The following is a 72,089-nucleotide window of genomic DNA, read 5'->3' on the forward strand; positions in this document are numbered from 1 at the left end:
GGAATAGAAAAACACAAAATTCTGCCCAAGTGCTGGATTCCTTCCAGAATATGACAATTTCTGCTAACGGCCTTATTGTAGGCTCACTTTAGAAATCGTTTCATTGTAGCATGTACTTTTGATGAGAGAGGCCATGTGGTGACTATTTCTTAACAGGTTATGCCACACGATGTCAAAGACCATAGAACTTTTAAAACTGAATCCTTTCAAACTATCTTTGTGCTTGGAACTAAATACCAGAGTTATCAATGTCCTACTGAAGAGTTTGTTCATATAATATTTTCTAAAAATACAATTTTACCCACCCAAAAGCCAAAACAAAGAGGAGTTGTTTTAAAATTAATTTTAATAGTCTCTACTACAGCGTTTCAAGTTAGACTAGAAATATCAAGATATAAACATAATAGTGCATTTGTTTTCTTTTCCAACCCAATAGGAATAGACCATGTTTAGGGGAAAAAATAGACACTAATTAAATTAAAGTATAATTATATCACTTTGATAGTACCAATGGCTATTTCCATCCTTTGATGGAAAATTTATAATACAGATAATCACAAATGTAACTTTTTATAATAAAGTGACCATTTTTCCAACTTCTGTATTTTCATTTGTTGATACATTTTCCTGTGTTTTTCTTTCAGCCTCTATACCATAATCTTTATTTCTGTTTTTCCCTATATTCAGATTCCCTTCATGTCACTGTGACACTGTCTCTGTAGATTGTTGTAAAAATACAGTAATAGTAGGGTGGGAAGTGTTGTTGACAACAATGGTTAGTATTTACTGGGTACTTCTTATTTGGTAAGAATTTGTTCTGGTTTAAACTTTATTATATCTGTTTGTTGATTTTCATTCCCAATTACAGATCAGGAAACTTAGTGTCAGTGTGGTTAAATGACTTGCCCTAACAAATTCTACTAATAATTGATGAAGTCAGGGTTAAACCAGGTCCTTCTGACTTCATGGGCTAAGTTCTTCACACAATGTAGCTGTGAGGAAATAGCTTTAATGAACCTTCCATCATTTTCAAGGCTTGTGTTTTGCAATGTAATCTAGGCTGAATCCTTCTCCAAATATGCCAGATATGCTTGATCATACATAGAAAGAAATTCCATAGGGTGGGAACTGTGGTCCAATGTGTTAAATCATCGCTTAGGATGCCTGCATCCCATATTGGAGCTCCTGTGTTAGGATCTCGATTTTGCATCTGGTCATGCTTCCTGCTAATGCACCTGAGAGGCAACAGATCATGCCTAAGTACATGGATCCCTGCCATCCAGGTGGGAGATTCAGGGTTCCTGGCTCCTGGCTTGGGCCTGACCCAGTGCTGGTTGTGCAGGCATTTGAAGAGTAAACCAGTTGATGGAAGACCTGTTTTTCTAATTTTCTCTGTTACTGCGTTTTTTAAATAAATTAACTTGAAAGAAATTCGAATGAGGATTTTCTGCATTGCAAACTATTCCTTAGGTTGAAGATTATCTCCAGAAATGCTCAGCAGGTATGCTAAATGAGTACCCTCAAATATTTTTCAAAATGTAAATTGAATTAAATAAGGAACTTTAAATGAAACAAAAGTCCTGGCAAACATTCAGACTAGTTTCCAATTTTCAGAGGCCTTTCCAAACAATGTTTACTTGAATCAATTTTTTGCTTCCCATTCCTCGGAAAGTATCCTAATCCCTTTCAGTAGTGCCAAAGAGTAAAAACATAGCTGAAATTAACTGGACAAATTTGAAATGTGCCAAAACTATTCCTTTGGTCGACCTCTTCCTGTGAAATTTGTATTCGTTTTTGATTTATTTGAAAGGCAGAATTAGAGAGTGAGAGACAGATAGTGGGATATAATGGCCAGAGTTGCACGGGGCAGAAGCCAGGAGCCAAGAGCTTCTTCCAGGTCTATGTGGGAGCAGGAACTCAAGCACTTGGGCCAACTTCTGATTTCCCAGGTGCATTAGCAGGGAGCTGGATTGAAGGTAGAGCAGTCGGGACTCGAATTGGTGATGATGGGATTCTGGTTCCACACACAGCTGCTTGACCTGCTATGCCATAATGCTAGCCTCTAAATCTGAATTCCTATATCACTGTTTTCATCTTATTACATGCTTAAGTCATGATAAATTTATGGTAGAAATCTATCAAATGTAGGGAATCTATCAAATTTTCCTGTAACTTGGGAATCATGCATATTAAGTCAGTTGAGTCACTCAGAAATCTCTATATTCTGGAGTAGAGACTAGGTATTAAGTTAATGAGTATTCCTGCCTGTGTTGGGATGGTTGGGATAGGGTCTAGTAAAGAGGAGAAATAAATGAGCATAGAGAAAGGGTGGGAGGGAGAGAGAGAAAGAGAAAGAGAGAGAGAGAGAAGAAAGGGAGTTTGATGATTTCCACTCTATTTGTTTTTAATGAGGCCCCTCTCACAAGCATACTTCCCAAGAGACACGAAGCCTGAGATTCCTGGGCCTGAGAAATATCCTGTAAGATGTATTTAGAGAGTTGCTACAAACTCGCCACATACATCATTAAAGACAAAACACAGTGTAGCAAAAAATTAATAGAATTCATAGAATTTGTAAAGAAATAATGCCTCAAATAATTTAAATAATTCTCAATTATTATAATTATTTTTTGGAAAAATGAGAGAAAAATTAATAAATTGCGACAAAGACAGTATTTTCCCAAGTTCCACCTTGCATCTCTTTTTTATTCCTTGCACACACTAGCTATTAGAAAAAAAAACACATGAGTCTCAACCTTCATTCCTCCATCTATGTGCAAAGGATCTTCCTTTCCTATCCCTATACTCACTGGGCTGCCAGAGTCCCTGACATTTCTTTTCTTGGCCTCAGGCTGATAGATTCCTCTGGGCTTTTCATCCATACCCATATAAGAGGCTTATAACTACTTCAAATGATGGTTTTCTGGGGTAAGACGATTTTGCTCTCTAAATTTTGATTCCTTCTCATTTGAAATCTCCTCTAATTTTCCCACTCACTAACTTAATGTCCTTGCATATGAATGTGAAAAAAAAAATCCCTTGAGAGTTGTGAAAGATAAAAAAAAAAAAAAAAGAGGCAATCTTTAACACTGTCCTTGTTACAAGTTGGTAGGCTGGAAATCATCATAGATTTCTTTCCAAAATGTCCTCATTTCAATTGCTCATTCTTTCTAGTACATCAATCTATTCAACGTGTTTTTTTTTTTTTCAGATCTGTGCTTCCTTTATTTCATATGGTTTACATATATCAAGTCTTAATTTCTTTCTCAGATTATCCTTGTAACTTAAATGATTTCATATTTTCAATCATTCTGTGTCCTGAAAGTCATTCTCTCTCTCTCTTTTTTGTAAGGTTGTTTTTTTTTTTTTTTTTTTTTTTGTATTTGAAAGGGAGAGAGAGAGAGAGAGAGAGATAGAGAGAGAGAGAGAGATAGAGAGAGAGAGAGAGATGGAGAGAATGAATTCACAATCTCCCGCTGACTGGTTCACTCCCCAAATAGCTGCAATGACCAGGGCTGGGCCAGGGAGGAGGCAGGAACCATTTAGGTTTCTGCATGGGTGACAAGGGCCCAGGTACTATAGCCATTATCCGCTGATTTCCCAGGTGCATTAGCAGAGAGCCGGATTGCAAGTGGAGCAGCTAAACTCCAACCTGGGCTCCTATGGAATGCTGGTGTCTTGGGCAGCAACAGGATCCAGGATGCCAGCAGAACACATCCATCATCTTAATACAAAATTTGGATCATGGTTTTACACTTTACTAGATTTCCTTCAATAGCTTCCTATTTTCTCAAGAAATATGAAATCCTTCATTTTATAACAAGATATTTTTGAGCAGTTGTATAACTCAGGGTCTGTCAAGGTAAAGCTGATAAGGTAAAACATGAGTTCCAGTGAACACTGAACCAAATGCCTTCGTTTGTGAAGATGAAGGTCTTTGAGCATATAACACATTCTGGAAGAAGGTCATAGCTATTCTTGATGTAGACAGCATAATTTCCCAGCTGTCACTAGAGGTCACGACTAATTTCCAGAAGTTTCTGACTTGCAAAACATGCATTTTTTCTATAGTCACTTGTCATCACTCCAGCTTAAAAAATACCAACATCCTGTTCACCACTGCATGAGAACTAATTGCTGTAAAACTAGGCTATAGACCTTTGCATCATTCCAGCAACATCAGCATTAATTTGAAAGATGTGTCTCCTGAGTGTGGTGCCCATTTTCTTTGTTAGTTACTGAAGTTTTCCTTTTTATTTTCTCGTTTGACTGTATAATTGGGATACTTTTGACATTCACGTGTATAACTTTCATGTAAATGATTTTATCAGAGTTCTCTGGGCATTCCATTGCTTTGTTAAGCATACATCACTGCAGTCTCTTGTGTGTCTCTTCTGGATTCTAAAATGCATTCATTGCCCTCATTGCTCACTATCCGATTTGCTCCAATATATATATTTTTTGCACATAACTTAAAAACAAGATAATAATATCTATCCATCTTCCACAGGAGCAATTCAATAATGAAAGTGTTTAGTAGACAAATAGTAGCACTTAAATACCATGGCAAAGTATGCCTGCTCATGCAGTAGCACCAGACCCAAATAAGTGGCATGGTAGTTTGGCCTACATGAACCTTTAGTCGGGGTAAATTTATCAAGGTCTTTGGTGCTAAAATAGGCCTGCAGCATATCAAATTGAATGTGAGTGATGTGGAACAAAGAGTAGGTTTAATGAACAAAGGCTTAATGTAATTCTGCACTGAAGGGTCTCAGCTCTTCCCCAAGTTCTAATACATTAGTCAGTCCATAGAGCTGAGTCCTCGAGTGGAAGAGTATCTGAATGCCTATAAGAAAGGAATGTCAATAAACTTACAGCATAATTCTTCCCCTTAGCTTTTCCATTAAAACTTGGCAGCCATTTAACAGGGAACATTTGTTGTAGGGAAAAGGAAATGCCCAGGCAGGACTGTATAGATGTTCCTAGATAATGGAATTAGGTGAACAACAGTCTCCAGGTGTCCAAAATACCAGTGGATCCCACCAGCTTGATGAGGGCCTTATAGAAATCAGGGGGTGGATGGATTTTGGGTCACCAATGGAGGGAGGAAAGTGATTCCATGAACATATCCTATATTCTTGGCTGTAAAATTAGCATGCATATATTTAGCATGGGTAGAATTCTCAAATTAATTTTCTGATTCACTGAATGGGTTTGATTATAGTAAGAGGAGCCAACAAAAGCTTCTGAACTTTATTCTCCCTATAGAAAGAGTAACCTAAGGGCAAAATCCCTAGGGTCATCAGAGATCAGTATTACCATCACAGATCAGAGACATGGAGTATTAATCTATAACATATCCTCATGTGAATTACCCATTTGTCATACAAGGACAAATATAACATACTGAAGGAAACAAAGGGAATATGATCAGGTGGTGGCATCATTGCTTGTTAAGAGGCATGATCTTTTCGTTGGTGATCATGACTGATAGATGGCTTTGCAAATAATGAATGCATATTTTTCGTGTGTGCTGTTTTGTTTGTGACAGAGGCTGCCTATTTGTGACTGATATGGAAGCAGTATACTTCCATCATTTTGCCTCAGAGGTACAACATCCATCTCACTCAAAGCCATTATTTAATCTGGTGAAACTCTGATGATCTCACCACCCCAGGACACATTATGCTATTGCAATAAATGGATGGATGGCATCACAGTGTTTCGAAGTGGTGAGAAGAAAGTAGCAAACTAATTTATGTCCTATGCATGCCACAGAATGAGGAAGAGAGGAAACAAACTTGCTGGCAATCTTTGTTGTGGGTAAACCTTTGTTATGATGTATTTTTTTTTCCACAATAGTGATAGAGAGTTCAGCATTGATGAATTATGCAGATGTTGAGAGATAGGACACAGGGCACACATTTGGCTAGCCAGGATTAGTGTGAAAGCAGGGTGGGCTTTGAATATTTAAGGATTAGTTTCCTGATTTCTGAATGCTGCAAGGGATGCCATGTTCCACACACAGAAGTTTAAACAGAAATTCACTGGGACTTCAAATTCCTCACATTGTGGATATTTTGGCTTGTGAATATGTTTTGTAGATTTCATTTCTGGAAACTAGCCTGGAACTTGCTTCACTAGTCTGGAACTTGCTTCACTAGTCATTATATTCATTCAGTAGCATCAAACTTTAGCACTAAAATCCTATCATGTTAGATAGCTCAGCTGGTCCTTGACACCTGTCATTAAGCCTTAACCATTACAAGATCTGGACATATCAACCATGCACATCTGTTATGAGTAAAGGCAGGTCTAGACTTTTATTTTGGTGATATTTTATCCAAAGGCTTCCTATTCAATCACTATTACCTCTCTTTGGTGGTCTCTCCTTCATCTCAGTCTCTCTGTGTTTGATTCTAAAGGAGCTAAACAGGACTAAGACAAGGCAATTAACTCATCACTGAGCTAAAGCCTAATAAGTCCAAAGCAGAACTTGGTTAAACATTCTCAAGATCATATGGCTTGGCAAAAGTTATTAGAATGGTCTGTTTATTTCAAATTTAAGTATTACCTTTGGCTCTATGTATGGCTCTGTACTATAAGAAATGCACCCCAAGAGAAAGAAAAAACAAATCATAGAACAGGAGAAAATATTTGCAAAAGACATATTTGATGAAGGATTATTATCTAAAACATAAAAGACCCTTGAAACTAAACAATAAGAAAATAATCAACTCAATTTTAAAATTGGCCAAAAACTTCACCAATGGAGATTTACAGATGGCATATAAATAAGCACTTGAAAGTGTGTTAACATTGTATGTAATCAGGGAAATATAACTTAAAACAACAATGAGCTACCAGCACCCTACTATTAGGATGCCCGAAATCTACAAAACTGACAACACCAAATGATGGTAAAAATACAGAGCAAGAGAAACTCTCACTTATGTTCTAGTTTGAATGCAAAATAAAATAACCACTTTAGAAGACAGCTTGGTGATTTCTTAACAAAACTGAACATACCACTTTATCCAGCAATTTCTACTTAGTAAGAAGAGGAGTTAAAAACTTATGTCATACAAAATACCTGCACAGATGGCTATAGCAGCATTATTCATAATTCTCAAATCTTAGGAGCAACCAAGATGTTATTCAATAGGTAAATGTACAAATAAACTGTTGGCCACTCAGACAGTGAATACGCACTATCAACCCTGATAAAATATAGAGGAAACCTAAATGAATATTAATGAGTGAAAGAAGTTAATCTGGACAGGCTGCATACTGTTTGATCCCAACAATATGAAACGATGGAATAGACAAAACTCTGAAGATATTTGAAAGGTCAGTGGTTGCCAAGATTTAGGAAGAGGGGAGAGATGAGTAGGTTGAATGAAGAGCATTTCTAGGTCAGTGAATCAATTTTGTATTATAATTGTTGAAATATATTATGCATTTGTCCAAATCCAGGGAATGTACAACACCAAGAAGAAACCTTAATGTTTGCTGTTGATTTTGGGTGTTTATGATGGGTCAGTGTAGGTTCATGGACTGTAAGAAATGTTCCACTCTGGTGTGGGATGTGGATCATGAGGGAGGCTACGGATGTGTGGGGGAAATGGTATATGGGGTATCTTAGTGTCTTTCTCTCAATTTTGTGGTAAGTCCAAAATTGCACTGAAAGAAACTCATAAAAAATAATGTGCCAATAGCTATCATAAGTACACACAAATATAAAGAGCTGAAAACTAGTGCCATTGTAAAAATATGTGATTTTTCCCCTGTCTCTGAACACTAAAAAATGTGGAATTAGAAGAAAGAGAACTATATATAAGCAAATGACCGTTTTAAAGAAAGAAAGATGCTACCCATTAGTAGTCAAGAGCTAACTAATGTTCTTTGGACAAAAACAATCCCATTAATCATTCCTCTTATTTGAAGAATGCTGTAGGACGATAAAGAGAAGGCAGCTAGAACTTCCTTTATCTATGGCATAAAACAGACAGTTGAAAATATATAATATAGTGCATAAATAATTTTAAGTTACATAAAATTCATGAGGGTAGTATTATTGGAAGAAACTTAAACAATATGAATGCAAGATTACCTTAAGTCCCCCCCCACCTCGGTTGTTGGATAATACTCAAAGTAACTTTTGACAAGGGACAGTTTACTTTAATCCAGGGCTTATCTGTTTTCAAGTATTGTGTCTGTCTTTCCTCATAAAAATGCTGAAATTCAAATAATGATATTGTCATATTAGAGATAAAGATACTGAGTTAGGGTAAGCTCATATAACTTGTCTAGGGAACAGGGTAGTCCTTTGACTCAGAAAACAGAGGGTAGAAAAATATAATCAGTACTTAACATACAGGTTATTGAAAATTAGGTCTTAAAAATATAAATGCTCCCTGGGGCCGACACTGTGGCATAGAGTGTAAAGGTATTGCCTGCAATGCCACATTTGGGTGCTGGTTCGAGTCCTGGCTGCTCCACATCTGATCCAGTTCCCTGCTAATGCGGCCTAGGTAAGCAGCCAAAGATGGGCAAAGTCCTTGGGCCTCTGCACTGCACCCACTTGGGAAACTGGGAAGAAGCTCCTGGCTTGGATTGGCCCAGATCCAGCTGTTGCTACCACTTGGTGAGTGAACTAGCAGATGGGATTTTCTCTCTCTCTCTCTTTCTCTCTCTCCCTCTCTCTCTCTCTTTCTATCTCTCCCTCTATCTCTCTCTCTCCCTCTGTAACTCTGCTACTCAATTAAATAAATAAACCTGATGTGGCCTAGAAAGTCAGAGAGCTTGGAATTTCAGAAGCATTCAGACTACAGCAGACTACCCATGGATACTGTTATTTGGATGAGAATAGTTATTTTAAAGTGAAATAAATCATTGCAACCTTAAATTTTCTTAATTGATTTATGTGAATTTCCATATAAAGTTTCTTTATATGATTTTTTTTCTATATTTGTATTGGATTCATTCATACATAAAACCATAGTCTTGAAGAATTGAGGAGAAAAACCATTTTCGGTGTACAAGGTTGAGAAGGAATGACTCAAGGGAGGAATTAAATTCAAAATACTATGTGCTTCTCTGATCAAGTGGTGACTGATGATGATTTTGTTTAGACTTTGTGCTTCTACCTCTTGCTCATCTTTGTTAGAAAATCTAATCTCTGAATGGGAAAAGAAAAGAAACCATGGATTTTTTTGCGACCTGGGAGTACTGAGTTGGCAAATGTCTATGTTTCCAGTGGGGAAGGAAGCAAAGGACAAATGGAATTATGCTCGGGGCTAGAAGAAAGGAAAGCATGAGCAAGGTGTGTGTGTGACTATCAATAAATATTTACAAAGCAGTACACATAATTATATTCAGATGGCAAACCTGTAGGATTTTTCTGTGAACACTTTCTGATCATATCTACTTACTAATAAAGCTAGGAAAATTAGTAATGCAGTGTTTGTGTGACTCCAGAAATAACCTTTCTCTTTTTGTTTCCTCATTTCTGCACTGGAAAGGCTTAGAGCAGTTTACCAGCCAAATATTATATCCCACATTTAAGTGTAGGGCTTCTTAACAAAGTATCAAATAACGCCTGTGCCTTTGGTGACCAGGAGTCTGAAATGTCACAGCTTTCTATGTATAAAAGAATGTTTGAAGTCTATTTCAGGCTGCTAATTATAATTTGGTGAACTTGTTGCCATAGTTTTCCCTCAGATGCATAGCAATTGGTTGTTGTGCCATTTCTGTTGTATTTGTCACATGGATCATTGAGGAACTAACATTGTAGGAAAATGACTGTTTATTCAAAAACTTACTCCAGTAAAAGTTATTCCAAGATGCATGGACTTATGCAACAGTTGTATGTTTAAGATAGCGTTCCTTCTTATCATAAACATAAATAATAATTTTAAGGCAGCCAGTCAGGCAGTGACCATATGTTGTTCACAGGGCATAATTTTACAAGATCAATGTCAGAAATAAAAGCTAAAATTACATACTTAATACATAATATGTGGTATTATGAAACCACAAAATGATTAACATTTCCCATATCCAGTATTTTTTACTCCAATCTCGTAAAGCAAAGGCCATATATTTCTTACTAATTGTAAAGGGACAATTTATTAGCAAGATGCTTGCCAGAATGAAGCCAAACAATTTAGTAAATTGGATTGCATTAATTGATTAACTAATTATTTTACCCTTTTTTATTGAAGCTGAATTAATTATGTAGATATAGCTATAAGTCATAGTGGATATAACTATAAGTCATTGTGGAAACCAGAGATCTCTGCAGTTTTGGGGGTGGAGGGAAAGATAGGGCATGCCATAATTAAGTGGCAACCCAAAGACATTCTACTTCTTTAAGTAAATATTGAGAATTCTGGCATTAGGGATAGAAGGAACATTGTTGGTACAGAGCCAAGTTACTGAGAGCATCAGACCCTAAGAGCTTGGAGCTAACTCATTTTCTGGAGACTGGTTGTTGGCTGAATGGAGAATGGGAGCCAGGTTTTCAGGTAACTAGCATGACTCCCTCTTAAAACTTAAACACTGACAGCAGTCAAGGCTTACTCTGAGCTTACAGCGCAGCAGGCACTGTGACTCAAGTGATCACCGCTGTGATGACTGCAATCCACGCTTCAGAGCTCCCTGTGAGACCAGGCCTTGGCTAGTGTCTCTCTGAGACATATCTTCATTTTGCTCCTCCCTCAACTTTTCTACCCTCACACCCCTTTTGTTAACAGTACTTCCTCATTGATCATGTGCAACAAATTCGTATTTCAGGTTTTACCCCTAGGGAACCTAATCTAGAAAAGGGGCTTAATCAATTAATGTGCAAATAAAAATAGAATATGTACCAAGAGACTTACTCTGAATACATTAATGTTCCTTAAGTAAAATTACTGAGTCTTAAAAAAGGTTGAATCTACATGTAAAGCTGGAGCACTATTTTTCCTAGATTGGTTATTACTAATCCAACTATAGCATGCAATTATTGTAAGTGGTGACATTGTTTTCATCTTTCCACATAACAAGCAATACTGAGCACACATGCCTAATGTGTGCTAATGTCTGTTTTATTGGTAAAATTATGGAAGTCAAAAATCAAGCAGTAGGGAAGCAATCTGGCATATACATGTTATTCCTGAAAAGTGTTGAAATTAACATTCTTTATAAAATTATTATAACAGTGTCAAAAATTGAATTTCCTCTTGTAAACTCATCACTTTTTTCAGGTTTTGACATTTCATCTTCTTTTATTTATATAAAGAGAATCAATTTCATGTGTGTCATATATACAATTTTAAGCCCATATTTCCCATATATCCACCTTCCCTTCTCCTTTCCTTTTTTTACTTTGAATTTACTTTATAGTCACAGCTTAATCATTCACTAAATAAAGAGTTAAAAAAAATAGTAAGTAGAAAGACCAGTGTCCCATAAGTGTATAGGCAAGGGCTACAAACAATAATAAAATCTCATCTCATGAAAACAATTTCACTCATATACATTACATTTTTTTGCATTTTGAATGTTAGCTACTACAAATCAGAGAAAATATATATTTATCTTTTGTCGACTGGCTTATTTCACTAAATATAATGGTCTTTAATTCCATTCATTTTGTTCCAAAAGACAGGATTTCAATCTTTTTTATGGCTGAGTATTATTTCATGTTGTATATATACCACGACTTATTTATCCAGTCATCAGTTGATGGACATCTGGGTTGATTCTGTATGTTAGTTATTTCAAACTGAGCTGCTATAAAATGGGAATACATATAACTCTTTCATATGCTGATTTTATTTCTTTTGAATAAAATCACAGGAGTTAGATGGCTGAGTCATAAGGTAGTTCTATTTTCAGATTTCTGAGGAATCTCCATACTGTCTTCCATGATGATTGTGCTGGTTTACATTTCCACCAATAGAGAATTAGGGTACCTTTTTCTCTATATCCTCATCAGTATTTGCTATTTTTTGATTTTTAGACGATAGCCAATCTAACTGGAATGAGGTGAACCTTATTGTGGTTTTTATTTGCATTTCCCTGATATCTAGTGATCCTGAGCACTTTTTCATGTCTATTGGTTGTTTGTACGTCATCCTTTGAAAAATGCCTGTTTACGTCCTTTGCCCATTTCTTAACTGGATTGTTTGCTTTGTGTTGTTAGCCATTTACTTAAAAGGCAGAGTTACAGATAGAGAAGAGAGGAGAGAGGAGAGAGGAGAGAGAGAGTGAGAGAGAGAGAGAGAGATCTTCCACCCAATTGTCCTCTACCCAAATAGCTGCAGAGGCCTGGGGTTTGGCCAGGCCAAAGTCAGGAACCTGGAACTTACTCCAGGTTTCCCACATGGGTGTCAGGGGCCCAAGTACTATGGTCATCTTCTGCTGTGTTTCCCAGGCCATTAGCAGGGAGCTGGATTGGAAGTAGAGAAGCTGGAACACAAAATGTTGCCCACATGGGATGCCAGCATATCTGGTGATAGCTTAACCTGCTATCCGTAGTTGAGGGTCCAGCCGAACACAGTGGCAGCCTGTCGCAGCAGCATGAAGCCTTGGGCGTAAGAGATAATCTTGGAAGCGTAGAGTGCCTTACGAATGTCCTCCAGGAACGACCCCTTGTCACCTTGGAACGCAGCCTTCGGGGGCCCCGCAGCAGCTTGCTGGCTTGAACCCTCTCGTCCTTCAGAGATAACAGGTAGCGCGCGAAGACGGCCTCTCCAATGAGGGTGACGGGAACGCCGTATTCCAGGGCCGAGATGGCCGTCCACTTCCTGGTGCCCTTCTGCCCCTCGCTGTCCCTGATCTTTGGCAGCAGCTGCTTGCCATCAGTATCTTTGAACTTGAGGATGTTGGCTGTGATTTCAATCAGGAAAGAGTCCAGCTCAGTCTTATTCTACTCTTCAAAGGCCTGCACCACGTCGTCGTGCCCCATGCCCAGCACGTCCTTCATCAGGTGGTAGGCCTCACACATGAGCTGCTAGCCCCTATTTTTGAGTTTCCTGAGTTTCTTATATATTTTAGATATTGATCAGATAAATTGGTTCCAAATACTTTCTTCCATTCTGTTGGTTGCCCCTTCACTTTGTTCAGGGTTACCTTTGCTGTGCAAAAGTTTCTTAGCATTTTGGAATCCAATTTGTCTTCTTTTGCTTTTATGGCTTGGACTTCTGGGGTTTTATCCAGGAGGTTTTTGTCTATGTCAATGTCTTCAGTGTTTCCCCTATGTTTTCCTCTAGTAATTTGGTGGTTTTCAAGTAGTCTTGGAAGTAAGAAATTTTTAAACCATAATGTAAACATCTTATGAATAAAAAGATATTAGGTCTGCAACATCCTTGATTCATCTTTATTCACTTTTCATTTGAAGTTTCAAGGGATATGGAAGAGAGATCATTATTATTCTATTAGGATATCATAGGTAAGAATGTAAGTTTGGAAGTGGACTCAAATCAAATCTTAAATCTGTGAATGTTTTTTATATACTAGACCTTGAAGAAGTTCATTAAATGGTTCTTCTTTTACTTATAACTTCAGGATGGGAAAATAATAGTATCTACATTAGGTAAAAATGATGAGCCCCAAAATTATTCCTAGAAGCTATCATTGTTCCCTTTTATAGAAAAAGGGATTTTTGCAATTTAGTATGATTAGATATTAGAAAATGTTGAGATGGTGAGATTATTCTGCTTTCTCCTCACAGGCCTTGCATGAATCTCAAGTGTCTTTGTGTGAGAAAGATGAAAAAGATGAAGGGTTGTTGATTTACAGATGCTGTGTTGCAATGTCATTAAAGAAGCAGAGATCAAATTGATTAAAGAAGGGCTTACAAGCCAAGGACCAATGGCAACCCTGAGGAGCTGTAAATATAAGGAAATGTATTGACCCCTCCTACTTTGCAGCAGGAACCTGCCCTGGCAACAACTGGAGTTATGCCTACATGATATTAGTTGTGGACTGGTTTCCAGCTCAGGAAGAGAATACTACTCTGTGGTTTTAAGTCATCAAGACTGAAGGAAATTTGTTACAGTGGCAATGAGAATCTAATATAGCACTCACTTATTTTAAATTATTTTTAAGTATCATTATCCTACATATATCACAAAAACTATGCCTGGGAAAGTAAGCACTCTCTCAGCATTGGGGGGAAGGCCCACTTTTCATGTTTTAGGACAGAATTTTATGTCCTGTGATTCTCCTTTAAACACCTAGCCCCTCAGGACTGGATCCTCTCTGCCACCAGAGATAGAACAGAAACTCTACACAATAAAGCAGTGACTTGAAGATGAAATGAAAAAGTTGAACTACCGGTATCACAATAACAATAGGAATAACAGCATAGAACCCATAAAATGTATCTGCTCTTCCTATTTACACAAGAATACTTCAAGATATTCATTAAGAAGTGAAAGTGACATGTTAAGATTCCATGATTGTTTTCAGCCCTTGTCTCTACTATTGAGGAACAGTGGTTTTTTTCTTACTATTTATTGAGCTCTTTACATACTGTAGGGTTAATTTTATGAGTGTAAAGTAAACTGAAAGTGGACCATTGTAAAAATAAGAGAGGGAATAGGCGAGGAAGGAGGAGGAAGGGTGGGAGCATGGGTGGGAGGGAGAAGAGGGTGGGAAATATCACTATATTCCTAAATCTGTATACATGAAATATATGAAATTTGTATACCTTGAATAAAATTTTAAAAAAGAATGTCATATTCTATAGTTTTAGTGGGTGAAGTGGTCATTTGCCCATTCAGTTGTTGTTTATAGCTGTTGTCTACATTCCCAATAAACTAGGATGTTCTTTCTTTTATTTGTTAAACTTGTTAGTGAGTGAATTAAGTCTTTTTACTGTAATTTAAATTTAAATGTCTCAAAAACTAAAAAGCAAAAAAGAAAGAAAGAGAGAAGGAAGGATGGTGGGCTGGACAGAGAGGGAGGGAGGAAGGGAATATCATTATGTCTTGAAAATTGTGTCTACAAATCATATTGATTAAAAACTAAAATAAAAAAACTGTAAAAAAAAAATCATGGTAAACTGGAATTAAAGTGAAGTAACACCTTGTCAGAAGGGACTCCATTTTGGAGTAGCTGAGACTCCATTCTGGGAAGCAGTCCCCCACCCCTGTGAGACTCTAGCCAGAAGCTATGATCGAAAACTCTCGGACAATACCAGTCCACTATATTACACCTGGCAAAGCATAGAAACCCCCTAGCATGATTGCTCAAGCTTGGAAGTGGATAGGCTGTACCTGGATTAATGATAAAAATGTAATCTGTTTATATCCTACATATAATATGATTTAAGCCAATATCTAGATTAATGTTAATATTATAATGGAAATTGTTAAGATTGTAACTGGCATTGTCAAGATTATAATTGATATTAGTTTCACATACGTTTTAGGTTAGCCTGATTCCTGGTAACCATATATTCTGCCCTGATCCTAGCAACCATGTATTCCCCTCCCGATTTTGTGGTTTTTGCCTTTAAAAACCCTGTTGCTCTGGGCTTCAGGATCAAGAGTTCTTTGGGGCATGAGCCCACTTTCGGCCACTGGCAATAAAAAACTAAAATTTATCAGTGTGTGGCACTTCTTTGTCAGCACTCACTCAGGCACAACAAAAGAAATGCATGTTTTTCATGAACATTTGAAGACTCCTTGTAAATGAACACATGTGTGATACTATAAAGAAAGGAAAAACTAAGGATTACATTGAAATAAATGTACAGTAGTTAAGTGTTAGCATCGTTATTCTGGTCCTCATTTAAATGTATTTTGGTAATCAATCAGGGTTCAGTTAAAGAATGCCAGGGCCAAAGGAGTTGCATTTATCAAAACATGAACAAACAGAGGTAAATACATACATATCCACAAACATATATGAGATGTTGAAGACCTGAATGCTACTGATGTTGACTGCCAAGCTTGAGAAAAGTGAAGATACTTTTATGCTTCTTACTTTCCTATTCTATTATTGTACAGTAAAAAACATGCTAAACAGGAGACAATCATAAAAAAGGCAGTGGCTTATTCTTATATAGGTAAAATGAAGTTTCCTTATCTGTTCTTTTATTTTATCTAGCATACAATTAAGTCATTTCCCTGAAGAATGGGCCCTCAGAATGAAGCAATTGTATAATTCTCCCTTTACTTATCATTATTGGGTACACAAATTGAATGGATGTCGAGATACAATGACATGAACAAAAGTTCAGAATCTTATAGTTTGCAGTACAAAATGATTAATAAACTACACTTTAGCAGTGGAAGTTCAAGTTCACAAATTGCAAAATATTCTTAGTATGAAGGGAGAAAAAACATGTGTGGCAGACAAAAGGAACGGAAATCATCAATTGCCACCTAAAATAAATCCAATATCTATTCCATGATATCTGAGACCTTTTAAATCCCTTTTAAATCCCGCAATTTTTAGTATACACGAGCATACAGATTTTCCATGGAATGTGAAAAAGGAAATGTGGTAAGCCAGCTACATGTGGGCACTCAATTCCTTCTTAACAAACAGGGGAGAATAATTTGTATTCTCCGTCAATCTAGCTCCGTATGTAGCTGGGCTGCCTCAGCAGTGGCAGTCATGTGAGGAGAACCATTTAGATGCAACATTTATTTTGGCACAGGTTTGGCTCCACACTCAAGTTTCTCTCCAGATGGACTATCTCCATGCGCGCATAGGCTTGCCTTTTAATTCAACTACAGAAATTAGGGACAAACTCCGCACAAGCACTTGGTTAATAAGAGAGCCAGCAGGAGCAGAAATGGGTAACAGCAAACTCGTTTCCCCTTCCCATTTGCTGCGTGAATACTTTGCAGAGAACCTCCCTTACTTTGCAACCACGTCCTGTCAACTGCAGCTTCAGAATAAATTCTCTCTGCATATGGCCGTTACATCAGCCCTGGTTTGCTAAGAATTCCTGATGAGCTATCAAAGGCTGCGCAGGAATTGTTAAGAAACATCACACAACCAAGTGAGTTTCCTGAGGTACAATACTTTGAGTGATTAAAGTTAATGTCTTTATTTCAAGCTTCGTGAATTTTCAGAGGGAAAATGATGTGTCCTTGGATTGGGGGTATTAGACTCCACCCCATCTTGACTCCACCCATGGTGAGAAAGTGTGAAAGGAATATTAAGAAACCTAATGCATTAATATTTTCTCTTTGAAAGGAGAAGATAAATAAATAGTGATGAAAATAACATTATAAAAACAATCCATGATTAGATAACAAGTTGCTAACAGAGAAGAACACATTGCTACAGAGTTTAGGGATCTGAAAGATTAGTTTTGCATTGGTAGAAAGAATGATGGCAACCAGAAGTGTCCAATTTTTAACCCAGCAAAACTATAAATGTCTTATGTTAGCTGGCAAGAAATAGTGAAGATTATTCTGGATTGTCCAAGTGGACACAGTACAATCACAAAGGTAGGTTAAAGTGGGATGTTGTATTCAGGTCAAGGAGAGATTGGAAAATTTGCTATGTATTCCTGGCATTAAAGATGGAGGAAGGACTAATGCCAAGATACACAGACAAGCTCTAAAAGCTGCAAAAATAGACACTTGTGCTTAGATATTCCAAAAAGGAGTATAGCCTTGCAGACATCTTTTAGCTTAGTGTGACCTCTTTCAGATTTCTGATCTTCAGAACAGTATGAAAACCAATTTGTATTTGAGCCACTAAATTTGAGGTAATTTGATAGAGTAACAATGTGATACCAATACTAACAGAGGGCCATAGAACAAGCTCAGAGTAAAGGAGTCAGAATGTGTATAAAATATCAGCTTACTTCAAAAAGCTTGTGAAAGATGGAATTTTTAAAAAAGGTTTATTATAATGCAAAAAAGTTTGAAATCCATGCATGTGAGTATTTGTGTATCATCTACGCACCTTCTGCTATATACTTTCAATCACTTCTAGATTCCATTTAAAACTTAATGAAATGGAAAGTCTATGTAAACAGTTGTTATACTGTGTTGTTTAGGGATTAACAGCAAGAAAAGAAAACAAGTCTACATATTCGGTACAGACAAAAGCATCATAGGACTAACTCCACAGAAAAGGATCTGCACTGAGCGGATTCTGCAGATGCAGAACTTGGGAATGTGGAACATGCTTGTGTCAAGGACAGCTGTAATATCTGTACAGCAATTTGTGAGATAAAATGTGCTTTGCATTTATTATCTCACTTCATTCACAAAGCAACTGAAAAGGTGTATTTGCTATGATCATCTTCATAGATTGGGCGAGTTTCATACTGCTCCCAAGGGTCTGATAAGGACTCAATCTCTATCTCCTGTCTCTAAATCCTTCATGGTTTCAGCTGGTCTGTGATCTCTGTAGGGATATCCCAGAAACAATTTACATACTGGGGACTGGGAATGAGCACATGAAGTAGATTCCAGGCATACTGCCTGTGGAATAGGGTTATGACGCAGGGTCACGGATGAGCAAGTAGGGGAGCAGCAGTGTTTTGGCCCTGGGAGCTCACTGATCCTTCTTTTTTCTACTTCCTTTGAATCCGGAAATTTGTCACCTGGAGTTTCGGTTTGTGTGTGTGGTATGATGCACAGTTGGTACAAGGAAGATATGGATAATAGTCCAATATAATTGTTATCGCCTTCCCAATATTATTGAATACCATAATATTGTAATAGTTGAGCATTACTTATTTTGTAATAATAATAAAAGCTATTTATATGGATTTTACACTGGGCATCACTTTAGCACATGGCCATCTTCTGCTGAGGCCCTTGATGAAGGGACAGATTTTGTAAAGAGCCAGAATACAGAAATATTTTTCTTGAAGAGTCATTTTAATTCAAATATTTTGTCTAAAAATTGCTGCTAGTTTACTTGCCAATTTGTATACATCTTTATACAGAAATATGTTGCATAGAACAGTATTTCTCTCATTTACTTAAGTCTTAAAACACAACATTTAACATGAATTCCACTCACAATGATTTGTTTTACTGTGAGTCTGAAACTGTCTAGGGATGAAGTTTATTATTCTCCAGATTACATGTTTTCCTTGTGGAAAATTTGTAAATGTATTTGGATGTTATAATGCATTTTTATATACTTCCTTTTATTAAATACTCATAATTAAATGAGTCAGCACATGTAAAGAGCTTATCACAGTGATGGGTGCATCGTGCTGGAAAAGCACTGTCTATTAATTACACCTCCTCCATTACAGTGCTCTGTGAGATGTATATTAATATACACATAATACGAGTTAAGAGTGCATAGAAAAGAGATGAAATGTTTGGCTGGAACTTGCCTCTGAAAACAGCTGTCTTATCTTTTTTTTTTCCCTTATAATAATAGTACTTCTCAAGTATAAAACAATGCTGGATCCTTAGTAGTTGTTCAGTAACTAATTTTTTGGGTCAGTCATTGAATAACAGATGGCTTCCCTTTTATTTCATGATTTTATATAATATGTACATAATTCAGTAAGTTGGAAGTCAAAGAATATTTCTAGTTAAAATAATATGAATCTAAACATTTCCCTACGGCTGGTTCAGTGTGGCCACTTTTTCCTTGAGAAGTTACGTTCACTTTAAAGCATTGAACCTCAAATTGTTTTTATTCACTTAAAAAAAAAAATCATGGGTTTCCCATATGTGTATTTAGTAGAGTAATTTTTAAATTCTCTACAACTGTAAGAAAAGTTTTTGCTTTTTTGCTGATATGCCTACGAAGTTTCCATTATGTTGTCAGAGATATTGCCCAAAGATATGTTTATGGGTGGGCATTGAGGTGCATTGGGTTAACATTCCCCATGGGATGTCTACACCCCATGTTACAGAGTGCCTGGGCTTTACTCCAGCCTCTACCTTCCGATTCAGCTTCCTGTGAATGTGCCTGGGAAGCAATCGAGGATGGCTCAAGTGCTTGAGTCCCCGACACCTATGTGGGAGAACTACATGGAGTTCCTCAAGTCTGAATTTGACTTGCCTCAGAACGCAGCTGTTGTAGGTATTTGGGGAGAAAACCAGCTGGCAGATGATCTTTCTGGGTGTGTCTCTCTCTGTCACTCTGTCTTTTGAATGAAAAAATATGAATAAATAAACACGAAAAAAACAATTGACCGTAACTGTAAGGATGCATCTATTTAAGAAGTAGTATGGGGACAACTGATCTATTAATACTTTACAGGGCATTAAGATATCAGGATACTGGACCTGGAGGGGAAAAAAAGGAAAAAGGAAATGAGGGAGGGGGAGAAGAAGGAGAATGGACTTATATTTGACACTATATTAGAGTAACAAAAATATTTTCCAAATAAATTTAATTACCTCATTATGAAATCACTTATTGAGCCACCATTTTGTAAGAATTTTTCTTTTAAAATCCCTTCAGTGAAAAATGTGTAAGACTATTAACTCCAACATTTCTCTAACATGCTTAAGCTTAGAATGCTGCAATTTAATCACTTTTTGATTTATGTATTTAATATAGTTATAGCTTAGCTTATAGTGTTATGATAAAATAACCCAATTGAGTTGAGGTAAGAGATATAAGAAAACATTCTATTCCAATTCAAGTACCAAAGACTTATTTTATGTAGTTAGGAGCACAGAGGGGTTTAAATAATCAGGGCTTGGAAATAAAGACATGGTGGGGAAAATGTATCACCAATATAAAAATAATTTGTGTGTATGAAAGTTAAGATTATTCTCCACTATAGAGAAGAAACCAAAATAGTCTGGTGTACTTGAAAGATGATGAGACTATTTACCAGAATGAGAAACAATGTTCAAAGTAATAAATGATTATAACTTCTGTCTTTGATTCGAAAAGTCTTTTTGCTTCTTTTCTCCTATTAATTTTTTCCTGTTTACTATTAAAGGCATATTCTGAAAGTCCTGAATTTTACACTTCTCACTAGTTTGTGGAGTAAAGTAGGCTATAAATCACGGCTATGCAAAACAGTTTTTCTTAATTTAATTTCCATCTTCTTAGAACCCATTCTGTAATTAGATTTGTGGCCTGTTGTGCCCTGGAATAAGTATATGACTATACTGCTTAGCCTAAATTGTTTTGATAACAAATTTGTAGAACTAGGACACAGTTAAATTGTTTAAAGAAAAACACACCAGACCCTTGGATCTTGGACTATCAACTCTCTTCCAGTCATTTCCTGGGCCATCTGAGCATGACCACAAAACATCCATCATCATTTCCTCACAAGGACCTGGCTGCAGCTCTGTAGGAGAGGTTCTGCACCGTGGTCATCTGGGCAGACGTGTCTCTGAGATCTGGAGGCTCTCCTCTGCTTACTGAGAAATACGGCTCAGAACCTGCCTCCTGGTGCTTGGCAGTCATGGCAACAGAGCAGTAGGCAGTCCTCGGTGTCCATGGCTGTCACATAAATCACAGGGCAAAACCAAGAGTCTATGTCTTTTTAAAATATGCGTGTGTAAATAGTTATTGATTAGCATATCTGTTTATAGCTTGATTGAGAGTACTATGATTTGTCAAATGTGGTTTCAACAGATGTGTGTACATTTAATTGTTGAGATATCGAAAAATTATTTTTAATTGTTCATTTGAGGAAACTTGCATGGATGTTTATCTGAATACATAAATGGATGTTTATCTGAATACATAAATGTGGGAGAGTTTAAGAAATGTAATTTCACCACTCTTATTTGTGTGTGTGTGTGTGATTCTCTGATACAAATATATAAAATAAACCTTACTAGTACCAACTTCATGTCTTCTGATCTGTGCCACTTTAATCAAGCAGTTGCCTAGTGTTAAACTTGATTAATGAATGGAATAAAATATCCATGTTAAGGTGGTTAACAATTAGTTGTACAAAAATTCACAAAATGTATTTAACTTGTTGAAATAAAGATTCAAATATCAAGTTCTCTGAAATCATAATGAAGTCTAGCTAAGTAATTATAGGCATATAAAGAAAGATTATAGTCACCATTTTAATAAAAGTCTTATGGACTCCAATATGGAAGCATTTTTACTTTAGTCATTTAAAATAAAGCATTATTTTAAAGCCATTCCCTAGGGAATTTCTTAAAAGTTCTATTTAATAAAGTATATTTTAATGAATAGTAAACTAAATCCAGGTTTAACTAAAATACCTTAAGTATGTGTGAAATTTAACTTCTAATTTAAACAATTGTCTGTGTTGATTGGATCTCCTGGCTTCAGATGCTTTTCTTAATTACATGTTTATGAAATTTTAAATATAGGCTTACAATAACACAGTTTCTTGAAAAAATATAGTGTAAAGAAAGAATTAATACCATATACTTTCTGAGAAATCAATTATTTGATATGCAATATGTCATATCATGGTATTTTGTTAGAAAAACCCTTAAGATTGAGCATGTCCCAAATTGTACATCTCCTTCCTCTCTTATTCCCACTCTTATATTTAACACGGATCACTTTTCAGTTAAATTTAAACACCTAGGAATAATTGTGTGTTAATTACAGAGTTCAACCAATAGTATTAAGTAGAACAAACAAAAATACTAAAAGGGATAAAGTATTAAATTGTACATCAACAGTCAGGACAAGGGCTGATCAAGTCAGTGTTTCTCATAGTTCCATTTCACTTCAACAGGTTTCCTTTTTGGTGCTTGGTTAGTTGTCACTGATCAGGGAGAACACATGATATTTGTCCCTTTGGGACTGGCTTAATTCACTCAGCATGATGTTTTCAGATTCCTCCATTTTGTTGCAAATGACCAGATTTCATTGTTTTTTACTACTGTGTAGTATTCTATAAAGTACATGTCCCATAATTTCTTTATCTAGTCTACTGTTGATTGGCATTTGGGTTGATTCCAGGTCTTAGCTATTGTGAATTGAGCTGCCATAAACATTAAGGTGCTGACAGCTCTTTTATTTGCCAATTTAATTTCCTTTGGGTAATTTATTTTAGTTTCCATTCATTTTCAAAGCTTTAACAAATTTATATTCATGGGACTGTCATTCTGGCATAGTGCTTAAAACCCCCACCTGTAATGCTAGCGTCCCATATGGGTGCTGGTTTCTGTACCAGCTGTGCAACTTCCAATCCCATCAAGGTGGCATGTACCAACGCCATCTCACTAGTCCAAGTGATCAATTTCAGTTCACAATTGATCACACTGATAGGTCTAAGAGTCAAAGGGAGCACAAAAACAAGACTAGTGTCTGCTAATTCTAACTGATAGAATCAAAAAGGGAGAGAATGATCCAACATGGGAAGCGGGATACACAACAGACTCATAGAATGGCAGATGTCCTAAATAGCACTCTGGCTTCAGAATCAGCCCTTAAGGCATTTGGATCTGGCTGAAGAGCCCATGAGAGTATTTCGGGCATGGAAAGCCAAGACACCCTGGCAAAAAAAAAAAAAAAAAAAAAAAAAAAAAAAAAAAAAAAAAAAAAAAAAAAAAATCTCCGCGAGTGAGATCCCAGTGGAAAGAACGGGTCATCAAAGAAGGAGGTACCTTTCTCTGAAGGGAGGAGAGAACTTCCACTTTGACTATGACCTTGTCTGAATAAGATCGAAGTCAGCAAACTCAAAAGGCTTCCACAGCCTTGGCAACTCATGACTAGAGCCCAGGGAGATTACTGACGCCATAAACAAGAGTGTCAATTTGTTAAGTCAACAACAGGAGTCACTGTGTACTTACTCCTCATGTGGGATCTCTGTCCTTATTGCGTTGTCCAATGTGAATTAATGCTATAACTAGTACTGAAACGGTATTTTACACTTTATGTTCCGTGTGGATGAAAACTGATGAAATCTTTACTTAATATATACTAAATCGATCTTCTGTATATAAAGATAATTGAAAATGAATCTTGATGTGAATGGAATGGGAGAGGGAGTGGGAGATGGGAGGGTTGCAGGTGGGAAGGAAGTTATGGGGGGAGGAAGCCATTGTAATCCATAAACTGTACTTTGGAAATTTATATTTCCAAAATAAGTTTAAAAAATTATAAAAAGAAAAACCCTTAAGAGAGTATCAGTTTATAATTATTGAATGTTCATGTGACCACTGTGCTGTTTAATTAGGAGAATGTATAGAAATCAGCAGGTGACTAGTTCAGTTTTTTTTTTAACCAATTTCATCTCTCAACTTTCATGCTATAATGTTTTTTATTTCATGATGAAGTATGTTAACAAATACAATTTTTCTGTTTTTGGGCTGTTGTATACTTGTTACTTAAACTTGCCTTTACTATGTTTTTCCTTTGCTTATCATAATCAATTCAGTTTTTTAAGCTTATCACATAATCTATATAAACACCAAGAATATTAAAATTAAGTTTCTATTTATAGAGATCTGCTGAAATATTCTGCAAGTGAAAGTTTTCGATTCAGTGCTATCTGTGGATACTTTGAAAAGACTTCACAGCCCCCTTTTCTGACTGGGCTGGAAGAAAATACTTGTGTTGGTGGTTGCCTGAGTAACAGCCTTTTTTCTATCATCTCCATTCCCACCCGCCATGACTCAGAAATATTTTTTCTGCTGTCATTCTGCCACCCCACCACCACTGTTAAACGTGCATTTGGCCATTACAACCAGTAGGTGATTTTCTCCATACTTTTCTTCTTCAAGCATGGTGACCTGAATAACAGTGTCACCTTTAGGTGACTCTTTTTTTTTTTTTTTTTTTTTCTGAAAGTAAAAGCTGGGTACTATATTGTAATTCCAGAAAAGCAATGCTGTAATTATGTAATCATTAAAAGAGTAAAACAAGACAAATGCTTGAATTGGTTGGTTTAAGCTTTTCCAAATAAAATATTAACAAAGTATATGCTATGAAATGAGGGAACAGTGCCTCATTCCTATACTCTTTAAAAGGAATTCAGAGAATGGGAAACTCAGTGTTACTGGCCTGAATTTAATGTAAAAATGGCCCACTAATCCAGAACTAAAGTTTTCTGAATAATTACAATTGAGATTCATTATGTAGGAAATATATCAGGCAGAAATCAATGGGGTTTTCTGATTCAGTAAGTTTGTTTAATGAAAAAGGGAGAATAATTTGGGGGGAAAAGTTCAAGAATTGTTTTTGATCTCATTATGAATGCCCATCATTATGGCCTAAATATATTTATCTTTCACACAGGTGGCAAAATTAATCTTCCATAATTTGATGGAATTTTTATCTCATTGCTTTCCTTTAATTGGCAGTAAGCACAGATAATAGAGAATTGAACAGTAGTACAATGCTGCCCTTTGATTAAGTTTTTGTCCTTTTCTCTGACATTATTTCTGTGAACCAAAGTTTCTTTGGAAAAATCAATAACCATAGCACGGTTATTGATTTTTTGGTTTGTTTCTTATCAATAGCACCAACTCTCTAATTCAAAGTATAGCAGTACCCTTCTCTGCTCTCCATTCTCCAATAGTTTCATTTAATTGCTTTTGCCATTTTCTTTAATACAATTTGCTTTAAGCCAACTATACTCCCCCCCCACCTTTTTTTTTTGACAGGCAGAGTGGACAGTGAGAGAGAGAGAGAGAGAGACAGAGAGAAAGGTCTTCCTTTTTGCCGTTGGTTCACCCTCCAATGGCCGCCACAGCCGGTGCGCTGCCGCCGGCGCACCACGCTGATCCGATGGCAGGAGCCAGGTGCTTCCCCTGGTCTCCCATGGTGTGCAGGACCCAAGCACTTGGTCATCCTCCACTGCACTCCCTGGCCACAGCAGAGAGCTGGCCTGGAAGAGGGGCAACCGGGACAGAATCCGGCGCCCCGACCAGGACTAGAACCCAGTGTGCCGGCGCCGCAGGCGGAGGATTAGCCTAGTGAGCCGCGGCGCCGGCCGCCAACTATACTCTTTAATATTATTTTATTTATTTACTTATTGTAAAAGATTTATTTTGAAAGTCAGAGTTAGAGAGGGAGAAATCTATTCACTGGTTCACTCCCCAGATGGCCACAATGGCCTCGCTCCTGTCCTGTGTTCCATCTGGGTCTCCCATGTTGATGGCAGGGACTCAAACACTTGGACCATCTTCTGCTGCTCTTCCTAAGTCATTATCAGTGAGCTGGATTGAAAGTGGAACAGGAGGCTGGCACCGCAGCTCAATAGGCTAATCCACTACCTGCAGCGCCGGTACACCGGGTTCTACTCCCGGTCGGGGTGCCGGATTCTGTCCCAGTTGCCCCTCTTCCAGGCCAGCTCTCTGCTGTGGCCCGGGAGTGCAGTGGAGGATGGCTCAAGTTCTTGTGCCCTGCACCCCATGGGAGACTAGGAGAAGCACCTGGCTCCTGGCTTTGGATCAGCGCGGTGCACCAGCCGCAGCGGACATTGGGGGGTGGACCAACAGAAAAGGAAGACCTTTTTCTCTGTCTCTCTCTCTCACTGTCCACTCTGCCTGTCAAAAAAATAAATAAATTAAAAAAGTAAAGTGGAACAGCGTGACACGAAATGGCACCTGTAAGGGATATCAATTTCCCAGTTGGCAACTTTACCCACTATGCCACAGTGCCGGCCCCTAATATCACTATTTACATGTAACACTGTATAGTTTCCTTATTCCTCAACATCATCATAATCTCAATTGTGTTTTCCTTGTCTTTTTGATTAACTTTTAAAAAATCCCTCTTTCATTGAGTATCACCCAAATAATCTTCAAATGTAATCAGAATGTTGCACAATGACCCTCACAGATAAGTTACAACAGGGAAATCAGAATGCAATGAAGGAAAGCAAAACTGAAAAATGATAATGGATACGGCTTACCCAAAAAAGGCCTCAGTCATAAAAATTAAGTTACAGTAGCCCAATTTTTTGAATTAAATCCTCCTATTTTTATACTTTGTTTACTTCTGCAAAACCATTTCTTAGGCTTTGCAGGGAGTCTTAAAATGCATTGTTCTGAATGATAAAGGCTTGACTATTCTCTCCAACTCTACTCTTAAAGAGAATATGACAATAGTCACCACCTGTAAACATCCAATCCTTTTGATATCTTGTCTTTACTCACTGAACTTCTTTTTCTGTCCACATCTTTTGGGGTGCATGGTGGGAATTTGGGTGTTGTGAACGATGGATGCTGAGTTGAAAACTAAATTAAACAAAACACAACCCTTTACAAAATTAAAAGTCTTGCCTAAGTCAATGTGTTTGCCTATTTTGTAGCATACTCACTTGGAGTGGTACTTCTTCACACTCTGCTAATTGGACTACAAACATTTCATTATATATTTTGGTTATGTCCTATTCCTTGTGATTTATCTACCTGTATTTCCTTTTTAATATTTGCACTTATCTATCTGCATTTCCACAACTGATCCAACAAAGTATATCATCTACAAATGTTTCCTGTTAATAAAAAGCTATCTTGGAATATGACTGCTCCAGTCAGAATAATTTTTGTTGTAAGGTACAGAAACAAAAATAAACTAACTGAAGGAGAAAATGCCATTTTCTCAGAATTAATAGAAGAAAAGTAGGAATCCCCCAAACTCCAGAGACTATAGTGGCTACACATACAGATTAATGCCAAAATGACTCTCCACCCCTTACCATTCCTTCTATTTACTTCCCAGCTACAGAGAAATTTCTCCTCTACCACATTCTAGAGAAGAATGAAAGGCTATGACTGGCCTTGATCAAGTCCATGTGTCTGCCATTTTCTGACCCCCATCCTGGGGAAATAACACAGCCAGATCTCCGGAGCATTATGGCCAGAAATTCTTCAGAACAATATAGTTTGAGTGGGAAGCAACATTTTTTTCAATGAATGGAGCGATAGCTGTTTATATTTTTTATCAAGTATATGAACAAATCTGCATTGTAAATTTACCTACAGAGCACAAATTTCATAAAGACCGGTATAGATTATGGTCAATCATCACTTCCAACATAGTATGCTGTAAAATAGCAAGCAATAATATATACTGATACATGATGTTTGTTTCTTTTCTAGTCCAGTAAAGTTAACTTTTTCTTCAAAATGTTGAAATGATATTTAATGAAACTTGGGTAGCCTATATCAATTAGGTATCTAAAACAAACTCACTTTGTCTTGATGTACAATTTATGAAGTCTAATATTCACTCAGAATTTGTTTAACCTTAAGATATCTCAAAAGGAAAAGGAAGCAAAACAGTTCCCCAATATACCTGAAAAAAGTATTTGCTTTCTTTTTATATGCATGAGGGGTATTATTTGTAATAATACTACACTGCCACCTTGTGGAGTTGCTGAATGAAAAACCAGTTAAATAAACACCACTGGCCAAGTACCCTCCTCTCCCTACCCTGCCCCCTTGTCCCCTCAAGGTGACTCAGAAAATCTCAGGAGGATTCACGTAAGAGCTGTTAAACAAATAATCTATGATATTACAAATGGATACTTGGTGGTAACAGACCATATTGCCTATGAGTAAATTCATTACAGAAAAGTAGCCATTTGTAACCAGTTTCTTTATAGAGATTTATTTTAAAACATTTTTGTCCTATTAAGTGCATTTCACTTGAAGAACAGAAAATATCAGAATTCAATGCCTGCATCTACCATTACTAGATATTTATGTTAATCTCCTTATGCTTGGATTTTTCAGTGTTTAAAATGAGGAATTTATTCTTGTGTTCTTTAAAAAGTATTGGCAATATAATTCACTGTGTCTATAACTATATTTATTATTGTTATACATGCATTCTTTGAGACTTCTTTTGAAATTTGTTTTACATACAAACCCTTTGTCAGGCAATGTACTTGAGGCTTGTAAATGTGTGATAAGGGAAAAAAAACACATGACATGCTATAACTGTTTATGATGAATAATAACCAGTCAATGAAATTGAATTATAGTAAAATACTAATAGTTAAGAAAAATTAATTTTTGTGTAGATTTCAAAGTCTTACAGCATTATTTCAAATTATGAACCACAAGACAACTGTGTAGCGTATTAGCATAGGATATCTTTTAATATATTTTATAAGTATTTTGTTTGTTTTCACAATGAAATATTGTTCTAAGACATCTGAAATGATGCAATCATTGAAAATAAATGATTTTTATAAAATTCAAAAAACAAAAATGTTTACTATGATATGAAGATGGCACTATATTTCCTTGGTAAAAGCAAATGCTACACAAAATTTTATATATATATATATATATATATGTATGTCTATCTATCTATCTATCTATATATATAATAGAGAGAGAGAGAAGAGAGAGAGAGAGAGAGAATCTGTTCTACCGGTTCACTTCCAAAATGCTTGCAATAGCCAGCACTGGGCTACACCAAACCTAGGAGCCAGGAATTCAAATTCAGATCTCCAGCATAGGTGCAGGAATCCAATTGTTTAAACATCATTTGCTGCCTACCAGGGTACATAGCAGCAGGAAGCTGGATTCTAGAGCTGGAGTAGGGAATCAATTCTGTATACTCTGATGTGGGATTCAGGATTCAACTCTTAACTTAAACACTTGCTCTGAACAGATGTTTAATTTTGAGCAGGATAGAAATATCCCATCTTATGGAAATTAAAGCTCAGTCAAGAAGATAGACAATTCAAAAAACAGAAGTGCTATCTCCAGGTTAATGTGGGTGAGCACAGTAGGACCCACTGTAGCCTTGCAGTTGCAAGCAGAGCACCTTAAAATAAATGACCACTAGGCTGTGCTAGAAGGATGCCAAAGAATTATGTAGGACAAGAAGAGAAACCAGAACATATTCTTTTTTAAAATTTTTTATTTTATAGAAAGCTTTTATTTAATAAATATAAATTTCATAGGTATAACTTTTGGATTATAATAGTTCTTCCCGCCATTATAATGTTTCTTCCCCACCCCCAAACCATCCCATCTCCCACTGCCTCTCCCATCCCATTCTTCATTAAGGTTCACTCTTAATTATTTTTATATACAGAAGATCAACTCTATACTAAGTACATTTCAACAATTTCATCCACACAGACATACAAAGTATAAAGTACTGTTTGAAGACTAGTTTTACGGTTAATTATCATAGTACAACTCATTAAGGACAGAAGTCTAACATGGGGAGCAAGTGCACAGTGACTCCTGTTGTTGATTTAACAACTAAAATTCTTATTTATGATGTCAGTAATCACCTGAGGCTCTTGTCATGAGCTGCCAAGGCTATGGAAACTTACTCTAAGGAAAGTGATCAGCATGTATAGTCATGGAGGCCAAGAATTATCACAAAATTAAGTTGAAGGTACATGATTGGCCTTGTTTTTAAACCAAGGATAAGACTCTCACATCCTACATCTGAGTACCTGGGATTGATCCCCTGACGCCACTCCCAATTCCAGTTTCCTGCTAATATGGACCATGAGAGATAGTGGTGATAACATAAACATTGTCCTTGCCACACACAAGGGAGATCCAGACTGAATAATTTGCTCCTGATTTCAGCCATGACCATTATGAGCATTTGAGGCATGAACAAGTGGATGGGTTCTCCCCCTCCTCTCCCTCTGAAACACACAGGGGCCGGCGCTGTGGTGCAGTGGGTTAAAGCCCTGGCCTGAAGTGCCGGCATCCCACATGGGTGCTGGTTTTAGTCCTGGATGCTCCTGTTCTGATTGAGCTCTCTGCTATGGCCTGGGAAAGCAATAGAAGATGGCCCAAGTGATTGGGCTCCTGTATCCACATGGGAGATCTGGAAGAAGCTCCTGGATCCTGGCTTCAGATCGGCACAGCACTGGCCATTGCAGCCATCTGGGGAGTGAACCAGTGGATGGAAGACCTCTCTCTCTCTCTCTGTCTCTACCTCTCTCTGTAACTCTGTCTTTCAAATAAATAAAATAAATCTTAAAAAAAAGATAAGGATAATTAGGGATGGCAATGGAGGGGTGATGTGACAAGAGGTCAGGATGGAAATGTAGGTGAAGTGATCAAGCAGGACCCTGAACATTAGAGTGAAGAGTTTGGACATTATTGCAAAGGAAACTTGAAAGCAATGACATAACTGCCTTTTCATGACAGAGGAGCCACTCCTTTTATTGGTGGACATTTATAGTAGGTAGGTAAAAACGGAAGGGAGGCAACATGGACTATGATGGGAAAAGGTACAGGCAGAGGGTGATGGTGCACTCGAAGCAGATGATCATGGTAGGGTTAGAGAAAATGGGTTGACTACTTGTCAGGACAGCTATTGTTGGAATGACCAAACTCAGAGACTGTTAGGAGAGGAGCAGGATTTAGAACATGAGGGGACTAGTTTGGATATGCTGAGTTTTTGACATATGCAGTAAATATATTCAGTTGATAGTTTGAAAAGCAAAGTACATCTGTTCTCATTTTCCCTCCATCTCCTCTCTCTCTCTCTCTCTCTCTCTCTCTCTCTCTCTCCTGTCACTCACTCTCTGCATTTTGTAGTGTATGTATGTGATTACAAAGTGCCACACAGATAATAAAATAAATTAAGTTGTAGAAGTGGATATAATTGCCATTGCAGATATGAAGAAGGCCAAAAGAAGAATATTAAAATATGAATACAGAGAGACAGGAGAAAACCCACAAAAAGTCCCAGCATTATAAAGATCCCGTCCCAGAAGAGTGAGGCTGAAAAGCAGTGCTAGGGGGTCAGCACTGAGGCATAGAAGGGTGGGCTTCCGCCTGCAGCACCAGCTTTCCATATGAGCTACTTCACTTCAGACCCAGATCCCTGCTGTTGCACCTGGGAAAGCAAAGGAAGATGGTCCAAGTGCTTGGGCCCCTGCACCCACTTGGGAGACCTGGAAGAAGCTCCTGCCTCCTGGCTCCTGGCTTTGGATTAGCCCAGCTCCAGTTGTTGTGGCCATGTGGCCATTTGGGGAGTGAACCAGCAGATGGAAGATCTGTACCTCTCTCTCTCTCTCTGACTTTCAAATATATAAATCTTTAAAAAAAAGGAAAATTACAGATGTATGCTGAGAGACATTTTGTCTGTCTCTGACGTACAATGGTTTTGCGTGTAATATCTTCTGTAATTCCTTCACTATACTCCACAATTCTCCCTTGGGACAGAAATCTTCCTTACAATTCTTTATTTTAGATTCAGTCAATATTATATTGCACAAAATATGAAAAGATAATTTGGATTCATTTTACTGATGTACCTGAAGTACCATGATTATTCAAGTACAGTGTTTAAAAAGTAATGCAAAGTAAATAAAAATTGCTGAATTTTTGGAAAATATTTCACAATTGCCAATTAGAGTTTATTCTACACAACCCTTCGATTTTTTTTAAATAAAGACTTCCTTTCTTAAGTTAAATATTCATATGAGAATTTGAGAGATTGGAGGCCAGAGAGAGAGAGCGAGCGGTGTCTTCCATCTGCTGGTTCACTCCTTGAAACACCCTAACAGCCACTGAAGCCAGGAGCCAAGAACTTGAACCAGTTCTTTCAGGTGGCAGCAGGGAACTAAGTACCTGGGAAATCAACTGTTGCCTCCCAGTGGGTGCATTAGTTGAGAACTGGACCACAAGTGTAGGCAGGACTTGATCCCAGGGTGGGAGGTAGGTATCCCAGGTGGTAACTTATCTGAATATGTGAGGACACACCCTGAGTCTTGAAACTTTTGGAGAACTCCATGTGTTCTGGTCTGTCTCCAAAGATGTAAGCCATATAGGAAAGTCCAGAAAGAGAACATAGTTCATTGATAAAGAAGTTGAAAGGCAGTATCCGAAATACACTTTTAATCCTCAGACCAAATTGTCATTTAAGAAAAATAATCACGGAACATTTGCTATCATCAATACTGAAACTCAGAATGACAATGTCAGAGTCAATAGATCGATCCAATCACATTCAAGTGCAATAACATTTGCTGGAAGTAAGTTAATATCAGATCTTACATTTTTATATTGATTTAACCTGAAAAGGAAAAAAAAAATTGGAGAATGTGTCATTTGGTTCAAAGAAAAACATTTTTTTTCTAGAGGCATATTTAAGTGGTAGACTGAGAAAATGGATAGTAGCAAAGTTTTATCATTTATTAGTTTCTATTTATTCATTTTATCTGGGGACTGTTGGAGGGATAAGATACGTTGTGTTTGCAAATCTGTTTATTGGTTGTATTATGTCAAGGGATGGGTGGGGTAGAGAAACTACATTTAGGCATTTTAGCTATTTTGTTAACATTTGCTTTATGATGCATTGTGAAAGTTAGATACTACCCTGTTAAAGAAAAACAATGTTTATTAAATTATATTAAAGCTAGTTTTCTAATTCCTATTCCTTGAGAATTTCACTGTTTTTATATTACTTTTCTCTGAACTTTTTTTTTTAAGATTTATTTATTTATTTGAAAGGCAGAGTTACAGAGAGGCAGAGGCAGGATGAAAGGTCAGTCTTCCATATGCTGGTTCACTCCCCAGATGGCTGCAATGGCCAGAGCTGCACTGATCCAAATCCAGGAGCCAGGAGCTTCTGGGTCCTCCATGTGGGTGCAGGGAACCAAGGACCTGGGCCATCTTCTACTGCTTTCCCAGGCCATAGCAGAAAGCTGTATCAGAAGTGGAGCAGCCGGGACTGGTACTGGTACCCATATGGTATGCCGGCATTGCAGGTGATGGCTTTACCCGATAAACCACGGTGCCAGCCCCTCAACTTGTTGTTAAAGCAATAAAGCATTTAAGAGTCAGTTGGAGCCCTCTGCATGTTTCCCAGTATTGTTCAACACCATTCTTCCACCAAATATATTGTCATCTGAAATTATTAACTTCTTATTCTAATGTATATTTTTCCTTCTATTACAAACAAATGAACACATAAGCTATATATTTTATCTCAGTGTTTTCTTTGTGTGTGTGTGTGGTTTTTTTTTTTTTTTTTTTTGACAGGCGGAGTGGACAGTGAGAGAGAGAGACACAGAGAAAGGTCTTCCTTTGCTGTTGGTTCACCCTCCAATGACCGCCACGGCTGGCGCGCTGCAGCTGGCACACTGCACTGATCCGATGGCAGGAGCCAGGTGCTTCTCCTGGTCTCCCATGGGGTGCAGGACCCAAGCACTTGGGCCATCCTCCACTGCACTCCCTGGCCACAACAGAGAGCTGGCCTGGAAGAGGGGCAACCGGGACAGAATCCGGGGCCCCGACCGGGACTAGAACCCGATGTGCCGGCGCCACAAGGAGGAAGATTAGCCTAGTGAGCTGCGGCACCGGCCTATAAGCTATATATTTTAATTTTTAACATTTATAGTTATTTTTATTGTATGTATCCAATAAAGTCCTTTTTGTGTTTGAAATTATGGATATTAATTATTTTTTAACATTTATCCTTAACATGTGTAACTTTGGTTCCCATTAAGAAGTTATGAAATTCTATTATTTGATTATATTTCAGGTTAGCCCCTTTATTTAGTGAATGTGTGGGATGTTTCCATTACTATTCCAAGAACTGTCGTACTGAATGTTCATTTGCATGACTCCCTCACGCTTTTGATAAGACTGGGTTTTAAAGCTGTGTGAAATTGCTAGAGTGTTGAATTCACACGATTTAAACTATCCAGATATTGACAAGTTTATATCAAAATACCAATTATGTATAAAAGTTTTTCTTGGTCAGAAAATACATGTCAATTAATCTAGTGGTTATGGGATTCCTCAGAATTTATTTTCTTTTTTAAAACCACTAGTGTTACTAATTTCAAATTTCATGGGAAGTTATTTTATTTATTTATCTTGGAAAATTATTCATTGATATCAGTATTTTCCATATATACTCTTATGTCCTGATTTTAACTTATTCATTGTCTTGTGTTCAATATAGTGGATATGTTTCTCTGTAGCTGTTCATATAGCTCACTTAAAAATGTATACTACTAAAATGGTTTTCTTTATTTTAAACATTTGACATCTAAAGAGAAGTACAGAAATGTATAGAATATTAACCCATTATTTAACATAATATGTATCTATTTTAATTAGAAGATTTATAAGGAAAGAATAAATTACTTTTACATCACCTTTTATGGGATCAACATTTTCTCATAAAGTGGAAATGTTGCTATGTTTCATTCTTTCTGCCAAAATAATAATCATTTTTTCTGAATTTTAGGCCTATTCTTTTTTCTTTCATCATCATACATCTGAGATTGATCTGTGATGAATATTATAAATCCAGTTCATTAATTTTAATAGTCAACTAGCATTCTTTCATGATAAATTAGTAACATTTTTACCACCTCTTTATTTTATTATTTTTAAGGTTTTATTTATTTATTTGTGAGGCAGAATTAGAGAGAGAGACAGAAAGGTCTTCCATCCTCTGGTTCACACCTCAAATGGCAACAAAGGCACGAGCTAGGACAATCCAAAACCAGGATCCAGGAGCTTCACCCAGGTCTCCCATAGGGATGCAAGGAACTAAGTACTTGGATCATCTTCCACTGCTTTACCAGGCCCATAAGCAGAGAACTGGATCAGAAGAGGAGTAACTTGGACAGGAAACGGAACCCAGGTGGGATGCCTGCACCGTAGGCAGAGGCTTAACCTACTATGCCACAGCACCTGCCCTTCATCCTTTTATTTTATTTTATTTTATTTTATTTTTGACAGGCAGAGTGGATAGTGAGAGAGAGAGATGGAGAGAAAGGTCTTCCTTTTGCCGTTGGTTCCCCGTCCAATGGCCGCCACGGCCATCGCACTGTGTCCGGCATACCGCGCTGATCCGAAGGCAAGAGCCAGGTACTTGCTTGGTCTCCCATGGGGTGCAGGGCCCAAGCACTTGGGCCATCCTCCACTGCCTTCCCGGGCCACAGCAGAGAGCTGGCCTGGAAGAGGCGCAACCGGGACAGAATCCAGCGCCCCGACCGGGACTAGAACCCGGTGTGCTGGCGCCGCTAGGTGGAGGATTAGCCTAGTGAGCTGCGGCGCCAGCCCATCCCTTTATTTTTAAGCAGTGAGAAGCCTATGGTGCTGCTATGCAGGAAATACTGCTTTACTTATGCCAACAAAGTTGTTTTTTTTTTTTTTTTTTGTGTGTGTGTGTGTGTGTGTGTGTGTGTGTGTGTGTTTTTAACAGGTGGAGTTAGACAGTGAGAGAGAGAGACAGAGAGAAAGGTCTTCCTTCTGTTGATTCACCCCCCAAAATGGCCGCTACGGCTGGCACACTGTGCCTATCCAAAGCCAGGAGCCAGGTGCCTCTTCCTGGTCTCCCATGCGGGTGCAGGGCCCAAGCACTTGGGCCACCCTCCACTGCTTTCCTGGGCCAAAAACAGAGAGCTGGACTGGAAGAGGAGCAACCGGGACAGAACCAGAGCCCCAACCAGGATTAGAACCCCGGGGTGCCAGCGCCACAGGCAGAGAATCCATTAGCCTAGTGAGCCATGGCGCTGGCCATCAACAAAGGTTTTGATGGATTCTTCTTGCCTTTTTTTCCTGGCCACACCTTCCTGTTAAACTCTGCTAACTGCTTGCTGACTGCTTTGTCATTTCCCACAAAGCACTCTGATGTACACAATCCAAACAAATGTGAACTCCTTGCAAAGGATAATTTTCCAGGTAAGTTTCTGAAATTTTCTCTGGAGTTAGAATGACTTCTCCCAACTATGTCTTTCAATAGTTCCCTCAGGCAAATGCTTAGTCTAAAATATAGCTTACATCTTCCAGGAGCCCCCAATCTCCTCCCAACTGCCTTGCATCACAACCTCTACTGTTTCTGAAGGTATTCTTGGTCTTCAACTTCTCCACACTGTTGCAGATAGCTGACATTTCCTAGAGAGAGAGATTTGGAGCTTTCTGTTTCTCTCTGGATAGAACTCTGAGCCAGGGCTTGGAAATGAGCTCCTCTAGTTGGTGATTTACTTTCATTTATTTGAAAGGCAAAGACAGGGACACCTGTCTTAGCTGCTGAGGATTTGGTAGGGCTGTAGCCGATGCAGGACTTCATTTTCCATTCCTGGTGCAAAACATTCACCCTACGAATTAGAGGGGAAGGGTTTGGGGTCTAATAATTTTAGCAGTACATTCTGTGATCTAGGAATGGGGTCTGTGAATGCATGTGTTTCATTTTTTATCCTTGGGAACTTTATCAGAGACTGTCAATATGTGTTTTTTCAAAAGATAAATTTCTATTTATTTTAATTTTACATATTTTAAATAATTTTATTTTACGTATTTCATACAATGACACTTCTCTTCTTCCCTATATTCTTAGATAGTTATGAACTACAATGCATGTGTTCTTTTTGTATTAATAGCCTATTAATGACAGAATTGATGAGAACTGTGTTATAGTAACTGCATTTGCCATGATCCTGAGAATCGAATGTATTAAATTCTCTAAATTAAAAAAAAATAATTTTCCCAGTTTTGTTGTGTTGCAGGACTTTGAAACTTCTTGTCATGTCAGCAATGGAATTTAAACTATTTTAGGTGGAGTCCCACAGTCTGGTCTATTGGTGGAAACCCACAGTTTGATCTATTGTGCTTTAGCAGTGACAATGGACTGAATTGTGCTCTCCAAGATTCATTTATTGACGTCCTAATCCTCAATGAGACTGTCTTTAAAGATAGTGTATATAAGGTAGTAATTAAACTTGAATCCTGGAATCCTAATCCTGCAGGGCTGGTGCCCCTGTAGGAAAGGGAAGATAATAACAGAACTCTCTCTCCTCATCCTGGAAGGACACAACAAGGAGGTCACCAGAGGCAAGCTCAGGAGAGCCCTCACCAGGGAGTAATAAGCCAGCACCTTGACTTTAGACTTTTCAGCTTTCAGAACCATGAGCAGGTAAATTTCTGTTGTTTATGCTACTCAAAATGTAACATTTCATTTCAGCAGCCTGAGCAGAGATGGTTATTTAATCCTACATATATGTTTAATATTTGCTATCCTATTCATTCTTCTTCCATAAATTATTAGAAAATCTGTATTTTGTTTTATTGTATTATTTAACGGGTATCAGTTTATAGTTATTTTCTGCACTACATCATAGCACAGCCTCATGATTGGTTCATGCACAGCCCTCACTTGTTTTGACACCATTTTTATAATCTTATTTTATCCTATTTTCCAGATCTGAATTCATATATCTTCCTCACCATAAGCACTGACTTCAATAGATTTGATTCATATCTTTTCTATGAACTTATCCTTATGGAATATACACAGTGGGGTTCTGAATACATGAGTTTAAATATCTGTTAATTGTGTACTGCTGTGAATCTCAGTTCGTTCCTTAACTTGTTCACTTCAAAACATATTTTAATACCTATCTATGTTGCTCCCTATTAGATTTTCTTTTTTTAAATATTTAGTTAGTTAGTTATTTACTTTCATTTTATTTGAAAGGCAAAGACAGAGAGACACGCAGAGTGATCATCCACCTGTTGGTTCACTCCCCAAATGGCCTCAGACACTGGGACTGGGCCAAGTGGAAGCCTGGAGCCTGGAGCTCCAAGTGGTTAAAGTTCACTTTAAGGAAGTATCATCTGTACTCATTGAAAGGCAGTTCTCTGCCCCAGAATTAGAATACTCCTTTGCTTGGTTTTTGACTGTGTACTTTATATGGTTTCAGTAGCAGGTTTGTGCCTTACAAGAAGCACTGGCAGGGCCAGTGCCGTGTCGTAGCGGGTAAAGTTGCCATCTGCAGTGCCAGCATCCCATATGGGTGCCAATTCAAGTTCTTGCTGATCCACTTCCGAGCCAGCTCTATGCTATGGCCTGGGAAAGCAATAGAAGATGGCCCAAGTCCTTGGGCCCCTACATTCACATGGGAGACCCAGAAGAAGCTCCTGACCCTTGGCTTCCAGTCAGCAAAGTTCTGACTATTGTGGCCATCTGGAAAGTGAACCATGGATGTGAATGAAAGACCCCCCTCTCTCTCTCATTCTCTGTCTCTCTTTCTCTCTCTGCTTCTGTCTTTCTGTCACTCTGCCTTTAAAATAAATAAATAAATAAATCTTAAAAAAAGAAGCACTAGAAATCTATATTCTTGAACTCAAAACCTATCTGGACATGAATTATTCGTAAGAGACACAATGGCATCTTCAGCTTAAAGCTCTGGCTCATGTTTGTTGTTGTTCTTTGACTCTTAATTTGGTACTTAAGTCTATCCCTTTCTGTTGAATTAGGTGTTTCCTTCACTTTCTGTAATTTATCTTGCATTTCTTTCTGCTGTTATGGCATGAGGGCACCGTGTGCATCACCTGAGTTTGTCATGTTGCTAAAATTCCTCCTAACATTGCTTTTCAAAATTTAATGTATCTACACTGTTGGCTGTTGAGAATTTTGACTAATGAGAACATATGGTGCTGTCAGTACAACAATAGAATGCTATTTAGAATAAAATCAATTATCTATCAAAATTAATCTTCCATCCTTTCAAGCAGAATATGTACTGCATGGCACAGAATACAAGGTGAAATGTGCCACTGGAGCTGCAGGACGTGGCACATGGCAGATGATGAAAACAACAACTGGCAGAGCAGAAATATACACAGAAAGCAAACATTTCACAAGGCCAGACTTTCTGTGATCGGGTGGATAACCATCTACAAGGACAAATATGGTATTGTAGCTTAGAGTGAAAAATAATAAGATTTTAAAATCATTACTGTTTCATACCTGGTTTTTTCCCTTCAAAGCAAATTTAGAGTGTCAAATATCATTTCAGAAACAAGAAGTCTGAGTTATATGTCACCTATCATACTAGATTCTTTGTTGGTCTGATGATGTATTTATTAAATTATAATTGTTAAGATATTTGGAGACTAAGAAGATGGAGGAAGTGGATAAATTTGATAGATTGTTATATGGTTCTGCAGCATTTTTCTCAAATTGTTTTGGCAGGAATATAATTTTAATAGTTTTATTTGTGCCAGTAATTGCTACTAGCAATCTGAGGTAAGAGAGGCAGGAATAGAGGAAAATTAAATATAGGAGTGTTAGCATCATTTGCCTTTCAGATCTCTGTCCTGATTTATTGAGGAAGAGCAAAGAAAGCTATGGATTATTTTTATGTCTATAAGAGTGTTTGGGAATTCATTGTTATACTTTATATTTGTGGAAGAAAACTCATAAGTGATTATTTGGATTTACAGAATTTTACAGAAATGCAAGCTAAATTTTACAGAAATGCAAGCTAAATTGAGGATATGCAATTTCTTCAATTTTTACTCAAAATTATTTGAGACCTCTGAATTTCTAGATAAATAAAATTTGGATGTTTCAAGTGTCATTGATTCAAAATCAAGTTAGGTTATGCCTGTATGATGTTGTTCAATAGTGGTCTTTATATTGACATTGCCAATAATATTGAAGAGAGACATTATGGAAAATTCTTAGTATATCATGCCTTTGGAAATCAAGAATTATTGAGACTCCGTTAAGTTAGATACTAGAATTTTACTTCTGTTCAAGAAATTGTAGTAAACTTAAATCAAATCACCCATTTATCCCTTTAAAAACTAGTCATATACAATAAGAATGTTCACTACTTATAGGTGGTAGAGAGAAAAAACCTAATATTTAAATTTTATTTTTATAGTGGCTTTTTATTTATTGTAAAAATGGTATCTGCATGAGGGTTCTTCAAAAATTTCATGGAAATTCAATAAAAGATAAACTTATTTTGGTGCCCAAAATTGAATGCCACACATAAGCACAATAAATTAATTGGCAAGGTAGAACAATAGGACAGATGGGTGCATGAGTGTGGCATGTGTAAGTATGAGATGGATTACATTCTTGGGCAACTGTCTACTTGCTGTTGATTTGCAGGAACAGAACAACAGTCTGTAGAAACCTGGTTTATCAGAAGACATAATCTGTCACTCTACAACTTTTTGGTGACTCAGCTCTCATGAATACACATGTGTGTGTGTTTCCTCATCTCAAAGACTTGCAGGTTCAATGCCTTATTATCGTGACAGTCAAAATGCTGGTTTATTTCATTATAGTATGCTTAGCAAAAATCTCTGTTAACTTATTTTGGCTTGTGCCTATGAGGATAGGGAGAACAATGTATCTGCAGTTTTTTCCATGCAGATTCATAGGCACATATCAAGGCAATTCACCTTCATCGCAGCCATCTCTTCATTTTTAAGCTACTCCTTTTTCAGTGACACTTACCTTTTATTGTCCTTGTATGTTTCTTACTAAGCCACTAAATTCTTGCCTCTGATGAAAGTCAAAGTCTAGGTTCATAGGAAAATTAAGCTGTCCCTTATGTGAGTTTGTAATTCCTCAGTGCCATGGAAGATTATGTTAATGGTCCTTGATTAAAACAACTTAATATGAAGGACTGAATGAAACGTTATAGTAGTAGGTAGATATGATTCTCTAATGACAAAGTACAATAACTTTATTTTACCTGATCCTACTTTAAAAATTTATTTTTAATATCTTCCCCTGACTTTCACTGTGTTTTTGTTCTTAGTTAATATGATTTTGACAGTTCCTACTGCACACTCAGTGTACTGCAAATCTCATGTCTTTACTTAGTTTGTCATATTGACTTATTTATCTCTACTTTGTTTATTTGCTATTTAGGACTGTAAGTATTACAGTCCTTAGATTTCTACTAAATATTTTTCTGTAATAAATGTTATATGTAAGACTCAATAGACTGGTGGGCGCCACGGCTCAGTAAGCTAATCCTCCGCCTAGCGGTGCTGGCACACCGGGTTCTAGTCCTGGTCGGGGCGCCGGATTCTGTCCCGGTTGCCCCTCTTCCTCTTCCAGGCCAGCTCTCTGCTGTGGCCAGGGAGTGCAGTGGAAGATGGCCCAAGTACTTGGGCCCTGAACCCCATGGGAGACCAGGATAAGTACCTGGCTCCTGCCTTCGGATCAGCGCGGTGTGCTGGTAGCACCGCGCCGCCACACCGCGCTGGCCACGGAGGCCATTGGAGGGTGAACCAACCAACGGCAAAGGAAGACCTTTCTCTCTGTCTCTCTCTCTCACTGTCCACTCTGCCTGTAAAAAAAAAAAAAAAAAAGACTCAATAAATTACAAAAAATTTGCATAGATTAGGAAAAATATATCATAGTTTTTGAGAGAATAACATTAGTTGTAATAACCTCAGTGCAACGTATTAACCAAGAATTACACTAAGTATGCATAGTCAAAGATATATAAAAACTTATAACAAAAGTTGTCATTCTTACTCTCCCTGTGGGTAGATTTTTGTTTCAAAATTTTTACCATAATAAAATTCAAAAAACTTGAAGCTTATTAACTTAAGCATTTTTATTTATTTTTAAATGTTTAAGTATTTATTTATTTGAGATACAGATAGATAAATGGAGAGATAGAGACAGGCCAAAAAAATTCCCATCTGCTGGTTCACTCCCCAAATACCTGTAACAGCTAATGTTTTGCTAAGATGAAGCTGGGCACCAAAGACACAATGCAAGTCTCCTACATGAGGTTCCAGATCTTGAGTCAAAATCACTACCTCCAATAGGCTTTATTGGCAGAAAATTCTAGTCAAAAGCCAGAACAGGCAATAAAATGCCAGCACGACACTGTGGAGTGTGGGAATCTTAACCATCATGGCAACTGTCTGCTCCAATTAACAGTTTATATTTTATTCAGTGGTACTAAATATATTCACGGTGGTGTCCAGGTATCACCAATCCATCTCTAGAACTATTTTCAACTTGTAAAAACTTAAGCTCCGTACCCATTAAATAATAATTTATCTTTTCTTCTTCCCCACTAACAAGTGCCATTCAGTTTTCTCTCTTTAATCCAGGAATATGGCATCCTGAGTCTGCTAGGAAACTTAGAGGAATTCTTATGATACAATATTTAAATCTAACTAATAGGAAAATAGTGAACCAAAAAGAAAATTCCTATTTAAATGCCCCTATGTACTTTCCTGATGTTATTAATATCAAATATATTATGAGTTATAACAGACTCTGTTATTTACCCCAATGTTTTTGTTACTCTGTGACCTGGATGAAGCTGCTTAACTCTACTAAATTTGGATTTCCTAATATAAACCAGAGGGACGATAACAGCACAGTTAATTTGCAAGATCTGGTGTATAAAATCACAGAATTAAGACTGATTCCAAACCTACTTTTGTAATCATGACCTCCTAATTAAATACTCTTAATATTCCATCCATATCCCTGGACATTTCAAACTAAATATGAAAGAATAATCAAGGATGTTGCAAACATAGGTTCTTTTCTATTCATAAGATGTCTACATTATGGTTTATAAACTTCTAGCTTCTAAGAAAATCTAAAACCATTGAGTCACTAGAGGGAAAACATAGGGGAAACACACAGATTTGTCAGCCTAGACAAAACCTTCTCGAGTAAGACCCCAGAAGCACAGGATATAAAGGTAAAACAGACAAACGGGATTCCAACAAGATGGGAAAATTCTGCACAGGAAAGGAAACACTGAACAAAGTGAAGAGGCAACAAGAAGAATGGGAGAAAATTGCATGAAAACTCTTTGTCTGATAAAGGATTAATATCTAAAATATAAAAGAAGTTCAAGAAACTCAGCAACAACAGAAAATCAATCCAGGTAAGAAATGGGCAGGGGAAATAAGCAGGTATTTTTTTCAAAGGTTGAAATGCAAACATCCAAAAGACACATGTCAAATACTCAGGATGCCTAGCCATAAGGCAAATACAAATAAACACCACAATGAGATTTCTCCTCATCCCACTAAGAATGGCTATCACCCAAAAATCAAAATATAACAAATGCTGGACAGGATGTGTAGAAAAAGGTAATCTAATGCACTGTTTGTGGGAATGTAAACTAGTACAATCATTATGGAAGGAAGTATGTAGACTAATCAAAAATCTAAAAACTGATCTACCATATGACCCAGTCATCCCACTCCTGGAAATTTATTCATAGGAAGTGAAATTGGCACATAAAAGATTTATCTGTTATCCCCATGATTATAGAATTTACTAAGATATGAAATCAACCCAGATGAGCCTCAACTGATGACTGGATAAAGAAAATGTGGTATATATGCATGGTGGAATATTATCCAGCCAGAAAAAGGATGAACTCCTGTCTTTTGCAACAAAATCATACATTTAAAAACCATTATGCTTTGTGAACTAAACCAGTCTCTTTCAAAATTTCAAAACACAATGTTAAAAATGATTGCTTAATACAAGGCATCTTTAAGAATTTCATTGAAAATGTGTATTATATAAAATAAACTCTGTGCGGAATTCAAAGCATCTTTCACTAAAATAAGCTTTTCTTTTAATTCCAATTTCCATGAGTTTTTTAAGAACCCTTATAGAGATAATGAAATTAAATAAATTCTTCTTTTTTTTTTTTTTTTTTGACAGGCAGAGTTAGACAGTGAGAGAGATAGAGATAAAGGTCTTCCTTCCGTTGGTTCACCCCTCAAATGGCCGTTACGGCCGGCTGTTACGGCCAGTGCTCTGCGCCGATCCGAAGCCAGGAGCCAGGTGCTTCTCCTGGTCTCCCATGAGGGTACAGGGCCCAAGCACTTGGGCCATCCTCCACTTCCTTCCTGGGCCACAGCAGAGAGCTGGACTGGAAGAGGAGCAACTGGTACAGATCTGGCACCCCGACCGGTACTAGAATCCAGAATTTTTTTGATATCTCTTTTGTTTTCTTCTGTGACCCACTGTTCATTCAGGAGCATGTTGTTCAGTCTCCATGTGATTACAAATGTGCTAGAGATTCTTGAGTTGACAATTTCTGGCTTTATTCTATTGCCTTCAGACAAGATGCATGGTATGATTTAAATGTTTTTTTTAATATGCTGAGACTCATTTTATGCCCTATCATATAATCTATCCTATAGAAAGTTCCATGCACTGATGAAAAAAAATGTGTATTCTGCAACCGTGGGATGAAAAGTTCTGTAGATATCAATAGGTTCATTTGATCCATAGTGTAGAATAATACTGTTGTTTGTTTATATTCTATCTAGTTCATCTGTCCATTGATGAAGGTGGGCTGTTGAAATCCCCATTAATATTGTAGTGGAGACTATGTCTCCTTTTAGATCAATTAACATTTATTTTAAACAGGTAGATCCCTGAAATTGAGTATATATACATTTATTATAATTATGTCTGCATACTGAATTGATCCTTTAATCATTATATAATACCCTTGTCTCTTTTAACAGTTTTTGTGTCAGAATCTATTTTGTCTGGTATTAGGATGACTACACCTGCTCATTTTTGAATTCTATTAGCATCAAATCACTTTTTCCATCCTTTCATTTTCAGTCTGTGCATGTCTTTGTTGGTGAGGTGTGTTTTTTTTGTAGGCAGCAAATATTTGGATCTTGTTTAATCAATTCAGTAAGTTCTATCTTTTAATTGGAGAATTTAGGCCATTTACATTTAAAGTTATTGATAAGTAATGACTTGGTCCTACCATTTTTCCATAAATATTCCTATTGTTTGCTTGGGTTTCCTTTGTGCTTTTACTTGGAGATTTTCTGCCTCATAATGATGACTATCTGTGTTTCTGTGTGTAGCACATCTTTAAGCATCTTTTGTTAGGCAGGATGAGTGGTGACAAATTCTTTCCATTTCATTTTCTTCAATCATAAGTGAGAACTTTTCAGGGTACAGCATTCTGGGTTGACAGTTTTTTTCTCTTTTTTTTTTTTTATCTTTTATTTAATGAATATAAATTTCCAAAGTACGTCTCATGGGTTACAATGGCTTTCCCCCCCATACCGTCCCTCCCACCCACCACCCTCCCCTTTCCCACTCCCTCTCCCCTTCCATTCACATCAAGATTCATTTTCGATTATCTTAGTATACAGAAGATCAGCTTATTATACCTTAAGTAAGGATTTCAACAGTTTGTTCCCACACAGAAACATAAAGTGAAAAATAATAGATGATTTTTTTTTAAATGATGATGAAATCAGATCAGACCTATTGTCATGTTTAATCCCAGTGAGAGTCAAGTTGGGAATTGATAGTTTCTTTTTTTTTTTTTTTTTTTTTTTTTTTTTTTTAACAGAAGATCAGTTTAGTGTACATTAAGTAAAGATTTCAACAGTTTGCACCCCCATAGAAACACAAAGTGAAATATACTGTTTGAGTACTCGTTATAGCATTAAGCCTCAGTGTACAGCACATTAAGGACAGAGATCCTACATGAGGAGTAAGTGCACAGTGACTCCTGTTGTTCACTTTACAAATTGACACTCCTATTTATGGCATCAGTAATCTCCCTATGCACCAGTCATGAGTTTCCAAGGCTATGGAAGCCCCTTGAGTTCTCCGACTCTTATCTTGTTTAGACAAGGTCATAGTCAAAGTGGAGGTTCTCTCCTCCCTTCAGAGAAAGGCACCTCCCTCTTTGAAGACCTGTTCTTTCCACTGGGATCTCACTCACAGAGATCTTTTTGCCAGAGTGACTTGGCTTTACATGCCTGAAATACTCTCATGGGCTTTTCAGCCAGATCCGAGTGCCTTTAGGGCTGATTCTGAGGCCAGAGTGCTATTTAGGACATCTGCCATTCTATGAGTCTGCTGAGTATCTCACTTCCCATGTTGGATCACTCTCCCCTTTATTTATTCTATCGGTTAGTGTTAGCAGATACTAGACTTGTTTATGTGCTCCCTTTGACTCTTAGTCCTTTCATTATGATCAATTGTGAACTGAAATTGATCACTTGGAATAGTGAGATGGCATTGGCACATGCCACCTTGATGGGATTGAATTGGAATCCCCTAGTATGTTTCCAACTCTACCAATTGGGGCAAGTCAGCCCGAGCATGCCCCAAATTATACATCTCTTCCCTCTCTTATTCCCACTTTTATGTTTAACAGGGATCACATTTCAGTTAATTTTCAACACTTAAGAATAACTGTGTGATAATTACAGAATTAAACCAGTCATATTAAGTAGAACAGACAAAAAAAAAAATACTATGAGGGATAATGTATTAAGTTGTCCATTAGCAGTCAGGGCTATGCTGATCAAGTCACCATTTCTCATAGTGTCCATTTCACTTCAGGAGGTTTCCTTTTTGGTGTTCAGTCAGTTGTCACCGATCAGGGAGAACATATGGTATTTGTCCCTTTGGGACTGGCTTACTTCACTCAGCATGATGTGTTCCAGATTCCTCAATTTTGTTGCAAATGACTGGATTTCGTTGTTTCTTACTGCGGTATAGTATTCTAAAGAATACATATCCCATAATTTCTTTATCCAGTCTACCATTGATGGGCATTTAGGTTGGTTCCAGGTCTTGGCTATTGTGAATTGTGCTGCAATAAACATTAGGGTGCAGACCGCTTTTTTCTTTATCAATTTAAACTCCTTTGGGTAAATTCCAAGGAGTGGGATGGCTGGGTCGAACGGTAGGGTTATCTTCAGGTTTCTGAGGAATCTCCAGACTGATTTCCATAGTGGCTTGACCAGTTTGCATTCCCACCAACAGTGGGTTAGTGTCCCTTTTTCCCCACATCCTCGCCAGCATCTGTTGTTGGTAGATTTCTGTATGTGAGCCATTCTAACCGGGGTGAGGTGAAACCTCATTGTGCTTTTGATTTGCATTTCCCTGATTGCTAGTGACCTTGAACATTTTTTCATGTGCCTGTTGGCCATTTGGATTTCCTCTTTTGAAAAATGTCTATTGAAGTCCTTGGCCCATCTCTTAAGTGGGTTGTTGGTTTTGTTTTTGTGGAGTTTCTTGATCTCTTTGTAGATTCTGGTTATTAACCCTTTATCTGTTGCATAGTTTGCAAATATTTTTTCCCATTCTGTCGGTTGTCTCTTCACTCTCCTGACTGTTTCTTTTGCAGTACAGAAACTTCTCAATTTGATGCAATCCCAATAGTTGATTTTGGCTTTGACTGTCTGTGCCTCCCGGGTCTTTTCCAGAAATTCTTTGCCTGTGCCAATATCTTGAAGGGTTTCTCCAATGTTCTCTAATAACTTAATGGTGTCAGGACGTAGATTTAGGTCTTTAATCCACGTTGAGTGGATTTTTGTGTAAGGTGTAAGGTAGGGGTCTTGCTTCATGCTTCTGCACGTGGAAATCCAATTTTCCCAGCACCATTTATTGAATAGACTGTCCTTGCTCCAGGAATTAGTTTTAGATCCTTGATCAAATATAAGTTGGCTGTAGATGTTTGGATTGATTTCTGGTGTTTCAATTCTGTTCCATTGGTCTATCCATCTGTTTCTGTACCAGTACCATGCTGTTTTGATTACAACTGCCCTGTAGTATGTCCTGAAATCTGGTATTGTGATGCCTCCGGCTTTGTTTTTGTTGTACAAGATTGCTTTAGCTATTCGAGGTCTCTTGTGCCTCCATATGAATTTCAGCATCATTTTTTCTAGATCTGCGAAGAATGTCTTTGGTATCTTGATTGGGATTGCATTGAATCTATAAATTGCTTTTGGGAGAATGGACATTTTGATGATGTTGATTCTTCCAATCCATGAGCATGGAAGATTTTTCCATTTTTTGGTATCCTCTTCTATTTCTTTCTTTAAGGTTTTGTAATTTTCATCGTAGAGATCTTTAACGTCCTTGGTTAAGTTTATTCCAAGGTATTTGATTGTTTTTGTAGCTATTGTGAATGGGATTGATCTTAGCAGTTCTTTCTCAGTCATGGCATTACTTGTGTATACAAAGGCTGTTGATTTTTGTGCATTGATTTTATATCCTGCCACTTTGCCAAACTCCTCTATGAGTTCCAATAGTCTCTTAGTAGAGTTCTTTGGATCCTCTAAGTACAGAATCATATCGTCTGCAAAGAGGGATAGTTTGACTTCTTCCTTCTTGATTTGTATTCCTTTGATTTCTTTTTCTTGTCTGATGGCTCTGGCTAAAACTTCCAGAACTATGTTAAATAGCAGTGGTGAGAGTGGGCATCCCTGCCTGGTGCCAGATTTCAGTGGAAATGCTTCCAACTTTTCCCCATTCAATAGGATGCTGGCTGTGGGTTTTTTATAAATTGCTTTGATTATATTGAGGAATGTTCCTTCTATACCCAATTTGCTTAGAGTTTTCATCATGAAAGGGTGTTGAATTTTATCAAATGCTTTCTCTGCATCAATTGAGATAATCATATGGTTTTTCTTCTGCAGTCTGTTAATGTGGTGAATCACATTGATTGATTTGCGAATGTTGAACCATCCCTGCATACCAGGGATGAATCCCACTTGGTCTGGGTGGATGATTTTCCTGATGTGTTGTTGTATTCTATTGGCCAGAATTTTATTGAGGATTTTTGCATCTATGTTCATCAGGGATATTGGTCTGTAATTTTCTTTCAGTGCTGCATCTTTCTCTGGCTTAGGGATTAAGGTGATGCTGGCTTCATAGAAAGAATTTGGGAGGATTCCCTCTTCTTCGATTGTTCTGAATAGTTTGAGAAGAAATGGGATTAGTTCTTCTTTAAATGTCTGGTAGAATTCAGCAGTGAATCCATCTGGTCCTGGGCTTTTCTCTGTTGGGAGGGCCTTTATTACTGTTTCAATTTCTGTTTCAGTTATGGGTCTATTTAGGTTTTCGATGTCTTCATGGTTCAATTTTGGTAGATTGCATGTGTCCAGGAATCTATCCATTTCTGATAGGTTTTCCTGTTTGCTGGCATACAGGTCCTTGTAGTAATTTCTGATGATTCTTTTTATTTCTGTGGTGTCTGTTGTTACGTTTCCTTTTTCATCTCTGATTTTATTGATTTGGGTCTTTTCTCTTCTTTTTTTAGTTAGTTGGGCCAATGGGGTGTCAATTTTGTTTATTTTTTCAAAAAACCAGCTTCTCGCTTGGCTGATTTTTTGTAATGTTTTTTTGGATTCAATCCTGTTAATTTCTTCTCTGGTTTTAATTATTTCTCTTCTCCTACTAGATTTGGGTTTGGTTTGCTGCAGTTTTTCTAGGTCCTTGAGGTGCGCTGAAAGCTCATTTATTTGGTACCTTTCCAATTTCTTGATATAGGCACCTATTGCTATAAATTTGCCTCTCAGTACTGCTTTTGCTGTATCCCATAAGTTTTGATATGTTGTGTTTTTGTCTTCATTTACTTCCAGAAAGTTTTTGATTTCTCTTTTGATTTCTTGAATGACCCAGTGTTCATTCAGGAGCATGTTGTTCAGTCTCCATGTGTTTGCATACTTTCTGGGGTTTCCTGAGTTGCTAATTTCCAGCTTCATCCCGCTGTGGTCTGAGAAGCTGCATGGTATGATTCTAATTCTTTTAAATTTGCTGAGATTTGCTTTATGTCCTAGTATATGATCAATCCTAGAGAAGGTTCCATGCACTGCTGAGAAGAATGTGAAGTCTGTAGATGTAGGGTTGAAAGTTCTGTAGATATCTGTTAGATCCATTTGGGCAATAGTGTCAATTAAATCTGCTGTTTCCTTGTTGATCTTCTGTCCGGATGATCTGTCTATTTCTGAGAGTGGAGTATTGAAGTCCCCCAGTACTATTGTATTGGAATCTAAATCTCCCTTTAAGTCCCTTAACATATCTTTTAAATAGACCAGTGCCCTGTAATTAGGTGCATATACATTTATAATAGTTACATCTTCCTGTTGAATTGAACCCTTAATCATTATATAGTGTCCCTCTTTGTCTCTCTTAACAGTTTTTGTATTAAAGTTTATTTTGTCTGATATTAATATGGCTACACCTGCTTTTTTTTGGTTTCTGTTGGCATGGAATATCTTTTTCCAACCTTTCACTTTCAGTCTGCATGCCTCTTTGTTAGAGAGATGTGTTTCTTGTAGGCAACAAATAGTTGGGTTGTGTTCTGTGAGCCAGTCAGCTAAACGGTGTCTTTTAACTGAAGAATTCAGACCATTAATGTTCAATGTGACAATTGATACGTAGTGACTTTGCCCTGCCATTTTCCCGGAAATATTTTCTAGTATATGCTTTGAGCTTCCCATGCTCTTTTACTGGTAGGTGTTCTTCCTTTCCCTTCTTTCATATTGATGGCCGTGTTTCTGTGTTTCTGAGTGTAGCACATCTTTAAGTATCTTTTGCAGGGCCGGACGAGTGGCCACAAAGTCTTTCAATTTCTGTTTGCTATGAAAGGTCTTTATTTTACCTTCATTCACAAATGAGAGCTTGGCAGGATATAATATTCTGGGCTGGCAATTTTTCTCTCTTAGCACCTGTGCTATGTCTCGCCATTCCCTCCTAGCTTGTAGGGTTTCTGATGAGAAGTCAGCTGTGAGTCTGATTGGAGATCCTCTGAGAGTAATCTGACGTTTCTCTCTTGCACATTTTAGGATCTTTTCTTTATGTTTCACTGTGGTAAGTTTAATTACCACGTGTCGTGGTGAGGATCTCTTTTGGTCATGTTTATTGGGGGTTCTATGAGCTTCCTGTACTAGGATATCTCTGTCCTTCTCCAAACCTGGAAAGTTCTCTGCTAGTATCTCACTAAAAAGGCCTTCCAATCCTTTCTCTCTCTCCATGCCTTCAGGAACTCCTAGAACTCGAATGTTGGTTTTTTTAATAGTATCCTGTAGATTCCCAACAATATTTTTCAGGTTTCTAATTTCCTCTTCTTTTCTTTGGTTTGACTGTATGTTTTCCTGTGCTCTATCTTCTAAGTCCGATATTCTCTCTTCTGCTTCACCCATTCTGTTTTTAAGGCTTTCTAATGTGTTTGTCATTTGATCTATTGAGCTCTTCATTTCATTTTGATTTCTCTTGACTATTACACTTTCCTGTTCTACTAGTTTCTGAGTTTCATTTTGACTCTTCCTTAAAATTTCATTTTCGCGAGAAAGATTTTCAATCTTGTCCATTAAGGATTTCTGTAGTTCAAGGATTTGCTTTTGAAAACTTCTAAATGTTCTTATCATAAATTTTTTGAAATTCGTATCTTGCATTTCTTCTATCTCATCATCTTCATACTCTTGGCTTGGGGTGTTTTGCTTATTTGGAGGCATCATAGTGTCATCGTTGATCTTGCTCCCTCTATTTCTGTGTTTGTTACTCGGCATAGTTAATTCTTCTTGCGTCACTGTGCGCTTTTTTTTTTCTTTTTTTTTTTTTTTTATACTGTGTCCGTGTTAAGTGGACTGCCTGCTGTTGGAGGAGCCTTGGAGGCTTGAGATGGGTGCGGCCTGAGAGCTCTGCCTGGTTCTTCCAGGTTAAGGGTGTGCAAAGGTGACACCCTCAGGTTATGCGTGGTAAATCTCTCTCTTTTTATTTATTTATTTATTTTATTTATTCAGGGGGTAAGTAACACTGCAGGGCAGGGCTGTGCAGAATTGATGGTATTTAGCTTCCAGTCTTTGGCTCCTCTGGACTCCCACTGGGTTGCCTAGGCTACTGAATTGTAGTGACTCAGTTCCTTAACTCTCCCCCACTGATATGTAAATCCAAAGAGGAGGCCTGCTCTTTGTCTCTTGGGAATTCTTCAAGTCTTGCAGGCTTGTAACCTTTGCAAGGTTAGGGGGAAGAGAAACCCCGAAGCTTTTTTTTTTCCTTCTTTCTGGTAGTGAGTTTGCTGCACTTTCCGGCCCCCCTCTAGATTCTGACCCCCGTTTCCCCACCAATGTCTCGGGTTATTGAGCTCACCTCCCCTTCCAGCGCCGATGCGTGGACTCGGAGCCCTGAGCGTCTCAAGTCTCCCCGCTGTTTTCTGTGTGGCGTGCACTCTCCTTGGAGCTCTGTCGCGCAGACCCTGGGGCTTCTGCGGCTGGGTCCCGCGACTTTGCTTCCGTGCGGTGGGCGACCTTGTTCTCCCAGTAGGTCGTCCGATTCACGCCTGCTCCATTCAGAAGGGTTTCCCCTGCAATTTTTGTTTGGTTCTATTTTCTGCGGCTACCGTAACTCCCCTTTTATTAAACTAAATTTTCCCGGACTATCGGTGCGCGCCCTCACTATTCCGCCATCTTGGCTCCGCCCCCAGTTTTTTTCTCTTAAGACTTGGACTATGTCTCTCCATTCTCCTGGCTTGTAAAATTTCTTATGAGAAGTCTGACATGAGTCTAACTGGGGATCCTTTGAAAGTAATATGCTTTTTCTCTCATGCACATTTTAGATTCTTTTCTTTATATTTTACTATTGAAAGTTTGACTGAAATGGGTCATGATGAAGATTTTTCTGGTCATGTCTGTTAGTAGTTCTATGTGTCTCTTGTTTTTGCGTGTCCCTTTCTTTCTCCAAAGTAGGGAAGTTTTCTGAAATTATTTCATTGAATAGGCCTCCAAATACATTATCTCTTTCCACACTTTCAGGAACTCCTAGGACATGTATGTTGGATGATTTAATAGTATCTCATAAATCTTGATTACTGTTTTAATTTGTCTAATTTATTCATCTGTTTTTTTTTTTTTTGGTATAACATTAATTTTGGTCTGACTGAGATTTGACTTCTAGGTTGGGTCTTCTTTCTTCTGCCTCATTAAGTCTGTTGTTAATGCTTTCCACTGTATTACTTGCCATATTTAACTCTTCATTTCTATTATTTCATTTGATTTCTCTTCAAAATCTCAATTTCATAGGAAAACGTTCATTCGTGTCATATACGGATTTCTTTAATTTGTGGATTTTCTTCTCTATTTCTGAGCAATTCTATGATTAATCTTTTGAGTTCCATTTCAGGAATTTCATCAATATCTTTACATTCTAGTATTGAAGTACTGTTTTGTTGCTTTGGAGGAGTCGTGTTGTCTTCCTTATTCTTGTTTCTTGAATTTATGTGTTTATTTTAGACATTTGTGGAAATACATGTTGGTTTTATCCTTTGATGTCTTCTAACTTTGAAATATGTCTCTGTGGCTTAGTAGAGTGTCTGCTCTTTTAGTGAATACCCAGAGACTTGTGCTGGGTGTGGGCAGGGAGCTCTGGTCAGTGCTCTATGCTGGGGCAATTAGCCAAGGTGACACCCAAGTTGGGCATGATAGATCTCCTCTATTATCAGCAGTGGGAAGAGTATGATCACCTGTGTTGGTATAATCACACACTCCTATCTTCCAAGGTGGTCAATGCCCAGGGTTAGCCAACAGCGGGTGCAATATTCACATGCACTCTCTCATGAAGCACACAAAGGATCTGTATGGCCGTCAGTGTGGGCATGGATCCCACTGCAGTGATTTACCCCAGGCAATTATGGAGTTCTGAGCCGCTGGTGCCAGACACGGTAACTACATGTAGACCTAGTTATATCCTGTGCCCTATTGTGCAGTTACAGATTTTCTACAGTCTCAGAACAGGAGGATCCCACAGTCACGGGGTGCAGAGATCTGCTCAGCCTCACTAGCTGTCCCATCTTCAGAGAGAGCAGAGTTGTTACCAGAGCCAGCTGCCTGTGTTTGCTCCACTTTGGTAGTTTGAGTGTTTGAGCCCTGGAGCATTTGATATGTTGAGAGGCTGGGGGCACCTCACAGTCCTATATGGGTGCTCAGGCCCCTGTCAACTCTCCAGGCCAGACTCAAAGTCAGTGAGGAGTGCAGATTTTTCCCTCTGTTAAAATCCTTTGGATCACACACGTGCACAAGGGCTGCCACAGCCACTACTCATGTCAAAATGGTAGCTTCTGCTACCAGGTGCCCTTGTTGGAAGATGTGGAGAGTTAAATATGCCTTTTTTCCACTAGGTTACGTGGATACCCTGGCCCCTGTTAGGGTTCCAGGTCGTACTCAAAGACGATGTGGTCTGCAAGGCTCTTCCTCTGGCAATATCACCAATGTCACAGTCTGCTCTCACCTTGCTCTCCAACGCTGGCATATCCTATGGCTCTATACTGTGGGGATCGTGTGCTGTGTCCATGCTAGTTTTTGCACATCCACAACTTCCATGCTGATTCATGGAGCCTCTCTTCCTTCTGTAGAATTTCCGCTCAGATTTCTCTCCTGCTCTCCTCTGGTAATGCACTTCCTTCACATTTTTATGCATTTTTCCTTCAAATAAAGAAGTAAATCTGTTCCCTATTCAGCCATCTTGGAATCCCCAATAAATAATCTTTAAGATGCAACAAGGTGCTTAAAATGTATGTATATCGATATATTAGTAAATATTCAAAAACAGCTTTGATCTTAAAAAAAAGGGGGGAGAAGGTGTATCTTAACTTGACTCCACACAACTGGAACACAATAAATTTTACTGAGGGATAGGGCTCCTGAATTTCTGTCAGATTTATTTCCCACCTTCTGATATGTAAATGTATTACCAACAAGTCTTAAATAGTTGGTGCTTCCTGCTTTATTAGGTTCAATGAGCATATTATCATCAATGTGCAAGAGCAGTGTAATGTCTTGTGATTAGGAAAAGCAATCCAGTTTGTGTGGCCTGAATTATGATGCAGAGCTGCAAAGTTAATAAATCACCCCTGACACAGAACAGTAAGTACAGGACTGACCTTACAGTTGAAAGAAAATAGCTTCTGGTGTATTTTACTGATAGGTATCAAGACAAGGAAATGCCTAATCAATAACTAAGTAGTTATTAGGGCATGTGTTAATTTTCTCAAGCAATGAAATTACATTTGGGACAGCAGGTACTATTGAATCATAATCTGTTTAATTTTTTTGAACTTTTTTTTAAAGATTTATTTATTTATTTGAAAGCCAGAGTTACACACAGAGAGAAGGAGACACAGAGAGAGAGAGACAGAGAGAGACAGAGAGAGAGAGACACAGAGAGAGAGACAAAGAGAGAGAGAGAGGTCTTCTATCCGCCGGTTTGCTCTCCAGATGGCCACAACAGTCGGAGCTGTGCCAGTCTGAAGCCAGGAGCCAGGAGCTTCTGGTCTCCCATGCAGGTGCAGGGGCCCAAGGACTTGGGCCATCTTCTGCTTTCCCAGGCCGTAGCAGAGAGCTGGATCAAAAGAGGAGCAGCCAGGACTCAAACTGGCACCCATGTGGGATGCCGGCCCTCCAGGCGGCTGCTTTACCTGCTACGCCATAGCGCCGGCCCCATTCTCTTTAATTTTATATAATCAATTGTCACTCTTCGAGATATATCTGGGTCACATGGCAAAATATGCAAGTTGAATAGGGGCATGGTGGGACTCATCATACTGCATGCTTCAAGTGATGGTTATGCTTTATCTGCAATCCCTCCAGGAATCTGATGTTGATTTTGTTTTACTAACCTCCTAGGTAGAGGCAGCGCCAATGACGTCTGCTGGAACTTCCTGACCGTAATAATCCTACTCCACAAGTCAGGGGACCAGTGTGGAAATTCTGGAGTATCTGCATTCCAATGATGTGTCACAGAACTGGGGAAATAGCCACAGGCCAGCTACGGTAAGCCTGCTGGAATTAGTTTACAACCAGCATCCAAAACTCTCTGCAAATTCTGATTATTTCTTTCTCTTCAAGCACTGTTACGTGTTTTAAAAGCTGCAGGTGTCCTTGGTGGAGGCCAGAAGAAATATCAACATTCTAAACATTTAGTAGTAAACTAGAGGGTCTTCTCCTCAAAGGCCCTTGTCTTGCTCTTCATTCAAGGGATTTTTGGTCTGTAAACTGGCTCAAGTTTGAGAATTGACTGAGAATTGGGGGCTGACTTGGTTTTTGTAACCCAAAATTGATCTTTGTTGGGGCCAACGCCATGGCTCACTTGGTTAATTCTCCACCTGTGGCGCTGGAATCCCATGTGGGCACCAAGTACTAGTCCCGGTTGCTCCTCTTCCAGTCCAGCTCTCTGCTGTGGCCCAGGAGGGCAGTGGAGGATGGCCCAGGTGCTTGGGCCCCTGCACCTGCATGGGAGACCAGGAGGAGGCACCTGGCTCCTGGCTTCAGATCGACGCAGCACCGGCTATAGCAGGCATTTGGGGAGTGAACCAACGGAAAGAAGACTTTTCTCTCTCTCTCACTCACTGTCTATAACTCTACCTGTCAAATAAAAAAAAAATTAAAAAAAAAACAAATAAAAAAAAAAAAACAAAATTGATCTCTGTTCACTGGCCCAAGAATTCTTCTGCTTCCATCATCCAGCTAAGAATTATTAGGGCCACCATGATCAATAGGCAGCTACTGTAGGTCTCTGTGAGGTGGAGTATTTTAATTACTTCTCTGGCCCATTTTTCAACAATCAGAGCTGCTTTCCCTATAGCAATCAAATTTTACCACTTGGCCCCTACTTCCTTAGGATCCAATTATCTTCAGTTCATTTAAGAATTTAAGTTTAGTGGAAGAAGTTCCCACTGTAATTTCTACCCCACAGAGAAAACTAAGCAAAAAAGCTATTCAAGGTTGCTGGGGCTCCTTTCACAAATATATTCCTTGAAGACATGATGAAAAGTGTTCTCTTTACCAACTCTCCCTTTTATATGAATAGATGAGCAGTCTTATATCATAAACTCACTCTAGCACTCTAATATCCTTAGGTCTTTGGGTGCCTTCTACTGTATGACAAGGAGGTTCTGGCTTTTAGGTAAATTTAATGCTGGTGGGTTTTTTGGTCCATGTTTTCTGCCAATCAACCAAAACCAAAAACTGTTAGAGACCTTTCTAATTGTTAGCTATAATATTGAACCTGGAATATCTGCTTACTGGGGGAGATCTACTTTCCAATATATTCCAAACTCTTATTATTCATTCCCATGCAAATCTTCCAGATTTCGGTGTACATAGTTGAAAAAAATAAACATTCAGTTTTATTGGAGTGTAACAACTCTGCTCTTAGTCACTCATGTAGCTTACTTTCCTGGGCTTTCTGGGACTTGAGCCTAGTTATAGGTCTAGAAGCAAAGAGGATGGTGGGATTGAGTTCTGAGGCAATTTCCTTGGGGTATGGCAGGGGACTGGTCATTGCAGTCTTCGAAGTAGGGTTCTTTACGTATGGGTATAAGTCTGCTTCTACTGTTAGAAGGATTCTTCAGAATTAGAGGTCAAGCCTGTGACTTCTTTAGGAGTTTTCTGGGCTTTCTATTCTAACTTACAGAATACCATTTCTCCATAATCAGCGCCCTCATTTTAGCAGTGGATATACTGCAATGTCAGTAATTCAGTTTGAATTGTAATTCAGCTACCAGAAGGCTAAGATTGTGTATCTGGGTTTTAACAATCTTAAATCTAAACTATAAGTGATAAATGTTTCTTTCAGAGTAGATATAAACACTTTCTGGTTATGTGGCATTCGAGGAATTTGAAGGCCTGAGTCTGCCTCTTTTCTTTCTTCGCTTTGTTAGTACAATTAGAGACAATAGCCGATATCATTGTACTTGATATTTTGACAAAATTGTTCTAATTATGGAACAAAAGGTTCCAAATGTATGGTGGCCCAGAACCTTACTCTTTGTTAAGTATTTAATTAAGAATGCGTAAAGGTGATAGTTTTATTCCACACTACACCACATAAACCATCAGTGCTCTCCCTATTATAGGAAGTAGTTATTAACAACTTTGAATCTATTTAGATAAGAGAACCAATTTTGGAAAAATAAAAAGTATCAATTTATAGAAGTAATTTTTAAGATTCTCTGGTTCTAGAACTACACTGACTGTCAAAATCCATGCCCCAGAGAAAGGTGTGTGTGTGTGTGTGTGTGTACGTAGTTAGTATGTTAATTGTATAAATTTACCTTGGGTTGGGCATTTAACACAATGATAAGACACCATCTCATATTAGAGCCCCTGGTTCAAGTATCACCTCCCCCTTTTCCAATCCAGCTACATGAGCGATGCATATCCTAGAAGGCAGGAGATGATGGCATAAGCACCTGGGTCCCTACCACTCATGTGGGAGATGTGGGAGACCTGGAATGAGTTTCACACTTCTGGTTTTGGCCTGGTGTAGCCATGGTTGTTGTTTGCATTTGGAGAGTGATCGGTGTTTTTCTGCCTTTCAAATATAGCTAACTAAGAGGAAAAAAAAAAACATAAAAACCAAAGCCATAGTTACCTGCTATGTTGTGACAGGAATACTTTGCCCTCTTGTACTCTTCTCCTTTTATGAAAGATTGCTTTCAAAGTTATATATTTTTAATGTATTTCCACATCAGGTATTTATACTGAATCTATGTCTAAAAATGCACTTGTGAGTTTCAGAATTTTATTGTTACTTATAAAGATTAAGAATCTGGATACTCAGAGCTGGCGCTGTGGCACAATGGGTTAAGGCCCCAGCTTGCAGCACTGGCATCCCATATGGGCACCGGTTCAAGTCCTGGCTACTCCTCTTCCCATCCAGCTCTGTGCTATGGCCTGGGAATGCAGTAGAAGATGGCCCCAAGTCCTTGGGCCCCTGCACCCTTGTGGGAGACCTGGAAGAAGCTCCTGGTTCCTGGCTTCGGATCAGCTCAGCTCTGGCCATTGCAGCCAAATTGGGAGTGAACCAGCGGAATGGAAGACCTCTCTCTCTCTGGCTCTACCTCTCTCTGTAATTCTGTCTTTCAAATAAATAAAATAATTGTTTTTAAAAAAGATTCTAACACTCAGTATCCTAATATGAAGTGAACGGCTGATCACCCTGTCTTACTTGAAAGGGAAGTTCCTGCCATGTCTGCTTTGTTATGTATCTCAAAGTTACTATGTAAGTTCCAAGAAAATAATATAACAGAATTTTTTATACATTCCCTGGGGTATTTGAAACAGATATTGAGCTCTATTTAAAAGAAAGTTTTTGTGTAATATGTGTGGCTTTGAGGTTGAGTCATACATGCATGAACTGGGCCTATATATCAACTGGTGTGACATTATAAAATATTAGCTTAATTTGGGGCAGAAGAACAAATCAACCTTATTGTTGATGCCTGGGGGATTAATGATTCTGCATTTTCATTTTGATTCACTTATTTTGATCTTAAATTGTGAGACTCAATTACTAGAGATAAATCCTATCTAGTCTCATTACATAATTAGGTCTTTGTAGAGTCCATTATTCTAATAATTATACTCTAATTGGTATAAAAATTAAAATTTCTGATAAGCAACATCAGGAAATAATAACAGTAATTAATAGTAATTAAATTCCACTCAGCCTATCATGGTGCACAGAGGTTGAAGGTGATTTAAAAAATAAATTTACTTAGGACTTCAGGAGCTATCATAAACTTAATGTGCATTGTTTTATTTCCACTTCATTTATACAAGCCAAAATATACTGAAACTCACAATAGGATATTTCATCTACAGTAATAATTCTGAATGAAGCTATGATTATCTTTATGTTACTTTGCACACTTTTATTCATTCATTCAATTAAAAATGCCTACCTATGTCAGGCATTGAGTTGAATAGTGAAAGAGAAACAGTTCATATGAGATCCATCTTGGATCATAAAATTTCGTCAAGGATTTAAGTTACAAGACGATGACAGATGATAGGGCATCTTAGACGGAGCCAATGTACCTCTGCTTGTGGTGATTATGGGGATGTGAACTGGGGATATCTTTTCCACCCACTTTATTTCCATGCGGAGAGACAACAATAACATCATTTTTATCTCTGTTTGCTCGGTTATTTTCCGCTGTCTGAATCCTTGTGGAGAAAGTGGTGAATTATGTTTGACAGTTAAAATTGCATTTGCATGGCCAAGCCCAATTTCTTTTCCTGTTTAAAATGTGCTATCTGTATAGGATATAATCAGCTGTGCTCCTCCATGCTGTATATTCCACGTGGGACAGATCCAACACCTGTGAGGAGGTAATTTTAGTTGCCAGGCATTTTTTCCATGAATGAAGAGCTAAGACTATCTAATTCTGGGAGTCTGTTTTAAGAATTCAGTTAGGCTATGTATCAAAGCCATGCCCTCCAATAGTTCTGTCATTTGACCTACATCAATGTTTCGGTTATTTAATGATAAGTAACACCTGGTCAAAACCTAATGGATTTAAACAAAACCAATTTATTTTTGCCACAATTCTGTGGGTAGAGAGTCTCACTTTTCCAATTTCTCTGCTCCCTGTGATTTAGCTAAGGTCGCTCGTGTAGGTTGAATTCAAGGCAAGTCCAAGGCAAAATCCGTGACCAGGTCTGAAGTCAATGGAGGACTGGACCTTTAATGGACATGAATACTGAGGCCTGCTGGTCACTGAGGACTCCCATGTGACAGTCTTGCACAATCCACTTGACTCCTTTGTCAAGCTGGTTCTGAACTTGGGTAAATTATATTTTAGATTTAAAAAAAAAAATAGACTTTGCAAACTTCTTTTTTTTTCATTGATGCTATTTTTGCCCTTGTATCATCCCTACTTATCAACGTTTTTGATGCCAATTCTACTTCAGCTCTTAAACTTTATTATGATAACCTTTATAAGAGTTTATACTAAATAGTGCAGGTAAATGGGAAGAGAAATTAGTGTTTATATCTGCATGTTTTAATATAAAGTAGTAAACAAAATTCTGAGAGCTATATTTGGTGTTAATATTTAGTGTTATATATTAGCGTTTCCCTCTGTTGTTTGAAAATCTCAACGAAAACTCAATGGTTTGGCTTGAAGATTCATATTACTGTACATTGATTTCCTTAGTTAATAATATCATGTGCTTCCCCCTATTCTGTCTCATAAGCTCCTTTTGATCCAATATGACCCAAAGCATGTTTTCTGGTAATCATCCAGACATGGATAGTTACTTCCTTTCTCTTCCTCTAAAACAAGTGTTGCACAAGATGTATGCACAGTGTGCTGTTATTTGCTTCATTTATGCTTTCTACCTATATTTTAAGAATTATAAGGAAAAAAATCTCTAAATTTTCATTTTTTACTTATTTATTTATTTGAAAGAGCAGGACAGACAGATAGATAGACAGACACATAGGTAGAATTTGCATCTCCTGGGTCAGTTCTTAAATGTCTATAATAGTCAGGGCTGGGCCAGGCAGAACCTTGGAGGCAGGAATTGAAGCCCAGGGTCCCCCAATGAATATCAGGCACTCAATTATTGGAGCTATCACCTGCTGCTCCCAGAGTATACATTAATAAGAAGCTGGAATAAGCAGTGGCACTGCGACAGAAACCCAGTGGCATTTTAACTGTGGTGCCAAATGCCCACCCCTCTATAATTTTTAACTATTAGTTCCTTGTCCAACACAGAAACATCCATTTGACTGCAGAATGCATCATGTATTTGTTTACTGCATATTAGTTTTTCACCTTGTGCACTTATTAAGGGTATATGACACAGAAAAGGGAAAAAAGATGTATCATAGCAACTGCTGTGGTTTTTTCTCCTTAACTAAGACCAGAGTATAAACTGGCAGTTATACTGAACTTGAACTTTTGAGTTTTTTTTTGTTTTTTTGTTATGTTTTTGGCTTGCATTTTTTAAAAAGACTAATTTATTTATTTGAAAAGCAGAGTTATAGAAGGGGTGAGGCAGAGAGAGAGAGAGAGAGAGAGAGAGAGAATCTTCCATCCACTTGTTCACTCCAAATGGCTACACTGGCCAGGGTTGAAGCTTCATCCAGGTCTCCCATGTGGATGCAGGTGCCCAAGGACTTGGGTCATCCTCTGCTGTTTTCTCAGGTACAATAGCAGGAAGCTGGATCAGAACTGGAGAAGCTGGGACTTGAACCAGTGCAAATATGGGGTTCTGGTGCCGTAGGCAGCAGCCTCAGGTAGCAGATACTTTTAAACTACACTTTTAGTAATAATTAAAATCATATTTCATACAATAATCTAGATATCTGATTTATCTTTGTAAATAACAAAAGCCGCTGGCTGCAGTGCAGGCATCCCATATGGGTGCCAATTCTAGTTCTGGCTGCTCCTCTTCCTATCCAGCTCTCTGCTATGGACTAGGAAAGCAGTAGAAGATGGCCCAAGTCCTTGGGCCCCTGCACCTGTGTGGGAGACCTGGAAGAGGCTCCTGGCTCCTGGCTCCTGGCTTCAGTTTGGAGAAGCTATGGCTGTTATGGACAATTGGGGAGTGAACCATTCGATGGAAGACCTCTATCTCTGTCTCTCTGCCTCTACTTCTCTCTGTGTAACTCTGATTTTCAAAAAAATAAATCTTAAAAAAAATTGTCCTTGTAATTAACTGTGTCTTACCCTTTATGCCAGATGTTTCCACCTACAGAAAATAATAATGTGTCCATTTTCTTCTTGATTTTGTTTATCCTTTGAGTTTGGACTCTGTCAGAAATATTCCCCTTAAAATGAAATCTGGTGCTCAACTCTCTAGTACAAGTAGCAGACATAAGCCATTATGTCTTCTTCAAGGTTAGAATTTATACTCTTTAGAATAAAAATATCAGAACTTTTGGTGGCAGACTGGAATTAGATTACAATAGATAAAGTTTAATCAGCAATGCCTTTTATTTATAAATATGAACTCTCCATTATTTCAGATGTGTTGATAAAACATCAGTGAATATTCATATTCCGGTCTTACCCCAATGCACTTAGCTAATCTATTGTTCTTTGGCTACAAGACGCTAAAATGCTTTACTCTGACAGTGAAATAATCAGCGAAGAGTATAAACTGACTTGCCATATGGTACAGGGCAGCACGGTACAGTGGTTAGTTGTATAGACCCTGATGTGGCAATTCTAGTTCTGATAAAGTTCCACCGCTCTGGGTGGAGTAATTTAATCTCTTTGGTATTTCAGTTTTTTAGATCTCTAAAATGGCTAATATGATAATCATCACTTTTTCATGATTTTGAGGAATAAATAAGGCCGGCCCTGTAGGGAACTTATGAAAATACAGGCACATCAAAAGAACTTGAGAGTTATTAGTTGCACCCACACAAACATACACACAGAGTAGAGAATGGATAGGTAATATTCAATGATGGTTTATTTTGTTTTATGATTTATTTATTTGTTTGATTGTTTGAAAAGAAGAGTTACAGACAGAGGTAGACAGAGAGAGGTCTTCTTTTTTTTTTTTTTAACTTTTATTTAATGAATATAAATTTCCAAAGTACAGTTTATGGATTACAATGGCTTCCCCCCCATAACGTCCCTCCAACCCGCAACCCTCCCCTTTCCCACTCCCTCTCCCCTTCCATTCACATCAAGATTCATTTTCTATTCTCTTTATATACAGAAGATCAGTTTAGCATACATTAAGTAAAGATTTCAACAGTTTGCTCCCACAAAGAAACATAAAGTGAAAAATACTGTTTGAGTACTAGTTATAGCATTAAATCTCAATGTACAGCACACTAAGGACAAAGATCCTACATGAGGAGTAAGTGCACAGTGACTCCTGTAGTTGACTTAACAAATTGACACTCTTGTTTATGGCATCAGTAATCACCCTAGGCTCTTGTCATGAGCTGCCAAGGCTATGGAAGCCCCCTGAGTTCACTGACTCTGATCATATTTAGACAAGGCCATGGTCAAAGTGGAAGTTCTCTCCTCCCTTCAGAGAAAGGTACCTCCTTCTTTGATGACCCGTTCTTTCCACTGGGATCTCACTTGCGGAGATCTTTCATTTAGGTGTTTTTTTTTTTTTTTTTTTTTTTTTTCCCCCAGAGTGTCTTGGCTTTCCATGCCTGAAATACTCTCATGGGCTTTTCAGCTGGATCCGCTCCGCATGCCTTAAGGGCTGATTCTGAGGCCAGAGTGCTGTTAAGGACATCTGCCATTCTATGAGTCTGCTGTGTATCTCACTTCCCATGTTGGATCGTTCTCTCCCTTTTTTATTCTATCAGCTAGTATTTGCAGACACTATTCTTGTTTATGTGATCCCTTTGGTTCTTAGTCCTATCATTGTGATCAATTGTGAACAGAAATTGATCACTGGGACTAGTGAGATGGCATTGGTACATGCCACCTTGATGGGATTGAATTGGAATCCCCTGGTATTTTTCTAACTCTATCGTTTGAGGTAAGTCAGCTTGAGCATGTCCCGAATTGCACATCTCTTCCCTCTCTTATTCCCACTCTTATATTTAACAGTGATCACTTTTCAGTTAAGTTTCAGCACTTAAGAAGAATTGTGTATTGATTACAGTATTCATCCAAAAGTATTAAGTAGAACAAACAAAAAAAAAATACTAAGAGGGATAACATATCAAGTTGCTCATCAACAGTCAGGGTGAGGGCTGATCAAGTCACCATTTCTCATAGTGTTCATTTCACTTTAACAGGTTTCCTTTTTGGTGCTCAGTTAGTTGTCACCTATTAAAGGAGAACAAGTGGTATTTGTCCCTTTGGGATTGGCTTATTACACTCAGCATAATGTTTTCCAAATTCCTAACAGGGAACACTTTTCAGTTAAAATTTAAACACCTAAGAATAATTGTGTGTTAATTACAGAGTTCAACCAATGGTACTAGAACAAAAAAAATATAATGAAATGGATAAAGTATCACATTGTACATCAACTGTCAGGACAAGAGCTGATCAAGTCACTGTTTCTCATAATGTCCATTTCACTTTAACAAGTTTCTCCTTTGGTGCTCAGTTAGTTGTCGCTGATCAGGGAGGACATATGATATTTGTCCCTTTGGGACTGGCTTAATTCACTCAGCATGATGTTTTCCAAATTCCTCCATCTTGTTGCAAATGACCGGGTTCCCTTTTTTTTGACTGCTGTATAGTATTCTATAGAGTACATGTCCCATAATTTCTTTATCCAGTCTACTATTGATGGGCATTTGGGTTGGCTCCAGGTCTTAGCTATTGTGAATTGAGCTGCAATAAACATTAAGGTGCAGACAGCTTTTTTGTTTGCCAATTTAATTTCCTTTGGGTAAATTCCAAGGAGTGGTATGCCTGGGTTGAATGGTAGGGTTATATTCAGGTTTCTGAGGAATCTCCAGACTGACTTCCATAGTGGCTTAACCAATTTGCATTCCCAACAACAGTGGGTTAGTGTCCCTTTTTCCCCACATCCTGTCCAGCATCTATTGTTGGTAGATTTCTGAATGTGAGCCATTCTAACTGGGGTGAGGTGAAACCTCATTGTGGTTTTGATTTGCATTTCCCTGAATGCTAGTGATCTTGAACATTTTTTCATGTGTCTGTTGGCCCTTTGGATTTCCTCTTTTGAAAAATGTCTATTGAGGTCCTTGGCCCATCTCTCAAGTGGGTTGTTTGTTTTGATGTTGTGGAGTTTCTTGATCTCATTGTAGATTCTGGTTATCAACCCTTTATCAGCTGCATACTTTGCAAATATATTTTCCCATTCTGTGGGTTGTCTCTTCATTCTCCTGACTGTTTCTTTTGCAGTACAGAAACTTCTCAATTTGATGCAATCCCAAATGTTAATTTTGGCTTTGACTGCCTGTGCTTCTGGGGTGTTTTCCAAGAAGTCATTGCCGGTACCTATATCTTGCAGGGTTTTTCCAATGCTCTCTAATAATTTGATGGTGTCAGGTCATAGATTTAAGTCTTTGATCCATGTTGAGTGAATTTTTGTGTAAGGTGAAAGGTAGGGTGTCACTCCCCGTCTTCATGGAGGAACGACACAAGACCCTGCGCTGTTCTTTCGTCTGCTCGGCCCTCCCCGGGTTTGCTGCTGGTTCTTCCCGGGTTGGCTACCGTCCCTTCCACCTCCGTGGAAGGGCGGTTCCCCCTGGCCACTTTCCCCACTTCCGCAGGGGAGCAGCACACCGCCGGCCGGCTCTCTCGGGGGCTGCACAGGTGTTCCTTCAGATAGATGTTCCCCTTAGATGTTCCTGGTGCATGTTGTCTCTCTCCTCCTTTATAGTCCTCCTCCACCAATCCCAACTCTGCTACCCACACGCCGAGTACGCTGCTCTCCTCCAATCAGGAGCAGGTCCTACAGTTTATTGGTTGAACTGGAGACAGCTGTGTAGAAGCTGTTTCTCCCTTCTCAGCGCCATATTGTGGGAGAGAAGATGCATAGAATAAGTCTTAATTCCAGTAACTTAGTCTAGTCCGAGTTGCTCCCAGTTACTCCCCACAGTAGGGGTCTTGCTTCATGATTCTGCACGTGGAAATCCAATTTTCCCAGCACCATTTATTGAATAGACTGTCCTTACTCCAGGGATTGGTTTTGGATCCTTGATCAAATATGAGTTGGCTGTAGCTGTTTGCATTCATTTCTGCTATTTCAATTCTGTTCCATTGGTCTATCCATCTGTTTTTGTACCAGTACCATGCTGTTTTGATTACAACTGCCTTGTAGTATGTCCTGAAATCTGGTTTTGTGATGCCTCCAGCTTTGTTTTTGTTGCTCAAGATTGCTTTAGCTATTCGAGGTCTCCTGTGTCTCCTATGAATTTCAGCATCATTTTTTCCAGATCTGAGAAGAAGGTCTCGGTGTCTTGATTGGTATTGCATTGAATGTATAAATTGCTTTTGGGAGAATGGACATTTTGATGATGTTGATTGTTCCAATCCATGAGCATGGAAGCTTTTTCCATTTTTTGGTATCCTCTTCTATTTCTTTCTTTAAGATTTTGTAATTCTCATTGTAGAGATCTTTAACGTCCTTGGTTAAGTTTATTCCAAGGTATTTGAGTGTTTTTGTAGCTTTTGTGAATGGGATTGATCTTAGAAGTTCTTCCTCAGCCATGGCATTGCCTGTGTACACAAAGGTTGTTGATTTTTGTGCATTGATTTTATACCCTGCTACTTTGTCAAAATCTTCTATGAGTTCCAATAATCTCTTAGTAGAGTTCTTTGGGTCCCTTAAATAAAGAATCATATCGTCTGCAAAGAGGGATAGTTTGAGTTCTTCCTTCCCAATTTGTATCCCTTTAATTTCTTTTTCTTGCCTAATAGCTCTGGCTAGAACTTCCAGAACTATATTGAATAGCAGTGGTGAGAGTTGGCATCCCTATCTGGTACCAGATCACAGTGGAAATGCTTCCAACTTTTCCCCATTCAATAGAATGTTGGCTGTGAGTTTTTCATAGATTGCTTTGATTGTAATGAGGAATGTTCCTTCCAAACCCAGTTTGCTTAGAGTTTTCATCATGAAAGGGTGTTGTATTTTATCAAATGCTTTCTCGGCATCTATTGAGATAATCATATGGTTTTTCTTGTGCAGTCTGTTAATGTGGTGTATCACATTGATTGTTTTGTGCACATTAAACCATCCCTGCATACCAGGGATAAATCCCACCTGGTCTGGGTGGATGATTTTTCCGATGTGTTGTTGCATTCTATTGGCGAGAATTTTATTGAGGATTTTTGCATCTATGTTCATCAGGGATATTGGTCTGTAGTTCTCTTTCAGTGCTGCATCTTTTTCCGGCTTAGGAATTAACGTGATGCTGGCTTCATCTAGAGAATTTAGGAGGATTCCATCTTTTTCGATTGTTCTGAATAGTTTGAGAAGAATTGGAGTCAGTTCTTCTTTAAATGTCTGGTAGAATTCAGCAGTGAATCCATCTGGTCCTGGGCTTTTCTCTGTTGGGAGGGCCTTTATTACTGTTTCAATTTCTGTCTCAGTTATGGGTCTGTTTAGGTTTTCGATGTCTTCCTGGTTCAATTTAGGTAGGTTGCATGTGTCCAGGAATCTATCCATTTCTGATAGGTTTCCCTGTTTGCTGGCATACAAGTCCTTGTAGTAATTTCTGATGATTCTTTTTATTTCTGTGGTGTCTGTTCTTATGTTTCCTTTTTCATCTCTGATTTTATTGATTTGGGTCTTTTCTCTTCTTTTTTTAGTTAGTTGGGCCAATGGGGTGTCAATTTTGTTTATTTTTTCAAAAAACCAGCTCCTCGTTTGGCTGATTTTTTGTAATTTTTTTTTGGATTCAGTCCTGTTGATATCTTCTCTGAAATTAATTATTTGTCTTCTCCTACTAGATTTGGGTCTGGTTTGCTGTAGGTTTTCTAAATCCTTGAGGTGAATTGAAAGCTCATCTATTTGGTGCCTTTCCAATTTCTTGACATAGGCACCTATTGATATAAACTTTCCTCTTAACACTGCTTTTGCTGTGTCCCATAAGTTTTGGTATGTTGTACTGTTATCCTCATTTACTTCCAGAAAATTTTTGATTTCTCTTTTAATTTCTTCTATGACCCATTGTTCATTCAGGAGCATGTTGTTCAATCTCCATGTGTTTGCGTATGCTCTAGGGATTCCTGAGTTGCTAATTTCCAACTTCATTCCTTTATGGTCTGAGAAGTTGCATCGTATGATTCTAATTCTTTTGAATTTGCTGAGATTTGCTTTATGGCCTAGTATGTGGTCAATCCTAGAGAAGGTTCCATGTACTGCTGAGAAGAATGTAAATGCTTTATGTGTAGGATAAAAGTTCTGTATATATCTGTTAGATCCATTTGGGCTATAGTGTCATTTAAATCTGCTGTTTCCTTGTTGATCTTCTGTCCTTTTGATCTGTCTATTTCTGAGAGTGGAGTATTGAAGTCCCCCAGTACTATTGTATTGGGGTCTAAGTCTCCCTTTAAGTCCCTTAACAAATCTTTTAGATAAACCAGTGGCCTGTAGTTAGGTGCATATACATTGATAATCGTTATATCTTCCTGTTGAATTGATCCCTTAATCATGATATAGTGTCCCTCTTTGTCTCTCTTAACAGTTTTTGTGGTAAAGTTTATGTTGTCCAATATTAAGATGGCTACGCCCGCTCTTTTTTCATTTCTGTTGGCATGGTATATCTTTTTCCAGCCTTTCACTTTCAGTCTGTATGGATCTTTGTTGGAAAGATGTGTTTCTTGTAAGCAGCAAATAGATGGGTTCTGTTCCTTAATCCAGTCAGCCAATCTGTGTCTTTTAACTGGACAGTTCAGGCCATTAATATCAAAGTGACTATTGATAAGTGGTAACTTTGCTCTGCCATTTGCCAAAGATAAGTTCTAAGATATGCTTTAAATTCCCTGTGATCTTTTGCTGGGAGGTTTCCTTCCTTTACCTTCTTTCATATTGAAGTGTTGAGAGAGGTCTTCTATCTGCTGGTTCACTTCCCAATTGGTCACAACGAACTGAAATGGGCCAGGCTGAAGCCAGGAGCCAGAATCCTCCTCTTTTAATTCCTTGTGGGTACAGCAGCCCAAACACCTGGACCATTCTCCACTGTCCTCCAAGGCACACTGGTTCAGAAGCAGAGTAGCCAGAACTCAAAGCAGCACCCACATGGGACACTGTGCTATTGGTGGTGGCCAAATCTGCTATGCCACAGGGCAGGCCCCTCAATGATGTGTTTCACTATGAATTTTTCCTGGTTGAAGAATTAAAGCAGTGAAGTTGGAAATAGTACATTTTTAAAGTAAATCAATCAGAGCCGGTGCCGCGGCTCAATAGGCTATTCCTCCGCCTAGTGGTGCCAGCACACCAGGTTCTAGTCCCAGAAGGGGTGCCAGATTCTGTCTGTGTTGCTCCTCTTCCAGACCAGCTCTCTTCTATGGCCTGGGAGTGCAGTGGAGGATGGCCCAAGTACTTGGGCCCTGCACCCCATGGGAGACCAGGAGAAGCACCTGGCTCCTGCCTTCGGATCAGCACGGTGCACCAGCCGCAGCGCACCGGCCGTGGCGGCCATTGGAGGGTGAACCAACGTCAAAAGGAAGACCTTTCTCTCTGTCTCTCTCTCTCTCACTGTCCACTCTGCCTGTCCAAAAATAAAAATAAAAAAATAAAAAAAAATAAAGTAGAGCAATCAGATGACAAGTGTTTGAGCAACATCATGCTGATATGATTGCTGCAGAATTGGTGAAGAGTAAGCCTCAATATTATGCAGTCATGTTTAAGGGTAATTATTTGTGTTTTTTTATTTAATTAAAATTAGTATTTCCAGTGACGATCTTAAATTCCGAACTTCACCTGGCTGAGTCTAGAGTCTAACTCTCTGAGGGGACTGTTATAGCTGCCTTCTAATCCACCCATCTGTGCAAACACTTGGAGAATAACTCTTCCATGTTGGCAGAAGTTGCCAAGAGTTGTCTGCAAAATATCAGCTAACAGCTTGTATAAATGATCTTCTTAGGCTACCACAGGAGGACATCATGTTTATCCTGGAACTATCCAGAAAAAAGGGAACTGGACTGAATGTTACCTGGAAATCGCTCTCACCACTTGGAATTATTTTTTCTTTATTTTGTTTTCTGGTTCCCACGATTAAGTTTTCCTCATTACTAAAACCTGAGATGAAAAGTAATTTTATTTCAACACAGCACAAGTTAGAAGTTTGCTACCTTGTCTAGTAGTATATATATACCACAGTCTGCACAGCTGAGGGCAGTGAGGGAGAGACAAATGTCAGGTGATGTTGATCGGGTTGATCACCAACTAGAAGTGCATATTTTAAATTCTTTGTTATTTGTTTCTGTGGGTGTTTCTGGAAGTCCTCAGATGTTTTACTTGTTTGAACATAGTTTTGGGTAATTTATTCTTACAATTTCATTTAAAAATTTAAGAGAAACCAAGAACTTTACAAATGAAGATGACGTGTTCTTACTAAATTCTTCCATTAGAGTCATACCACTTATGAATACTTTGAAAATTTGGGAGTCACACAATTTCTTGTCAAAACTGGGGCACTTTTGAGAATGAAAAAGGCATATTAATAATTGCACTAAGCATATAGAAATAACTAAATTGTTCCAGACAAAGTACTGTGGGCAGCTACCTGATTATAAAGATATTATAGGGTTTTTCACACTCAAATCACTTGCTTGTGTTAACAGTTTCAAGTTGTAGATCCATTCTTAGGAATTTCTGTCATAAATGGGTTAGGTACTTGGCCCAATGGTTAAGACATGGGTTTGAATGGCTGCATCCCATATCAGAGTGCCTTGGTTTGAGTACTGGCTCTACTCCGAATTCCAGCTTCCTGCTAACGTGCACCCTGGGAAGCAGCAGGTGATTACTCAATTAGCTGGGCCCCTGCAACTCATTTGGGAGACTTGAATAGGGTTTCTGGTTCCGGGTTTTAGCTGATTGAGCTCTAGCTGTTGTGGACATTTGAACAATGAGCAAGTAAATGAGAGCTCGCTCTCTCTCTCTCTCTCTCTCTCTCCCCCTGCCTGTTGCCCCTGTTGTGTGTCTGTCTCTCATATAAAACATATATATTTATATATAAGTTTATTTAATAAATGTTTTGCTTATATATGACACACTTTAGTGTCAGTTAAATAAAAACTGTAAAGAAAGACGAGTAATGATGTTTTTGATATAAGGATGAGGCTAAGTCTTCTTCTCTCACCAATAACAAAGACATTGTTTCAGGTATCAAACACAGATAGTCTTAATCCTGTTTCACACATGATAGAATGCTGGGGGTGAACTGATGATGATAGGGATAAGTTAATTATCTCTAACAATTTAGAATAGACACAACGGTAGACAATGGGATTTGTTTTATTTATTTGAAAGGCAGAATGACAG

General features: G+C 38.2%; 1 pseudogene; it reads right to left on the reverse strand.

The window, feature by feature from the left end:
* Window positions 1-12,515: 12,515 nt before the first annotated feature.
* On the reverse strand, window positions 12,516-36,710 carry LOC149125167 (6-phosphogluconate dehydrogenase, decarboxylating-like; annotated as a pseudogene).
* Window positions 36,711-72,089: the final 35,379 nt, after the last annotated feature.

This window comes from Oryctolagus cuniculus, chromosome 8 (genome assembly GCF_051225735.1).
Source record: "Oryctolagus cuniculus isolate XC-2025 breed Fujian yellow rabbit chromosome 8, ASM5122573v1, whole genome shotgun sequence".
In the NCBI taxonomy this organism is placed as follows: Eukaryota; Metazoa; Chordata; class Mammalia; order Lagomorpha; family Leporidae; genus Oryctolagus; species Oryctolagus cuniculus.